Raw genomic sequence first — 72,089 nt, forward strand, 5'->3', positions numbered from 1 at the left:
TCCAATCCGGCTGTGGCAGCGTCCATCCACTCAAAGTGTTCGGTGCGCCGAAGGAGGCGATAAAGGGGTAAAGCCTTTTCTCCTAAGCGGGAGATAAAGCGGCTTAGAGCCGCCACGCATCCAGTTAACTTCTGGATTTGTTTGAGGTCTGTTGGGGTAGCCAACTGTGACAAAGCTTGGATTTTGGCCGGATTAGCTTCAATACCTCTACTGGAGACAATGAAACCCAGGAGCTTTCCGGCTGGTACGCCGAAAACGCATTTTTCCGGATTGAGCTTGATGTCGTATGTTCGGAGGTTGTCGAATGTGAGCCTCAAGTCGTCTATCAAAGAGTCGACTTGCTTGGTTTTGATGACCACATCGTCTACGTATGCCTCTACTGTTTTGCCGATTTGTTTCTCCAGACATGTCTGAATCATGCGCTGATATGTTGCACCGGCGTTTTTGAGCCCAAAAGGCATTGTGTTGAAACAAAAGGGACCGTACGGTGTGATGAATGCCGTTGCGGCTTGGTCGGACTCCGCCATCTTGATTTGGTGGTAACCGGAGTATGCGTCGAGGAAACACAATGACTCGTGTCCTGCGGTAGCATCGATAATTTGATTGATGCGGGGGAGGGGGAAGGGATCCTTTGGGCAAGCTTTATTGAGGTCCTTGAAATCGACACAAAGGCGCCAGGATTTATCCTTCTTTGGTACCATGACCAGGTTTGCTAGCCAGTCCGGGTGTTTTATTTCTCTAATGAATCTGGCCTCCAATAACTTGGCTAGTTCCTCTCCCATGGCTTGTCTCTTAGGTTCGGAGAAACGCCGAAGAGCCTGCTTGACCGGCTTGAATCCCTTTAGAATATTGAGGCTGTGCTCGGCTAGCCTGCGTGGGATTCTTGGCATGTCTGAAGGGTGCCAGGCAAAAATGTCCCAGTTCTCACATAGGAACTCTCGTAGTGCGGCATCTACGTCAGGGTTTAATTGTGCCCCGATGGAAGTTGTTTTTGTAGGGTCCGTTGGATGACTTGGAATTTGACTATTTCATTCGCCGGTTTAAAGGAGGTGGACTTGGATCTCTTATCGAGTATCACATCGTCTCTGTTCACCGTGGAGCGCAGCGCAGTCAGTTCCTCGGCCGCTAGGGCTTCGGATAATGCCTCGAGGGCCAGTGCGGCTGTCTTGTTTTCGGCATGGAGTGTTGTGTCTGGATCACTAGCAAGAGTGATAATTCCGTTGGGCCCGGGCATTTTGAGCTTCATGTACCTGTAATGGGGTATGGCTTGGAAGGTTGTCAACGCCTCCCGCCCCAACAGGGCGTGGTAACCGCTACTGAACGGGGCCACTTGGAACGTAATCTCTTCGGACCTATAATTCTCCAGCGTGCCGAGCACCACATCTAGTGTGATTTTGCCTGTACAGCACGCTTCCCGACTAGGGATTATTCCTCTAAAGGTTGTGCTGCTTTGCTCGATGCGGTTCCAGTCTATTTCCATTTTTTGAAGGGTTTCCTCGTAGATGAGGTTTAATCTGCTGCCGCCGTCCATGAGTACCTTGGTGAGTCGAAAGCCGTCCATAATTGGACTGAGGACCAGTGCGGCTGGTGCTCGGGCTGTTCGGAATTTAGGTTCATCACTGGCATTGAAGGTAATAGCCGTGTCACTCCATGGATTTATTGCTGCTACGTGGCAGATTTCGGCCATGCTGCGGAGTGTTCACTTGCGCCTATTATTTGACGCAAATGTCTCGAAGACTGTTAACACCATATTGTTATCCACGGGATGGTGCTCTGTGGCATTTGGGATAAGAAGATCCTCACCACTTTTGGCCACCTGCCGAAGTATCCAACATGCTCTAAGGCTGTGCGTTGGTATTGTATCCGCTGTACTATGAATTTTGCAGGGTCCGTTAAGCCATCCCTCTAGTACGGTTCCATGCCATGTAGGGGATTTTTGTTTCTTTGCAACTAGCTCGGGTGTCTTACGATAGTGCACCCTTTTACTTCGGACTGGGTGTGTACTTGGAGCCGGATTATCCCAAAATTTTGTTTCGTTTTTCTAGGCGTTTTCCATCGCACAGTACTTTCGTACTATGGACGCCAAGTCAGCGAAGCGTGATATGTCATGGCGACTTAAGGTGTTAAGGATTCCCTTGTCCGTGCAATTATTGCAGAAAAGTGAGACTGCATCTTCCTCGCGACAGTCCTTAACCTTATTCATCACGAGGAGGAATCTGGCCCAATAATGATGTATTGTTTCATGGGGCTCTTGCCTAATGTGGGAAAGATCGTTTAGGTCTTGGTGGGTGGGTGGATTTGAGTCCGAACCCCTACCCGATCTGAGACCCAGGGGCCGAGGAGTTTCCAATCTTGGAAGTTCGGGTTCCGGAGTGTTACCCGATAAGTCTGGCCCGATGCCTGATTCTAGGTTCAGTGCTTGGGTGGTGTCCTCCCGTGAGTGGGTATCCGGCTCGGAGAGCTCAGGAATCCAGACATAATTAGTCCTCAAAATAGAGGAAGAGTTGCCGCATTGTTCCTCCACCACCGCAACGTGATGGGTGACCGATGGAGAGTTAATCTCCCTTTGATCGGGTTTAAGCCCAATCCGGTCATAGTCCGTAGCGACTGCCAAGGCGGCGAAGCGATCCAAGAGTTCACTTAGGGAAGAGAACTCCATTGGATCCATCTGCTCGGCAACTTCCGAGCCGACGTGGAGGCTGTTTTTGATGACCCGAGAAGTCATTGTCGGTGCAGCGGCCGAACGGGCAGTCATGACAAAACTGCCTAGCCGGAGAGTTTGGCCGACAGCTAGAGCTCCCCCGGCAGTAGTACCGTCTTTAAAGAAGATACGAGACATACTTCCTTCTGGCGACGGCACAGTGGAACTCTCAATGAAAGCACCAATGTCGGTGTCAAAACCGGCGGATCTCGGGTAGGGGGTCCTGAACTGTGCGTCTAGGCAGATGGTAACAGGAGGCAGGGGACACGATGTTTTACCCAGGTTCGGGCCCTCTTGATGGAGGTAAAACCCTACGTCCTGCTTGATTTATTCTTGATGATATGGGTATTACAAGAGTTGATCTACCACGAGATCGGAGAGGCTAAACCCTAGAAGCTAGCCTGTGGTATGATTGTATGTTGTCCTACGGACCTAAACCCTCTGGTTTATATAGACACCGGAGGGGGCTAGGGTTACACAAGGTCGGTTACAAAGGAGGAGATATACATATCCGTATTGCCTAGCTTGCCTTCCACGCCAAGTAGAGTCCCATCCGGACACGGGACGAAGTCTTCAATATTGTATCTTCATAGTCCAATAGTTTGGCCGAAGGATATAATCCGGCTGTCCGGATACCCCCTAATCCTGGACTCCTTCAGACCCCTTAGTCCAGGACTCCCTCAGTAGCCCCTGAACCTGGATTCAATGACGAGGAGTCTGACGCGCAGATTTGTCTTCGGCATTGCAAGGCGGGTTCCCTCCTTCCGAACTCTGGAATAGTCTTCGGGCGAAGTGAGTATGTCCGGACCTGTGTGTAGAGAGTAAAATATCCCACGAGCTCAACTTGTTGATAATTGTTTATGACATCACATCGTGCATGCCTGGTTGCTATTTCCAACCGTCAGCTAGCGAGCCGCCCCATGTCTCGGGGTGCGGTTTTATTGGCACGCCTCGTCAGGGTAGAGATCGTGTCCCTTTATTTATGGGATTTTCATTAATGCAGGTGTGGGTAACCCAACCGTCCCCTAGGTACAACTCCTTGGTGATAGGTAAGTATAGTGACCCTCGGAGAGACGCCCAATATACGGGGCCTTTTTATAGAGAGCCTGTCTCTTCTTCTTCCCTTGCGCTTGCTCCTTCCTCAACCCCAGCCACCCCAAGTTCCAACCCTTGGGTTCCAATCACCACCAGCCTTAGCCATGTCTGGATCCAACCGTCAGGGCCGGTGGGTGGCTTCTTCTGTCATAGAGGAGGATATTGCGGAGCTTCGTGTAGCGAGGTACCTGACCTCGGAAATCTCTCATCGGCTTCCGGTGCAAGGGCAAGTCATATCGACCCCCAGATCTGACGAGAGGGTTGTATTTGTGTCTCACTTCCTTCACGGGCTAGGGTTCATGCTTAACCCCTTCGTCCGGGGGCTCACGTTCTACTATGGGCTAGATTTTCACGATCTGGCCCCGGACTCTATTCTCCTCATCTCGACATTTATCATCATGTGTGAGGCCTTACTCCGGACTCCTCCGCACTTCGGCTTGTGGCTCAAGACCTTTGATGTGAGGCCGTAGGTGGCAGAGGAGGAGCAGGCAGAGTGCGGCAGCATCATAATAGGCAAACTGGCCGGCGCGGTTTGGCCCGAAGGATCTTTCGCCAAATCTTCAGACCTGTGGCAGCAGGGGTGGTTCTATGTCAACGAGCCGCGGAGCTCCAAGTGGGCGGCTACACCTGCGTTCCGACCCGGCCCTCCAGTTCAGCTTGCTTCATGGGTCAATAAGGGATTGGACTGGGGATCCGTCAATGAAGTGCAGACTCTGCAAAGTCGCATCTGAAGCCTTATCGAGAAGGGCATCGATCTTGTGAACATCGTTCAAATAATGCTAGTTCGCCAGATCCTACCATGTAAGCGGCGGCCTCTTCGTATGTGGGAGTTTAACCAAGAAGGGCGGCGGACCCTACAACACTTCTTCGTCACTACGCATGAAGGAATGTGGAAATTATATTTCGGGGAACAAGAGCAATGGTCGGACACCACCGAAGACGTTGGCCTCGACTGCAATCATCCGGACACTTCGGTAAGTATTCAGTATCTGAGCACCTTCCATTCAGGTGTCTCTTAACAAGATATTGAACAATCCATCCCTGTACAGGACTGGATAAAGAAAGCGGTGTTGATCTGGTGTCCGGCGCCTCTTCCCGAAGGCCCTGCAACCGTCCTGCTGACGAGGATGCTGGTTCTGACATTGTACCAGGTGGTCGCATTTGGGGAAACCGAAGTCCGTTTGCCTAAGGGCAAGAGTGCAGAGGGGGTCCTCCAAGGCAAGAAGAGGGCCGCCTCCGAAGATCAGGCGGGGGAAACCTTCCAAGAGAGGAAAAACGCCATCATCGAGCGGCTTGGGTCGGGCGAGCGAGGCTGCCGTAGAGTTTGACGATGAGGACGAGCCTTGAGGCAGACCGTAAGCGAGGCTGGGGTACTTTGAACGCACCTCATTCTTTTCCTATTAGTGAAGTAATCATCTGATATATGTCCAACCACGCAGGTTAATGCCTGGTGCTTCTCAATCGTCCTCTTCTTCGGCAGATCTTCTTCCGGAGATGATGGAGAGTGACACGCCTCCTCCGGCCGCATCGCCCAACAAGGGAGATGATACCGAGGTATCGTCCCGACGGGCTCTTCCTGAACACCAAGTAGTACAGGAAGCGAAGGAGGTGTTACCCGAAGGCGGTGCCTCTGTCACTCAGGGTTCTAGGATCAAGACTAGCTTCTCCGAACCGTACGGTTTACAGCCGGAGATGATTCTGGAGGAAAGTAAGCAGGTTCCCTCACAGGAACGTCATACTTTGGCAGCGGTGTCCGAAGACCCAGGAGCGCCGGACATGCTGACGAGCCTGCTATGACGGGCATCCATTTCAGAAGAGCACTGTACCTTTATGGCTACAGTGGTCAAAAAGGTTATATCCGCGAAGAGTGGATTGGACGAGGCCTTCATGGGCCTTCTGAGAGGTTTTGAGGTTTGTGATGTAATTTTGTCAATTGAATTTTATTGACAGAATGCACCTGTTGTATATGCAGTAGCCCCTGAGACTCGGATTGTCTTTCGAAGGAAGTGATCGGAAGATCAAAGAGATATGCTCAGGTATTAACCTTGGTTTAATTTGAAATACAGGTTGCTGCCCCTCCTGTGGCTGCCCAGAGTACGGAAGTGGCCGAACTACAGCAAAAGCTGGATATTGCGGAGGATGACATTGCATTGATCAACAGGCGTCTTGACGACTCGCAAGGTACGTATTTCGAGCATTCTTTACACCAGTGTGCTTGACGTAGGGAAGTGGTGTATATGAAATGTCCAGACAATGCAGATGGTGCTACCGCCGTGGAGGTCCTTTGGGCGGAGCTAGTCCGGGACAAGGAGTGGGTCCGGCTTAGTGATGCTGCTGCTAAAGAGGCATCGGTTGAACTGAAGGCCGAACAAGTTGCACGATGCCAGGTCGAGGATAAGGTATCCACAATGACACTTGCTTTGGAGAATGCCACTGGCCGCCGCGAAATTCTTGAGAAGGAGAATGAAGCCTTAACGGCTGAACTGGACAAGGCCCGACAGGAGGCAAGAGAAGCGTGATCAGAGTCTAGAGTACTCCGTGAGGAGGTTCGGCACGCGAAAGAGATAGTGGCTGGAAATCCTTTTCTGCTGCAGACACAGTTCGGCGACCTGGACTATGCTCAGTAGAACCAAGTGTGGAGTTCTCTGGGCGAGTATTTGGACTTTCCGAAGAGTTCTTCCGATGCAACGCGGTATTACCAAGCGTGAGCTGGATATGCGACGGAGAAGCTTTTTTGGTCACAGTTCGGTGCGTCTATGCGCCCGCTGCTGCTTAATGAGCAGATGTCCCAATGGGCCAAACTACATAGGGTATCTGGCGCTGCCATGAAGGATGTTATAATCCGGCAGTAGCCAAACGAGCCTGCGCCGAGTAGTTATTTCAGTTTGGTCCAGAAGCTTGTCGACGTGGTGCCGCGAATCGATGCGGCGAAGCGATCGGTGTGCATTGAAGGTGCACGGATGGCCCTTGCCCGACTCAAGACATTTTGGGGAAAGATGAAGGTCGTCGACGTTGCTACGAAGGGTCTGCCCGGGGGCAGGGACCGCTCGGAACCGGAGAGTTAGTTTGAAGACGTCCTGGAGGCCGCCCGCTTGATAGAGGGTCAATGTTCAAAAAACATAATGTTCGAGTGAGGTGTATGATGATTGTAAAAGACAACTTTATAGTTAATCTATTTGTGTTTTGCTCGAAAGCTTGAATTCCTCCTGTGCAGTTGTTTGAATATAATCTGAAAGTTTTCCAATCGTCGGCTTCAGCCCCCTCATAGGAAGTACGGGGGCGTTTGGAAAAGCATTTAATCACTCTTTATCTAACGTCTTGGTCCCTGAAGGAGGTGATAATGCGACGAACCAGGCAATCAGACTATAAGGCGTTAACACTTTCACTTAAACATAGGAGTTTTATAGTGGGGCTACGACATAGCCCCTGGTGTGTATGTGGCGTGTGGTGCCTTGCACATCTGATCTGAAAAAGATCCTTCGTGTTACACAGAGAATCACTGAGGATTCCAACAAGTCGTCAAGTGGTTGACCAGCTCTCGCCACATCATGACAGTCAGTTTTCGGCTTTCTCTACTGAGGTGCTCATCCGGTCTAGGCCAGGGCACAATCGCAGTAGTTCTCCCTTTACTATCCTAGCCGATAGGGCGGAACGTAGGGTAGCAAACACAAGAGCCGGGCAACCCAACTATTGACCTGAGACAATGATTCGGAGCTGATGCTTATAAGGCCAAACTTGCGACGCCGAAGTACGCTATAGAGTTGTTCGGACTTTTACTGGCGGCTCATTTGTTCACATGCCGAGCCCCTGGCAGGGTATGCCGAGGTGTATCTGCAGAGCCGCTATTAAGGCCGTACTTAAAAGAGTATGGAAGATCAGTTAGGACGAGACTTACTGAGAACGGAGCGATGTGCCAATGATAAATTTGCATATAGAAAATAATAATAAAAAAGACCGCGGACCCGGCTATTTGATAAGCACTGGGTTGGGATCAGAGGAAAGAGGGCATAGTACAGGCTTGGAATAACGAGTGCGGTCCACAAAAAGTTATTTTTGGACCTCTTGTCGCACATTTGCATCGCCCGTCCTCGGGGAGGGGAATCCTTAACGGAAGTAGCCCCTTAGGTGAGCATACGGATCCGGACTCCGATAGAGTCCGTTGTAGATGTTGTCCGGCTGGTCACCTGTTATTTAGGGATGATACATAAAAATAAAGTAAGCAGATAGAAAATGTTACAGGAATGCTTGCAGGGTGTCTATATTATGCTCCCGCCGATGCCGATGGTATCTTGAGTGCGTAGTGATGTGCGCGTGGTGCAAATTTTGCCAGTACAGTACGTGGGTGGCGGAAGACGGACTACTATTCGCATTCCCGGAGTAGTCGAACATTAGAGGGAAACTGTTTCTGGCCCCTGGCGTTCTGCTAGCGAGACGATCCGTCGTCTTTATCGCCTGGTGGCCTCCTCCCCTTGTGATCATTAAGCTTGCCTGCCTGCTTGAAGACCCAATAGTTTCGGTTGGTATGATTAGCTAGCATATTAGGTTGACCGTGAATCTGACAAGGCCGGTCCAATATCTTGTCGAGGGTGGATGGTCCATCCTGGTTTGCCTTTAGTGGCTTCTTCCGTTGACTGGGCTTCGGATTGTGAAATCTGGCATTCACCGTTGTGTCGTGTATATTACTGTGACTGTTGTGTTCGGTTTGTCGTGGCTTGTCATTGCCATCTCGGATTTCGGAGGTGCCCGGGCTGCTGGCGTCGTTGCTTTTACGAGCCAGCCAGTTGTCTTCTCCCGCGCAGAAGTGGGTCATTAGAGCGGTAAGGGCTGCCATGGATTTGGGTCCTTCCTGGCCGAGGTGACGCGCTAGCCATTCGTCCCGGACGCTGTGTCTGAAGGCCGCAAGGGCTTCTGCGTATGGACAGTCGACAATTTGGTTCTTTTTGACTAAGAACCTGGTCCAGAGCTCCATGGCTGACTCATCGGGATCCTAGACAATGTGACTTAAGTCATCGGCGTATAATGGCCGGACATATGTTCCCTGGAAATTGCCTCGAAAGGCATCTTCAAAATCTTCCCAGTTGCCAATGGAATTTTCTGGCAAACTGTTTAGCCAGTACCGAGCTGGCCCTTTAAGCTTGAGAGCTAGGTATTTAATGGCATGGAGGTCGTCTTCATGGGCCATGTGAATATGAAGGAGGTAATCCTCAATCCATACTACGGGATCTGTTATTCCATCATATGATTCAATGTTGATGGGTTTAAACCCGTCTGGGAATTTGTGCTCCATTACTTCGTTAGTGAAGCAGATAGGGTGTGCGGCTCCTCTATGTTGGGCCACACTATGAAGCACCTCCGGCGGGTTCCATTTATGGTGTATGGCCCGGGCATGGTCGGCTTTATAGTGTCCGAATAGGCGACCATCATCGTCGGTCGGGATATATCTTCGTGATCTGTACGTCGATCATGTACGTCTTGCTCTACCCTCAGTGTATTGGTTGATATCGCGGGTATTCCTCCGAGTTGTTTTGTTTTGACGGCCGGATGGGTTGGTATGGTGCTCTGCTTGGGCTGCTGCTTTGACTGGACCGAACTGTGGTCGGCCTGCCGCATTATTCGATGGTGCTATGGGCTCCATCGCCCTGCCATCGTATTGAGAGGGCCACCTATTCTTTGGGTGGCTTTTGACTGGGCTGCTAAGGCCGTGTTCTTCGGCGGCCAAGACCTCGGTCCGTCTATCATTGAGCAAATCTTGGCTTGCTTGAAGCTGCAGTTGCTTCTTTTTTAGGCTCCTTGCAGTGGCTATAAGCTGGCATTTAAAGCGCTCCTGGTCGAGAGGTTCCTTGGGTATGATAAAGTCTTCGTCACCGAGGATCTCCTCTTCCTTGGAGGGTGGGAGATAATTGTTGTCCTCCGAGTCCCTGTATGTGGTCTGTTCATCAGAGCTGTCCTGCCCACCTTTCCTATCCATCTTGCTCGGACTCTACCTCAGCAGGGTCTTTGTTGTCCGGGGTGTCGTCTTCTCTGGTGTTGGCAGTGTTTTCTCTTGGGCGATGTGGCCTAGGGTGCCAGTTTCCGGGCTGTTGTCACGCCCTCGATGCGGCTATATCTCCCACGTGTCGAAGCACGACTTAGAGGCATAACCGCATTGAAAGCAATGTCGCAAGTGACGTAATCTTCACACAACCCATGTAATACATAAGGGAAAGAGATACATAGTTGGCTTACACTCGCCACTTCACACAATTACATGAATAAAGCATTGCATCAACCAGATACAATCACGGTCCGACTACGGAACCCAAAATAAAAGAAGACTACCCCAAATGCTACACAGATCCCCGATCAACCCCAACTGGGCTCCACTGCTGATCAACTAGAACGAAACAACACAAAGGACAAGATCTTCATTGAGCTCCTCCTTGAGCTCGGTTGCGTCACCTGCTCGGTTACATCGGCACCTGCAAACTGGTTTTGGAAGTATCTGTGAGTCACGGGGACTCAACAATCTCACACCCTCGCGAGAAGAGAAGGCAAAAGCACGGTCGAACAACTATGATCAAGAAGTGATCCTAGAACAACCTACGTCAAGCATTACTCCAACACCGTGTTCACTTCCCGGACCCCGCCGAGAAGAGACCATCACGGTAACACACGCGGTTGATGTATTTTAATTAAGGTCACCTTCAGGTTTTCTACAACCGGACATTAACAAATTCCCATCTGCCCATAACCGCGGGCACGGCTTTTAAAAGTTCAATACCCTGCAGGGGTGTCCCAACTTAGCCCATCACAAGCTCTCACGGTCATCGAAGGATATTCCTTCTAGCGGGAAGGCCCGATCAGACTCGGAATCCCGGTTACAAGACATCCTCGACAATGGAAAAACAAGTCCAGCAAGACAACCCGATGCACCGACATCCCGATAGGAGCTGCACATATCTCGTTCTCAGGGCAACACCGGATAAGCAATCCGTACAACTAAAACCAGCCCTCGAGTTTCCCCGAGGTGGCGCTGCAAGGGGCTCTAGTTTGGACCAACACTTAGACAAGCATTGGCCCGGGGGTTTAAAATAAAGATGACCCTAGTGATGGCCTAACCCAAGGGAAAAAAGGCAAGGTGGCAAATGGTAAAACCAATGTTGGGCCTTGCTGGAGGAGTTTTATTCAAAACGAACTGTCAAGGGGTTCCCATTATAACCCAACCGCGTAAGGAACGCAAAATCCGGGAACATAACACCAATATGACGGAAACTAGGGCAGCAAGAGTGGAACAAAACACCAGGTATAAGGCCGAGCCTTCCACCCTTTACCGAGTATATAGATTCATTAATTAAATAAGAGATATTGTGATATCCCAACAAGTAAACATGTTCCAACAAGGAACAACATCTCCATGTTCCAACAAGGAACAAACTTCAATCTTCACCTGCAACTAACAACGCTATAAGAGGGGCTGAGCAAAGCGGTAACATAGCCAAACAACGGTTTGCTAGGACAAGGTGGGTTAGAGGCTTGGTTCAACAATATGGGAGGCATGATAAGCAAGTGGTAGGTATCGTAGCATAGGCATAGCAAAAGAGCGAGCAACTAGCAAGCAAAGATAGAAGTGATTTCGAGGGTATGGTCATCTTGCCTGAGATCCCGCAAGGAAGAAGAACGAGTCCATGAATAAGACAAACGGACGTAGCCAACGGATCCTCACAAACACGACGTTACCGGATCTAACCCAAAGAAGCAACACTGGAGAGAAGCAAACAACATAGTAAACAACCACCACATAATCATGGCATGATGCACAATCAAGTATGATGCATGTCCGGTTTAATGAAGCATGGCATGGCAAAGTGCACAAACAATACTACAAATTAAGTGGAGCTCAAAATGCATTCAAGTTATTTAGTTTGATCTCGTTTATGTACCGAACAATATTAAATATTGATTAACATGGCATGGGGTGAAGCATGAGTGAAAACATAGTTAGGCATTTTAAATGAGGCCGGAAACATCAAACAACAATTCCGGTATATCCTCATGTGCATTAGCAATTTAAAGCAAACAACAATTTTAAACATCTTAATGTTGTTAACATGATGCGGATGACATGTTCAAGTTTATGCAATTTTTAAGAAAATGTTGACATGATAAGATATGAGGCATTTGTCATCGTGGCGGAAACGAAAGGGGTGCCACGGCAACAATTCCGAAAATGATGCCCCGGCAACATAACAGTTTCGGTAGCTCATGGAGATATCGGTGCAAAGGAAGTGTGACGGGAGCGTGCAAAAGATGGTGGGGTGATCCCAGTTACCGGGTTCCCACGGGTCGACGACGGTGACAAGGCAAAAGGGGGGCAACATGCACCAACAATTCGAGCACGGAGCAAGCATGAGCATCTCATACATCACACATGCATTCGTTCACGGGCGGTCGTCTCGGGGTTATACCTTCGAAGCGTGCGTTACCGGAGCGGTTCGAGTTCGATGCGGTGTAGGGGAAGTAGACGTTTTCGGGACGTTCATAGTCGAAGTAGTCGTTCTTGCATGCTTTAGTGTTGACGGTAGAGGTTCTCGCGATCTCGGCGACGATAGTGGTACATGTTTATCATTGCGCGAGTTTTCGTAGATGTTCGAGGTCACGGCGAGGAACTTGATGCATCGTTGAACTTGGCGTCCGAGGAATCCCGCGTAGTCGTACACGAGTCATAGTCGAACTTGACGGTTCCACTACACGGTTCTTCGGAGACGGTAGTTGTTCTCGGTTCGTAGACGAACTTGACGGATCCGAGGGCTCCGGCCATCGGGGTACTTGACGCAATGTCGAGTAGTCGTACGTTTTGAAGAGGAACTTGGTGTATCCAAAATGAGCAAGGCAAAAACCCTTTGTTCAGCGGTGGTCGCACTTGGCAAAATCCATGAAGGCGTCCTTGGGCATTCCTGGTTGTCGCGTCTTGGCAAAATGAAGGGGACATTGGCGTCCATGCAACCGGCAGCGGAGGTGCACGAAACCAGCGGCAGAGGACAAGCTGCAGTCGTGGCTCTCAATCGGCAACGACGGCAGGGGAGGACGCCTACGAATCGCGGGTGAAGCTTGGGCGTGGAAGGAGGGAGGCGAGGCAGAGCAGCAGCGCGAGGTGCAGTGAAGTAATGGGGCGTGGGACTTGTACGCTGGCTGTAGAGAAGCTCGGGGTAGGGGAAGCAGTCACCATGGGGACCAGGAGGAGCTCTACTCCCCTCTGGAGTTGCAGGCTGCTGGTGGAGGAGACATGCGGCGAGGTGGCTCCTGGTCGTCGTAGAGGAAGCAGAGGACGACGCTCGTCAGAGACGGGGAGGCGGCAGCGAGGCGGCGACACGGGGGCTTGCTGGACAGGCGCGAGGAAGGAGACACGCTTAGGAGTTCCTCTCCCTGGAGCGAGATGGGGCGCGAGCGCCATGGCCCGAGAGAGAGGCTGCAGGGGAGAGGAGAGCATCTCCGACGCTCGGGGTCGAACTCACACGCGAGGGGAGAGGGTGAGGTCTCCTCAAGCAGAGGGAGATGGGGATGGCGCGGTCCTGGGAATCGAGAGGGAGATCGAGGAGAGGGAAAGAACTGGATCGAGCATGGGAGGATGAGAGGGAGAGGAGTGGGATCGAGGGAGATGAGGGAGATGAGGGAGTCGGGCTCCCTGGCGGGGCGAGAGAGAGATCGAGGAGAGCGAGGGAGAGGACGAGGTGAGGTTTGTCGGGCCTAGGGTTAGAGAAGCTGGTGGGGCGGCTGGGCCTTTGGCCACTGGTGCGGGTAGCCTAGGTGCAGATGGGCCGCGGGGATAGTGAGCAAGCTGGGCAGGTTGCAGCTGGGCTGGGAGGCCCATCCGGCTCTTCTCTCTCTCCCATCTCCTTCTCTTTACAAAAAAACAAAGAAATAAGAGAAGGGAAAAGAGAGAAGAGAAGGTTAGAGGAAGAATTTGGGCACGGGGATAATTTTCACGGACTCAGAAAAATGTGCACGGTCCGGGAAAATAGAAAAAGGTCAAGTTTGAAAGATTAAATTCAAATTCCTTTGAATTTAATTCAAAAGGTTTGAACTAGGATAGGTTTTTTTAAGTGCCCAAAAATGTTGAGAAATTAGGCGGAGCTCCGGAAAATGATGAAAGGACATGTGGCAAAGTTAGAGGCCAAGAGTTGAAATAATAAAAGGCATTGGGATTTTTGCAAGTGTCTTAAGGTAATTCCACATAATTGGAATAATTACTATAGCTCTCTAGATATCGAGAGGATAAGTTGTAAAGTGAATCACCATGTGAATTCCCTCGATTTAAATGGATCAAAGATCCATACCATTTGTTTAGTCACATGATGAAACCTGGAAACCCTGGAAGGCATCTGAAGCTCCGGTCTTGGGGCGTCACAACACTCCACCACTACGAGAGGATCTTGTCCCGAGATCTAGAATGGCACCGGAGGGAAACAGAAGAGGAAGAAAAAAAAGGTAAAATTAAGTTGCTTCTTTGACAAACGAGTGAAACCACGGAACCTTGCGAGGTTGAACAAATATGAGAAAGAACACAACGAAGGTGAATAAGGTCGAAAACACTCCTTTAGAAAAGAGGGACAAAGAACATTGCGAAAAACCTTGAGGTTGAAAGGCAAGATATATATTGAAACCACTCCGGTTAAGTCAAGATAAAGAAGGATTAAGAATGATATAATTTGGACATCACTTCGACTGAGAAGGGAGTCAAAACTTGATAAAATGGGAAGAACTAAATCAGAGGGCACAACACACCGGTTAAATGGTCAAGCATGAAAAGAATATGATCTTGGCAAAAATGGGGTGATGGAACAAAGAGAGCAACAACACAATGCCTCCGGAAGAAGGAATCAAAGGTAGATCGTCGGAACAAAAGAACGGAGAAGAAAAGACAACTTCTTCCACAATTGAACTTAGAAAACATCCTTGCAATAAAAGATTGCATGAGGTGTTGGGAAATCAACAACGAAAAGAATAAGCTTATAGTGGGCTTATGGAAAGCATCTCAAAACTATGAGGTGAAATTCTGCCACTCACGGAAAAAGAATTGGATTGATAAGAACAAGGAGACGAGAAACTTACCTCACCGGAAGGATTAATGAAGAACTTGGAGTATTTATAAGCACCATAATTAACAACAATCCTTAGGGAAAGTTTTTAGGTGAAATATAACCCAAGATAACTCCAATGACGAGATTGATGGATTTAAAATATCTCATTCTTGACAACATGTGAATCAAGAAAACATGAACTCAAATTATCAAGAATGACATAATACCACCTCCAATGATACGGAAGAAAGGAATTGCACTCCGGATTGCAAGATGAACAAACTTAAGCTCCTTAGAAAAGAATGTAGATGAACACTTCGAAAAGGAATATAAATCCTTGATGAACCATCATGAAAGAACCTTCATGAAGAACTCCGGTAAGAAAAGAAATGATCAAACGGAAGGAAAGAGAGGTCGAAAACACAAGGTGAAATCCTTGCAATGATTTAGATGGAGCTACGCGACGAGATAATTGAGAGAGCCTGGAACTCCGGGAAAAGAAAGATGAGCACTTGAAACCAAGAATTTAATCATCGTGAACAAACTCCAGAAGAAAAGATTAACATATGGATGAAACAAGAATAAGAATTACATTATGCATAACCTTCACCAATTTAATTGATGACAAGCAACGGATTTGGCATACTACTTATTCTCGTAGAAAGGATTAAGATAGATATAGCGCAAACTTGAGAAAATATTGGACGAACCACTGGTAGGATAGAAATAACAAATAAATTGATATGATAAACGAAAGAAGAGAATCTTGAATGACCCACCGTAAGAATTAAAAATGAACGACGAGAAGATAAAGAAAACACCGGGAAGAATTAGCAAATGAATGAAGATGCTTGAGAGAATTTAGATACAACTAAAACGAAGAGATCACGCGCTAATTAAAGAATATTGAATGATGCACCGGTGAGATTTGGTGAATGCTAGCTGAAAGCTGACATGAATAATTTGAGATGATGGGCTCCGGAGAAACAAACTGAGAAGACTCTTGAATTGCTCCGGATAGGTGAAAAGAATTTTCACAATCGAAAACAATTATGAGAGGATGGTATCAAGCTTGAACCACGAATCTTGAGGAGAGTGGAGCAAGATTGAGAGAAAATTCTTCTTCGGTCTTCAAAATCTGAGAATTACGACGAGAAACACCACCATGAATCGCTGAGACACTCCAGATTGATTAAAAGAGGAGAGGTTGAGCCAAAGATGAAAAGAATGAAACCGATCTTGGAGAAAGGCATTTGACTGATGATAACTCATTCTTACGTCAAACTTTAAAAGAATTTGAGGATAGATCCGGGAAAATAAGAAGAGTCAGGTAAGATCCTGGGAAAAGACCTGTGGGTTAGGGCCCACTCAAAAGATACGCCGTTGAAAAGATTTAAAAGAGAGGTTTCACCGATTGAATTAAATGGCTAGAATGAGATAACAATCTCGAAAGAGCTTGAAAGGATTACGAAAGCAGAGTGGAAACACGAATCTTGTGAGATTTCTTGAGCACTCGGAACAATTGAATAGCGATAAGTGGATGATTAAGAGGTGCACCGGCATGAGAAAGCATTGAAATGAGGAAGGGTATGATCAACAAAGCTTGACTTGAAACCACCGAAGAAGAGAATGAGTGACGAATTTGAAGCTCCGTTAGAATCTTCATGAGAATCGCCGGGTAAGAACATGAAGGAAAAGAATGGACAGACTTCACATGAATCAAAGGATACTTGATTAAGAAATTTGAGTCCTTGAAGAAACAAGGGTGGGAGGGTGGGAAAAACAAAGGCAACTAGGAGACGGATGAAACAAACACCGTTGCAAAGAACTGATAATTGATCTTGCGGATGTTGAAATGATCGGATCCACTTGAAGAGAAACACGCCAGTTGAAAAAGGATTGACATGACAACCTCGATGATCAAGAAGGATTAGAACACACATGGAATATGAGAACACCACTTAGGAAAAGCTATGGAATCATCATTTGACATTGAAACAACTCGAATACCACAACTCAAAACAAAACAACGGATTGGCTTGCAGAATAAGCCGGAACAAACATATGATAGAGATTTTGTCCGAAGTTTTCCTGGTGGGGCCTACACGGGCTCGATCGTACATCACCATCATGTACAAGGCAGTGCACATGACATACGAAGCGTCCCCAAGTCGGCATAGCCAAGGACTCTTTAAGACACAATGAGACCACTGTAAAACCAACCATGAATAGGCGGACCACTAGACGTCGAACCCCAATTTCATATCATACATCTGTCGGAAAAGATATCCTAAGAGCTACTTGAATTCCCACTTATGAACTCCTGAAATTTTCCGGTTATGCAATCAGGTGTTGGGGATACAGGGGAAGCATAATATCTCACCCAAAACTAACAAATCCTACATCCAGCTGTATCCATCCTTCAACACATAACCAAGAAATCTTCGGAAATCGTCTACCTCAACCTTCAAAAAGCATCCGTTGTACGAGTTATGGCAATACTCCCGAACTCCCGCCCCAGTACTGGGTGGCGTCGAGGTTATCTCACCAACAACTGCATAAAAGAGATTTTCGATGTTGGCGAAACTAAACTCAGGTATTCCAGAACTGCAACGATAAAATTGTGACGACAACACCTCGGAGCTCAACTCCCCGGGACACTGCCACAACCCCTAAATGACAAGAGGCACCAAGAACAATGTTCTCGTCACAAATCAATCGGAACGATTCCAAGATACCCGCGTGATCCTTAAAAAAATTAGTGAAATTTGAGAAGGGAACAGACAAAACTCTACATCAGGATGCCTTACCAGAGCGATGAAGGGGCTGGGGAGTAAAAAGAATTCCTAAACTCTCCAATATATAATTCCTAAATGACTCAAAACATTTCTCTAGACCCAACTCGTCAGCTAATTCGATCAAGCAGTGGGGGCTCCTAAGGTCGGGGAAGGCTCTGATTACCAACTTGTCATGCCCTCGATGCGGCTATATCTCCCACGTGTCGAAGCACGACTTAGAGGCATAACCGCATTGAAAGCAATGTCGCAAGTGACGTAATCTTCACACAACCCATGTAATACATAAGGGAAAGAGATACATAGTTGGCTTACACTCGCCACTTCACACAATTACATGAATAAAGCATTACATCAACCAGATACAATCACGGTCCGACTACGGAACCCAAAATAAAAGAAGACTACCCCAAATGCTACACAGATCCCTGATCAACCCCAACTGGGCTCCACTACTGATCAACTAGAACGAAACAACACAAAGGACAAGATCTTCATTGAGCTCCTCCTTGAGCTCGGTTGCGTCACCTGCTCGGTTACATCGGCACCTGCAAACTGGTTTTGGAAGTATCTGTGAGTCACGGGGACTCAGCAATCTCACACCCTCGCGATCAAGACTATTTAAGCTTATGGGTAAGGTAAAAGGTATGAGGTGGAGCTGCAGCAAGCGACTAGCATATATGGTGGCTAACATACGCAAAAGAGAGCGAGAAGAGAAGGCAAAAGCACGGTCGAACAACTATGATCAAGAAGTGATCCTAGAACAACCTACGTCAAGCATTACTCCAACACCGTGTTCCCTTCCCGGACCCCGCCGAGAAGAGACCATCACGGTAACACACGCGGTTGATGTATTTTAATTAAGGTCACCTTCAGGTTTTCTACAACCAGACATTAACAAATTCCCAGCTGCCCATAACCGCGGGCATGGCTATCGAAAGTTCAATACCCTGCAGGGGTGTCCCAACTTACCCCATCAAAAGCTCTCACGGTCAACGAAGGATATTCCTTCTAGCGGGAAGGCCCGATCAGACTCGGAATCCCGGTTACAAGACATCCTCGACAATGGTAAAACAAGTCCAGCAAGACCACCCGATGCGCCGACATCCCGATAGGAGCTGCACATATCTCGTTCTAAGGGCAACACCAGATAAGCAATCCGTACAACTAAAACCAGCCCTCGAGTTTCCCCGAGGTGGTGCTGCAAAGGGCTCTAGTTTGGACCAACACTTAGACAAGCATTGGCCCGGGGGTTTAAAATAAAGATGACCCTTGGGCTGGCCTAACCCAAGGGAAAAAAGGCTAGGTGGCAAATGGTAAAACCAATGTTGGGCCTTGCTGGAGGAGTTTTATTCAAAACGAACTGTCAAGGGGTTCCCATTATAACCCAACCGCGTAAGGAACACAAAATCCAGGAACATAACACCGATATGACGGAAACTGGGGCGGCAAGAGTGGAACAAAACACCAGGTATAAGGCCGAGCCTTCCACCCTTTACCAAGTATATAGATGCATTAATTAAATAATAGATATTGTGGTATCCCAACAAGTAAACATGTTCCAACAAGGAACAACATCTTCATGTTCCAACAAGGAACAAACTTCAATCTTCACCTGCAACTAACAACGCTATAAGAGGGGCTGAGCAAAGCAGTAACATAGCCAAACAACGGTTTGCTAGGACAAGGTGGGTTAGAGGCTTGGTTCAACAATATGGGAGGCATGATAAGCAAGTGGTAGGTATCGCAGCATAGGCATAGCAAAAGAGCGAGCAAATAGCAAGCAAAGATAGAAGTGATTTCGAGGGTATGGTCATCTTGCCTGAGATCCCGCAAGGAAGAAGAACGAGTCCATGAATAAGACAAACGGACGTAGCCAACGGATCCTCACAAACACGACATTACCGGATCTAACCCAAAGAAGCAACACCGGAAAGAAGCAAACAACATAGTAAACAACCACCACATAATCATGGCATGATGCACAATCAAGTATGATGCATGTCCGGTTTAATGAAGCATGGCATGGCAAAGTGCACAAACAATACTACAAATTAAGTGGAGCTCAAAATGCATTCAAGTTATTTAGTTTGATCTCGTTTATGTACCCAACAATATTAAAAGTTGATTAACATGGCATGGGGTGAAGCATGAGTGAAAACATAGTTAGGCATTTTAAATGAGGCCGGAAACAACAAACAACAATTCCGGTATATCCTCATGTGCATTAGCAATTTAAAGCAAACAACAATTTTAAACATCTTAATGTTGTTAACATGATGCGGATGACATGTTCAAGTTTATGCAATTTTTAAGAAAATGTTGACATGATAAGATATGACGCATTTGTCATCGTGGCGGAAACGAAGGGGGTGCCACGGCAACAATTCCGAAAATGATGCCCCGGCAACATAACGGTTCCGGTAGCTCATGGAGATATCGGTGCAAAGGAAGTGTGACGGGAGCGTGCAAAAGATGGTGGGGTGATCCCGGTTACCGGGTTCCCACGGGTCAACGACGGTGACAAGGCAAAAGGGGGGGCAACATGCACCGACAATTCGAGCACGGAGCAAGCATGAGCATCTCATACATCACACATGCATTCGTTCACGGGCGGTCGTCTCGGGGTTATACCTTCGAAGCGTGCGTTATCGGAGCGGTTCGAGTTTGATGCAGTGTAGGGGAAGTAGACATTTTTGGGACGTTCGTAGTCGAAGTAGTCGTTCTCGCATGCTTTAGGGTCGACGATAGAGGTTCTCACAATCTCGGCGACGGTAGTGGTACATGTTTATCGTTGCGCGAGTTTCCGTAGATGTTCGGGGTCACGGCGAGGAACTTGATGCATCGTTGAACTTGGCGTCCGAGGAATCCCGCGTAGTCATACACGAGTCATAGTCGAACTTGACGGTTCCGCTACACGGTTCTTCAGAGACGGTAGTTGTTCTCGGTTCATAGACGAACTTGACGGATCCGAGGGCTCCGGCCATCGGGGTACTTGACGCAACACCAAGTAGTCGTACGTTCTGAAGAGGAACTTGGTGTATCCAAAATGAGCAAGGCAAAAACCCTTTGTTCAGCGGTGGTCGCACTTGGCAAAATCCATGAAGGCGTCCTTGGGCGTTCCTGGTTGTCGCGTCTTGGCAAAATGAAGGGGACATTGGCGTCCATGCAACCGGCAGCGGAGGTGCACGAAACCAGCGGCAGAGAACAAGCTGCAGCGGTGGCTCTCAATCGGCAACGACGACAGGGGAGGACGCCTACGAATCGCGGGTGAATCTTGGGCATGGAAGGAGGGAGGCGAGGAAGAGCAGCAGCGCGAGGTGCAGCGAAGTCATGGGGCGCGGGACTTGGACACTGGCTGCAGAGAAGCTCGGGGTAGGGGAAGCAGTCACCATGGGGACCGGGAGGAGCTCTACTCCCCTCTGGTGTTGCAGGCTGCTGGTGGAGGAGACACGCGGCGAGGTGGCTCCTGGTCACCGTAGAGGAAGCAGAGGACGGTGCTCGTCAGAGACGGGGAGGCGGCAGCGAGGCGGCGACACGGGGGCTTGCTGGACGGGCGCGAGGAAGGAGACACGCTTAGGAGTTCCTCTCCCTGGAGCGAGATGGGGCGTGAGCGCCATGGCCCGAGAGAGAGGCTGCAGGGGAGAGGAGAGCATCTCCGGCGCTCGAGGTCGAACTCACACGCGAGGGGAGAGGGTGAGGGCTCCTCAAGCAGAGGGAGATGGGGATGGCGCGGTCCTGGGAATCGAGAGGGATATCGAGGAGAGGGAAAGAACTGGATCGAGCATGGGAGGATGAGAGGGAGAGGAGTGGGATCGAGGGAGATGAGGGAGATGAGGGAGTCGGGCTCCCTGGCGGGGCGAGAGAGAGATCGAGGAGAGCGAGGGAGAGGACGAGGTGAGGTTGGTCGGGCCTAGGGTTAGAGAAGCTGGTGGGCGGCTGGGCCTTGGGCCACTGGTGCGGGTAGCCTAGGTGCAGATGGGCCGCGGGGATAGTGAGCGAGTTGGGCAGGTTGCAGCTGGGCTGGGAGGCCCATCCGGCTCTTCTCTCTCTCTCCCATCCCCTTCTCTTTACAAAAAAACAAAGAAATAAGAGAAGGGAAAAGAGAGAAGAGAAGGTTAGAGGAAGAATTTGGGCACGGGGATAATTTTCACGGACTCAGAAAAATGTGCACGGTCCGGGAAAATAGAAAAAGGTCAAGTTTGAAAGATTAAATTGAAATTCCTTTGAATTTAATTCAAAAGGTTTGAACTAGGATAGGTTTTTTTTAAAGTGCCCAAAAATGTTGAGAAATTAGGTGGAGCTCCGGAAAATGATGAAAGGACATGTGGCAAAGTTAGAGGCCAAGAGTTGAAATAATAAAAGGCATTGGGATTTTTGCAAGTGTGTTAAGGTAATTCCACATAATTGGAATAATTACTATAGCTCTCTAAATATCGAGAGGATAAGTTGTAAAGAGAATCACCATGTGAATTCCCTCGATTTAAATGGATCAAAGATCCATACCATTTGTTTAGTTGAGTTAAGAAAAATAAATGGCATGATGGCATGATGACAATGCACATGATGCAGTGATGAATGCAAAGAACCAAACAAATCACACGACGAAACCTGGAAACCCTGGAAGGCATCTGAAGCTCCGGTCTTGGGGCGTCACAGCTGTGTACCAGGCAGTTTGTTCTCGACCGGATCCTTCTTGTCATCCTCGAGAGCGCCGTGAGGTGTGTCTTTCATACACATGTCATACCAGGAAGTGGCCTTCCCGTGTCGAACGGGTAATAAGCTTTGGCCTTGCCCCTCATCGTCGTCCAAACCGTCGATGTCTTCGGGACAGGGGTCGGGCGTGTTGGTTAGGTCTTCAACAGTGGCTACGAAGTGGGCGGCGGGTGGGAAACAAAATTATCCATCGTCCGCAGAGAGTTCGAACCGAACATAGTCGGCGATGGGTCGCTTGCCAGTGATAGGTTTTTTAGCGAGTTTAGCATGTCACCCATGGGCGAGTGTTGAAAGACATCTGCGGCACTGAACTTGAGGATCGATAACCGACCGAGTTCGGTATACGCGGGCTCGCAGGGTTTGAAGTTCGACATCGGAGGCGAGTCCGAGGTTCCGTTGATGCGGACATTGTATGTAGTGGAATCTGCGTGCGGCTCCATCTTCGCGGAATCGGTTGCTCTCGTGATGGGGTCGAGCTTCCCGTCTTCGGGCGACTTGATCTACTCCGGATTTAAGGCCAGAGATGTTACAAGAGCTATCTCCTGGATGCGTCCTGATGACAGGTTTAGGCCATGTTCATCGAGGCGATGGGGAGCGGTTGCTACGGTCTCATATCCGTTGAAGATCAAATCTCCATGGACGTCCGCAATGTAATTAAGGCTTTCGAATCTGACCTGGTGGCCAGGGGTGTAGCTGTCAATCTGCTCCAGATGGCCAAGCGAGTTGGCCCGCAGTACGAAGCCATCGAATACGAAGATCTGTCCGGGGAGGAAGGTTCCTCCTTGGACAGCATCATTATTGACGATCGAAGGGGCCATCGAGCCTTCTGCCGACGACACAGTGGAACTCTCAATGACACCAATGTCGGTGTCAAAACCGGCGGATCTCGGGTAGGGTGTCCCGAACTGTGCGTCTAGGATTGATGGTAATAGGAGACAGGGTACACGATGTTTACCCAGGTTTGGGCCCTCTCTATGGAGGTAATACCCTACTTCCTGCTTGATTGATCTTGATGAATATGAGTATTACAAGAGTTGATCTACCACGAGATCGTAATGGCTAAACCCTAGAAGTCTAGCCTAAGAATATGGTAATTAGTATATGTGTTGTCCTTTCCGGACTATCCCCTTCGGTTTATATAGACACCGAGGGGATCTAGGGTTTACATGGAGTCGGTTACATAAGAAGGAATCTTCGGTCGCCAGGCTTGCCTTCCACGCCAAGTAGAGTCCAATCCGGACACGGTGTAGTCTTCGGGCTTCATGTCTTCACAGCCCATCAGTCCGGGCCATAGATAACAGGTCGGATGCTCGAGGACCCCTTAGTCCAGGACTCCCTCAGTGGGCCCCTCCCTCACCCCAATCTACAATCAACAGCTCACACGTTTCACATTACGTTAATTACGTAACTGGGATTGCGTAGGTTTAGCATTACTCGTCCTAACTAAGCCAACCTCCTAGCATATCACGTGGGAAAAGACCTGGTCGCGTCATTTCAGTCGGGATTACCGGATTACTAGTAGTAGTATCGATGGATCGCGTGAAGCACCAAGTTTTTTTTGAGCGGGCGAAGTACCTAGTTTAAAAGGAAAAAAGGCGGTACACTCACAGCACCCCTATCGCGGTCGCATTGCACCCCACACACGTCCGGTCCTGCACACGGCACACGCATATGGAATGCATTTCGGCTTGCCTCTTCACTGACATGTGGGACTGCACTTGGAGAAACCGACCATGCGCCAAACTCCCCCCGCCCACCGCGTGAAAATCCCCCCCCCCCCAAATCCCCCCAAATCCCAAATTCAACCATCCTTCGGCCAACTAGCCAATAATATTAGCCAAACCCCCCGTCCCCCTCCACCCCATTCGCTCCGCCTAAGCCGCCCTCCCCGCCGCATCGATACGTCGGTGCCGCGGTTCCTCGAGGGGACGCACGGCGATCCTCTTGCTCCCACAGTATGCTCTCATAGACTGTCGTCCTCTAGCCGCGCTGCCACCGCTGGCGATGTTCTTGCGGAGGCTGATACGTCGCCAACGTATCTATAATTTTTGATTGCTCCATGCTATATTATCTACTGTTTTGGACATTATTGGGCTTTATTATCCACTTCTATATTATTTTTTGGACTAACCTATTAACCGGAGGCCCAGCCCAGAATTGTTGTTTTTTGCCTATTTCAGAGTTTCGTAGAAAAGGAATATCAAACGGAGTCCAAACGGAATGAAACCTTCGGAACGTGATTTTGGGAACGAACATGATCCAGGAGACTTGGACCCTACGTCAAGAAATAAAGGAGGAAGCCACCCAGGCATGCCCTCCACCCTCGTGGGCCCCCTGTTGCTCCACCGACGTACTCCTTCCTCCTATATATACCTACGTACCCCAAATGATCAGATACGGAGCCAAAACCCTAATTCCACCACCGCAACTGACGGTGTCCTGGACCAGGGGGTACTCACCACGTCGTCTCCCGATCTATTAGATTGGGCCGAGGACCCCCATGGCCGTATACTCATGGGCCAGTTCGGACAGCTGCCGCATACAAGGAAGATTCCACAAGACTCGGCGATCAAGACAAGGACTCCTCCCCACTGGCGTATTCGGCTAGGACTCTTGTTATCCTAGGCCTCTGGTGCATTATATAAACCGAGGCCAGGCTAGTCGATAGATGAGATATATACAATCACAACATACAATCATACCATAGGCTAGCTTCTAGGATTTAGCCTCTCTGATCTCGTGGTAGATCTACTCTTGTACTACCCATATCATCAATATTAATCAAACAGGACATAGGGTTTTACCTCCATCAAGAGGGCCCGAACCTGGGTAAAACTTCGTGTTGCTTGCCTCCTGTTACCATCCGGCCTAGACGCACAGTTCGGGACCCCCTACCTGAGATCCGCCGGTTTTGACACCGACATTGGTGTTTCATTGAGAGTTCCGCTGTGTGATCGGCAAAAGGATCGATGGCTCGCCTGCAGATCAACTACGACTTCGGCATCTTCGTCAACAGCTCGACTGGTCACCTTGGTTGGACCAAGGACTGTGCTCAACCTCCGATCGTCATGCTCGGATGAGGGCCTTCATCAACATCAACTCTGATCTCTATCAAGATCATGGAGGAATCATCCATGGAGCTCGGGGGCTCAACGTCAACATTGCCCTCGAGCGACTGTGCTGTTTCCGAACAACAAACTTGTATCCGCTGCCACCACCTCTTAGAGCATCGCTTTGACGATCCCTTTGGTGAAATTGTGTGGAATTGAGTCTACAACAACCCTGGAAAATTTCGTCGAGTTCCGATGGAGGAATCTCCGACAATCTACGATATACCGGAGCCCTGTCAAATCTGGACGGGAATCTGGATGAGTGTAGGGCGTGGTCTGCAGATCCCAGCTCGGAGGTCCTTTGGAAGATCCAGCCGTTCATCTACTGTGGAAGTCCCATATCTACCACCCCTCCAAATTTCAGCTCGATCCAATGGTTCAAACTCCGGGAAACTTCCGATGAGTGGACCAATTTTCGGATCTGTTTTCTGCGCGAATACGGATCCGACCCGAATTCATGTTTCTTTATGAATGTGATATTGGACAACCTTTTTAAGGAATTTTCTTCTATGATATTGTGTGTTGTTTTTTAAAAAACATGTACCCATAAAATTTTAAGCCTCCTTCGAGGTAATCTTCACCATCACGCTGGTGTCAAACCAGTCCGGCGGTATTGCTCCACGGCTGCCGACCTGCGCTACACACGTCGCCACTTTATTGAGCCGAGTTCAATTCCTTCGATCATCATCTCGGCAAGCCGAACAAGAGTTCGGCATCGCGAAGGATAAATCATCACCAACATCGACGCCCCACGGATTACACGGAGCGGGCATACCAGCATCGCCGCACGGTCACTTCATCAAGCCGACATTGACCACGTCACGGCCTGCATCGGCAGGGCCGCACTATTGCTTCTTCAAGCTGGTGTCCATCATGCCGACCTACTTCGACTCATCGGCTGACATCGAGGCTTCGACATCTTGGCTGGACCGGGGGCTTCGCCATCTCTTCATCAACCTACTCCGAAGACTTCGACGTCACTAGCCGACCAGCTCCGTCATGTTAGCTGGACCAAGGGCTTTGCCTCGGCGAGCCAACCTTTGCCAGCATCGCCATACCGTCGCTTTATCGCCATTCAGGCAATGGGTGTGCGGATCGAGTCCCAATTTTGGGAATCACCTTTCTTCGGATTGCTACAACAAATAAACCAGGTGCTATTAATCCTAGTATTTTTTGCTTGTTTGGGTTAATTTTTCCCAAGGAATTATTACTCTGGTTTGTCCATCATCTGTACACAGGTCTATCAAATGATGGCCGTATTAACGACGGCCGCGTGATGGTTCGGTCAGTTTCCATATATAGTCCGGCGAACGCAGCATCCGGAACTCGGACTGACTTGTGAATTCAGGCTTTGCCACGCCTTTACCGCATCACGCCGACACCCTGCATCGACATTGACTTTGGCGCCAAGCCATATTTCTTTTATTACTCACTTTGCATAAATTATTTATTATGCAACAATTTTTTTTAATTATTATTATTACTATTATCTCCGGTTTGCACTACTTTTTGTGCACAGGAAAATGATCCGGGGACTTCCGCATCACTCTGCCGGTCTGCATTGACCATGCTATGTCACCACTTCGGCGTGTTGAGCTCTCCGCTCCGCCACCTCGGGACCGGCTTGGGGGATGGAACCTTGTCCCGCATCAAGCTCGGACCGCGTCATCAATGCCGAACACATTAACCAGCTAAGTCCCTTTCATGCTCAAAGTTTTAATTTTTAACTTGTGTTCGGTTCGACCAAGCATTATACTTTTTTGGGAAAAAGTTGCTTGTAAAAAATTTCCTTGTCCAAAGTTTGTTTGTGACACACATATTCAAATACCCCGTTTATTTGGGGGCTTCCTTTATGAAGCTTTTCCTCTTGCATATGATTATACTTGTACGGCTTTGTTCCTTGTTCGTGTATTACGCCACAATATGCACCATATTGACTTAAGCGATTTGCAAGCTGGGTTGCCTCACTCCTGTGTTTACCCCCACGTTCCCGATTGTTCGGCTAGGGAGTAAAGGGAGCACCTCTGCGATTGTCACGATCGGGTCACCCGAGTCGGACCTCAGACTGGGTGAAGCCGAAAGCTAGCGCTCTTATTGTTTTCAATGATGGTCGGCACACAACGGAACTCATGAGTACAAAAAATCTATTGCACAAGTCTCATAATAACAATGAGCACCGAAGAAAGGTATCGGTGGGGGTACTATTTTCTTTGAAGATGCTTCTTACACTTCGCAGTAATATAGCATAAGTTCCCTGAGCGCGCTTTGTCTGTTACAGCCTTATGGCCTGATTGCCTGGTTATTGGAAACACCGTCGATATTCTCGATAGATGGAGTACATAACACTTTTCAGTCCTTGACCGAAGAGGGAGAAGCCGACGGTCGGTTAAGACGCGTTTAAAGTTTGGTTGAACATAGATATGATATAAGTACTTCGGTACATGCAATCATTCTTTTACCCAAGTCACTTGGGGGCTCTTAAATTTATATGAGCCATTTTATGATAAGTGTTCTTCTTCTTAGTCGTTGCAAAGTTTTATTATTATTATTATATTATTATTATCTATCACTCCTTTTTTCGACACGAGCATGTGGTCACTAGCCGGGGAGCCTAATTTCTCTCTCAAAGGCGCTAGAGTTTAGTTTGCTAAACTGCCTAATGAGAAGTACTCCGCCCTCAGGATAGGAGGTTGAAGCCGTAGGCTGACCCGCTTGAAGTCTTGAGATAGGTTGTATCATGTTAAAGCACGACAGAAGCACTTCTTTTGCTAAGGCCAATTTTCGGATTGGCACCGAACACTTGATCTTCTTCGAACGTCAAGTTTTTACTGACGTTTTTTTGGGTTTCCAAGCTTATGGCAGTTTTAAACTATTTGTGTGTTTTTAGCACAAGTCTCGCAGTGCAATGCCGGACACCTTTAGAGATTCAGCAAAAACATTCCCGGATATTGCTATATATGCATCGGTTTCGAATTGTGTCTTCGGTCAATAGTTGGGTTGCCCGGCTCCTGCGCTTGCCTCCTATGTTCCGCTTTGTTCGGCTAGGTGTGCAAAGGGAGAACCACTGCGATTGTGCTTCCAGCTCGCATGGTTAAGCACATCAGTGGAGAAAGCCGAAAACTGACTGTCACAATAAGCATAAACTGGTGAGCAATCCGATGACGGTGTTAAATGACGGGCCATTCATAACAATGGCCGAAGTGTTCACGGCTTGACCTCGACTGTCGCCAAACACTACCAGGGGCTATTAACTGGCCTCCCAAACTAAATCCTCGATATTATGCTCTTACATTAGAGCTGAGGCTGCATGATCATTCTTAGCATGACAACCCAAAGAAGGAACCGATAGCGGGACTATTTTCTTTGGAAGACATTTCTTATGTTAAACAATAATATAACATATCTCTCTGTGTACCTTTGTTCATAAAACCGTATGGCCAGATTGCCTTGTTTGTCGTAAATCTTTGCCCTCATAAAGGCTTTATAAAGTAGGACAAACACTCCTCGGCTACTGGCCGAGGAGGTGGAAACCGATGGTCGGTCAACAAAGTTTTGTACAATGCGGATCCGAGCATTAATGACGTAAAGTACTTGGATACATAGAGTCATTACACATAATTTGTGATTTTACTATGGATATCGATCCTTAATTCGGCCACCCATGCCCGCATTAAGGCTTGGGGGCTACTGGGCTTCGGGCTCATTATTTACAAATATTAAAGGGGCACATCGATCCCCTGATCTGGTGTTGCCACCCGACCAGTGTCTCGGGGGCTACTGCATTGCCTGTTCAATGCAGAAAATTTCAAGTGCAATACAGTTTCCAAGGAGATTTTGATCGTCAGGTTGGTCGGCCGCACCCAACTTGAGTCTCGAGGACTGAGCACGCCGATTTTTCTGTCCCGAAGTATTCTGCCGAGCTAGGACTTGATCCTCAGACCGATTTTGCAAATCAACCTGAGTCTCAGTGGCTACTGGGATCGGCGGTCTTATGTCATCCTTCATGTGCATCTCGGGTTTTAGACCGATACACACCTTGAGGGCTACTGGCCATATATCTCGGCAGAGTATAAATTGCAATAATAAAAAATATTGACAAAAAATTGGCCCACGGTCGGGGTGGTGCACCACCTCGGAAGCAGTCCGGCATAAAGCTCGGGCGCTAGTGGCTAGCTCCATAGAGGGCATTTCCGGCATTAAGCTCGGCTAAACTCCTTCAACTTTTTTGAACCAAGGTGATATGACACCTCGGATATAGTCCAGCGTTGGAGCTGGGACACTGTCTGGCGTTGGAGCTCGGATATAGTCCGGCGTTGGAGATCGGATACAGTCCGGCGTTGGAGCTTGGACATAGTCCGGCATTGGAGCTCGGATACATTCCGGCGTTGGAGCTCGAAAGCGGTCTGGCATTGGTGCTCGGCCGCAAAAGATACCTCGAATGCAATCCGGCGTTAGAGCTCGGACGCAAGAGGACACTGCCTCCCGGGAACAACTTCAAACCCGAGGTGTGGCATAAAAATAACAAGGCATTGATAAAGGCCAGAAACTTAAAGGGGCTCCTCGGATACCCGACGTGTAAACTCGCCGAATGCATTTCGACGATCCTCAAGATCGAAGATGAGAAGATTTGTTGAACCAGTTTTCAAGACCGTCAACCGAAGATGAAGAACGGTTCGGAAGAATCGAGGAGCGTCCCTAACTTGAAGACCGGTTCAGGGGGCCACTGACGGTGTCCTGGACCAGGGGGTACTCACCACGTCGTCTCCCGATCTGTTAGATTGGGCCGAGGACCCCCATGGTCGTATACTCATGGGCCAGTTCGGACAGCTGCCGCATACAAGGAAGATTCCACAAGACTTGGCGATCAAGACAAGGACTGCTCCCCACCGGCGTATTCGGCTAGGACTCTTGTTATCCTAGGCCTCTGGTGCATTATATAAACCGAGGCCAGGCTAGTCGATAGATGAGATATATACAATCACAACATATAATCATACCATAGGCTAGCTTCTAGGGTTTAGCCTCTCTGATCTCGTGGTAGATCTACTCTTGTACTACCCATATCATTAATATTAATCAAGCAGGACATAGGGTTTTACCTCCATCAAGAGGGCCCGAACCTGGGTAAAACTTCGTGTCCCTTGCCTCATGTTACCATTCGGCCTAGACGCACAGTTCGGGACCCCCTACCCGAGATCCGCCGGTTGACACTGACAGCAACCTTCTGTATCCATGAGATCCCATCTTGGGGCCTGTTCCAGAGCTCCGCCGGAGGAGGCATCGACCACGGAGGGCTTCTAGATCAACACCATAGCCTATCCAATGAAGTGTGAGTAGTTTACCTCAGACCTTTGGGTCCATAGTTATCAGCTAGATGGCTTCTTCTCTCTTTTTGGACCTCAATACAATGTTCTCCCCCTCTCTTGTGGAGATATATTCGATGTAATCTTCTTTTTGCGGTGTGTTTGTTGAGACCGATGAATTGTGGGTTTATGATCAAGATTATCTATGAACAATATTTGAATCTTCTCTGAATTCTTTTATGTATGATTGGTTATCTTTGCAAGTCTCTTTGAATTATCAGTTTGGTTTGGCCTACTAGATTGATCTTTCTTGCAATGGGAGAAGTGCTTAGCTTTGGGTTCAATCTTGCGGTGTCCTTTCCCAGTGACAGTAGGGGCAGCAAGGCACGTACTGTATTGTTGCCATCGAGGATAGCAAGATGGGGTTTTTATCATATTGCATGATTTTATCCCTCTACATCATGTCATCTTGCTTAAGGCGTTACTCTGTTTTCATGAACTTAATACTCTAGATGCATGCTGGATAGCGGTCGATGAGTGGAGTAATAGTAGTATATGCAGGCAGGAGTCGGTCTACTTGTCTCGGACGTGATGCCTATATACATGATCATACCTAGATATTCTCATAACTATGCTCAATTCTGTCAATTGCTCAACAGTAATTCGTTCACCCACCGTAAAATACTTATGCTCTTGAGAGAAGCCACTAGTGAAACCTATGGCCCTCGGGTCTATCTTCATCATATTAATCTTCCAATACTTAGTTATTTCCTTTGCTTTTTTACTTTTCTTTTATTTTACTTTGCATCTTTATCACAAAAATACCAAAAATATTATCCTATCATATCTATCAGATCTCACTCTTGTAAGCAACCGTGAAGGGATTGACAACCTCTTATCGCGTTGGTTGCGAGGAGTTATTTGTTTTGTGCAGGTACGAGGGACTCGCACATAGCCTCCTACTGGATTGATACCTTGGTTCTCAAAAACTGAGGGAAATACTTACGCTACTTTGCTGCATCATCCTTTCCTCTTCAAGGAAATCCAACGTAGTGCTCAAGAGGTAGCAAGAAGATTTCTAGCGCCGTTGCCGGGGAGGTTCGCGCAAGTCAAGATTTGACTCCCGACAACGAGCCATTTCTGGCGCCGTTGCCAGGAAGTCTATGCAAAAGTCAACATACCAAGTACCCATCACAAATCTTATCTCCTGCATTACATTATTTGCCATTTGCCTCTCGTTTTCCTCTCCCCCACTTCACCCTTGCCGTTTTATTCGCCCTCTCTCTCTATCCTCCCTCTCTTTCTCTATTTGCCTCTTTTTGCCCGCATGCTTTTTGTTCGCTTGTGTGTTGGATTGCTTGCTTGCCGTTATGGCTAGTCCTTTATCTCTCCGTTGTCTCCCGATAATGAAGTCCTAAATTTTAAACAGAGGGAGGGAGAAAGTCTGAAAGATGCTTGGTATAGAATTTGCAATGCTCAAAATAGATCTACCAGGAAGCAATCTGCTTCCGTTCTTCTCCGCAATTTTTATGTAGGTGCTAATCCTTGGTATAGATATGTCCTTGATACCATTATAGAGGGAATTTCTTAGGTAGCCATACTTTTGATTCTTATAATGCTATGATAGATTTGTTTGGCTCACCCCCTCTTTTGGTTAATGGAACTGTATTAACTTTGGAGCATGTAATGCAAAGGCTCGAAATTATTGAAAATAAGGTTGCTACCATAGAGTTAATTGAAAATTTGTATAAAAAGATCCACAACCGAATCTCTCAATATGGATCTAAAGTAGGAGTCACTTTGAAAAATATTAAAGAGAAGGAACCCATAGTTAATGAGAAAATAAATCATGATTCCACTAGGATCGATAAACTTGAAGATGTCATTACCAACTTGGGAACCGCTTTTTCTTCCGTAAAGAATACTCCAAGTTCTCCTACTAAAATCACAAAGCTTATGTATGTTCCTAAAAATAAGGGTGAATCCTCTAGTAAGGAAACTGCGGATCTCAAATCTATAAGTATTCATTCCAATCTTGTTGCTATCATTAAGGAACCATTTGGTACGAATGAATTTTTCGATCTTGTGCCTAAAAGTTTGATAATAACTAAAACAAAAGAAATTTCTAAGGATAATAGATGTCTCATTGAAGAATTGCCTACCAAAGATGACAATACCTAGATCTATCCTTGCTTTTTATGCATAGCTAGGGGCGTTAAACGATAGCGCTTGTTGGGAGGCAACCCAATTTTATTTTTATTCCTTGCTTTTTGCTCCTGTTTATTAATAATTTTTTTACCTAGCCTCTGTTTTGGTTATGTTTTTTGTGTTTAATTAGTGTTTGTGCCAAGTAGAACCGTTGGGAAGACTTGGGGAAAGTCTTGTTATGTTGCTGTAAAAAACAGAAACTTTAGCGCTCACGAGAACTGCTGCCATTTTTATTTGGAAAGTGATATTTAGTTAATTCTTTTTGCAGATGATTAATAGATAAATTACTCACGTCCAGCAATTTATTTTAGAATTTTTGGGGTTCCAGATCTTGCGCTAATTACAGATTACTACAGACTGTTCTGTTTTTGACAGATTCTGTTTTTCGTGTGTTGTTTGCTTATTTTGATGAATCTATGGATAGTAAAATAGTTTATAAACCATAGAGAAGTTGGAATACAGTAGGTTTAACACCAATATAAATAAATAATGAGCTAATTACAGTACCTTGAAGCGGTCTTTTGTTTTTTTCGCTAACGGAGCTCACGAGATTTTCTACTTTAGGTTTTGTGTTGTGAAGTTTTCAAGTTTTGGGTAAAGATTTGACAGATTATGGAACAAGGAGTGGCAAGAGCCTAAGCTTGGGGATTCCCATGGAACCCCCAAGATAATCTAAGGACACCTAAAAGCCAAAGCTTGGGGATGCCCCGGAAGGCATCCCCTCTTTCGTCTACTTCCATCGGTAACTTTACTTGGAGCTATATTTTTATTCACCACATGATATGTGCTTTGCTTGGAGCGTCTTGTATGATTTGATTCTTTGATTTTTAGTTTACCACAATCATCCTTGCTGTACACACCTTTTGAGAGATCCATACATGATTTGGAATTTGTTAGAATACTCTATGTGCTTCACTTATATCTTTTGAGTTATATAGTTTTGCTCTAGTACTTCACTTATATCTTTTAGAGCACGGTGGTGGATTTGTTTTATAGAAACTATTGATCTCTCATGCTTCGCTTAGATTATTTTGAGAGTCTTAAATACCATGGTAATTTTCTTAAATAATCCTAATATTCTAGGTATTCAAGATTAGTAAAAAAAAATCTTATGAGTGTTTTGAATACTAAGAGAAGTTTGATGCTTGATGATTGTTTTGAGATATGGAGGTAATAATATCAAAGTCATGCTAGTTGAGTAGTTGTGAATTTGAGAAATGCTTGTGTTGAATTTTGCAAGTCCCGTAGCATGCACGCATGGTAAACGTTACGTAACAAAATTGAAACATGAGGTGTTTTTTGATTGTCCTCCTTATGAGTGGCGGTCGGGGATGAGCGATGGTCTTTTCCTACCAATCTATCCCCCTAGGAGCATGCGCGTAGTGCTTGGTTTTTGATGACTTGTATATTTTTGCAATAAGTATGTGAGTTCTTTATGACTAATGTTGAGTCCATGGATTATACGCACTCTCACCATTCCATCATTACTAGCCTCTTCGGTACCGTGCATTGCCCTTTCTCACATTGAGAGTTGGTGCAAACTTCGCTGGTGCATCCAAACCCCGTGATATGATACGCTCTTTCACACATAAACCTCCTTATATCTTCCTCAAAACAGCCACCATACCTACCTATTATGGCATTTCCATAGCCATTTCGAGATATATTGCCATGCAACTCTTCACCATTCCGTTTATCATGACATATTCATCATTGTCATATTGCTTAGCATGATCATGTAGTTGACATAGTATTTGTGGCAAAGCCACTGTTCATAATTCTTTCATACATGTCACTCTTGGTTCATTGCATATCCCGGTACACCCCTGGAGGCATTCATATAGTCATCTTTTGTTCTAGCATCGAGTTGTAATCATTGAGTTGTAAATAAATAGAAGTGTGATGATCATCATTTTCTAGAGCATTGTCCCAAGTGAGGTATTAAAAAAGGGAGAGAAAGGCCATAAAAAAGAAGAGAAGGCCCAAAAAAAGAGAAAGAGAGAGAAGTGACAATGCTACCATCCTTTGCCACACTTGTGCTTCAAAGTAGCACCATAATCTTCACGATAGAGAGTCTTTTGTTTTGTCACTTTCATATACTAGTGGGAATTTTTCATTATAGAACTTGGCTTGTATATTACAACAATGGGCCTCCTCAAGTGCCCTAGGTCTTCGTGAGCAAGCAAGTTGGATGCACACCCACTTAGTTTCTTTTGTTGAGCTTTCATACATTTATAGCTCTAGTGCATCCGTTGCATGGCAATCCCTACTCCTTGCATTAACAACAATCGATGGGCATCTCCATAGCCCATTGATTAGCCTCGTTGATGTGAGACTTTCTCCTTTTTTGTCTTCTCCACATAACCCCCATCATCATATTCTATTCCACCCATAGTGCTATGTCCATGGCTCGCGCTCATATATTGCGTGAAAGTTTATAGGTTTGAGATTACTAAAGTATGAAACAATTGCTTGGCTTGTCATCGGGGTTGTGCATGATGAGAGCATTCTTGTGTGACGAAAATGGAGCATGACTAAACTATATGATTTTGTAGGGATGAACTTTCTTTGGCCATGTTATTTTGAGAAGACATAATTGCTTAGTTAGTATGCTTGAACTATTATTATTTTTATGTCAATATGAACTTTTATCTTGAATCTTTCGGATCTGAATATTCATACCATAGTTAAGAAGAATTACATTAAAATTATGCCAAGTAGCACTCCGCATCAAAATTATCTTTTTTATCATTTACCTACTCGAGGACGAGTAGGAATTAAGCTTGAGGATGCTTGATACGTCTCCAACGTATCTATAATTTTTGATTGCTCCATGCTATATTATCTACTGTTTTGGACATTATTGGGCTTTATTATCCACTTTTATATTATTTTTGGGACTAACCTATTAACCGGAGGCCCAGCCCAGAATTGTTGTTTTTTGCCTATTTCAGAGTTTTGCAGAAAAGGAAAATCAAACGGAGTTCAAACAGAATGAAACCTTCGGGAACGTGATTTTCGGAACGAACATGATCCAAGAGACTTGGACCCTACGTCAAGAAATAAAGGAGGAAGCCACGAGGTAGGGGGCACGCCTACCCCCCCCCCCCTAGGCGCGCCCTCCACCCTCGTGGGCCCCCTGTTGCTCCACCGACGTACTCATTCCTCCTGTATATACCTACGTACCCCCAAACGATCAGATACGGAGCCAAAACCCTAATTCCACCACTGCAACCTTCCGTATCCACGAGATCCCATCTTGGGGCCTGTTCCGGAGCTCCGCCGGAGGGGGCATCGACCACGGAGGGCTTCTACATCAACACCATAGCCTCTCCAATGAAGTGTGAGTAGTTTACCTCAGACCTTCGGGTCCATAGTTCTTAGCTAGATGGCTTCTTCTCTCTTTTTGGATCTCAATACAATGTTCTCCCCCTCTCTTGTGGAGATCTATTTGATGCAATCTTCTTTTTGCGGTGTGTTTGTTGAGACCGATGAATTGTGGGTTTATAATCAAGATTATCTATGAACAATATTTGAATCTTCTCTGAATTCTTTTATGTATGATTGGTTATCTTTGCAAGTCTCTTCGAATTATCAGTTTGGTTTGGCCTACTAGATTGATCTTTCTTGCAATGGGAGAAGTGCTTAGCTTTGGGTTCAATCTTGCGGTGTCCTTTCCCAGTGATAGTAGGGGCAGCAAGGCACGTATTTTATTGTTTCCATCGAGGATAACAAGATGGGTTTTTTTATCATATTGCATGAATTTATCCCTCTACATCATGTCATCTTGCTTAAGGCGTTACTCTGTTTTCATGAACTTAATACTCCAGATGCATGCTGGATAGCGGTCGATGAGTGGAGTAATAGTAGTAGATGCAGGCAGGAGTCGGTCTACTTGTCTCGGACGTGATGCCTATATACATGATCATACCTAGATATTCTCATAACTATGCTCAATTCTGTCAATTGCTCAACAGTAATTCGTTCACCCACCGTAAAATACTTATGCTCTTGAGAGAAGCCACTAGTGAAACCTATGGCCCCCGGGTCTATCTTCATCATATTAATCTTCCAATACTTAGTTATTTCCTTTGCTTTTTACTTTGATTTTATTTTACTTTGCATCTTTATCACAAAAATACCAAAATATTATCCTATCATATCTATCAGATCTCACTCTCGTAAGTGACCGTGAAGGGATTGACAACTCCTTATCGCGTTGGTTGTGAGGAGCTATTTGTTTTGTGCAGGTACGAGGGACTCGCGCGTAGCCTCCTACTGGATTGATACCTTGGTTCTCAAAAACTGAGGGAAATACTTACGCTACTTTGTTGCATCATCCTTTCCTCTTCAAGGAAATCCAACGCAGTGCTCAAGAGGTAGCAGAGGCGCACGGCGGCCAGCGCCGCCACCGCTGGCGATGTTCGTGTGGAGACACACGACGGTCAGCTTCTCCCATGGTACACGCATTCTAGACTAAGGCCCCGTGCATGTCGGTGTAGCGCTGAATGTTAGCTGATAGACGCTGTTAATCTCACTTTTTGCCGAAGTAGTTTACAGTCAATATGCTCTTCTTAAGAAGCTTCCTTGCCCTGTTCTGCACTCAATCTGCTTGGCTGAGATGGCATGCCAAGCCCGATTAGTTGCTAAAATATCCTGCCATATATTTATTGTGATGTAGATTGGCATGGTCTAGTAGCCAATCTGTTAGGTTAAATAGCTCTACACCGTTTTATACTTGATCTTTGTTGCTGCGATGGCCTTCGATAGTTCGATGGCTGCGTGCCGGGCCTCATTGACTGCTGAAACAGCCTGCCATAATTTAGCACTCAAATATGTTTGCTGAATTAGCTTTAAATATATTTCGTTACTTAGATCCCCTCGTCCAAATATCTTGCCATAGCTTCAGACATCGACCTAGGTATTTTTTTCTGGACTTCGTAAACAAGCATATATGTTTTTCCTGTAATATCTAGTAGAAGAACTAATTTGTATGTCTAACAGATGGACAGGACTTGGATAACTTCTGCTCGAGGATTCTTCGCTGCATATGTCGAGGGGGTTGAAAACTTCATGAACATTATCACAGTTGAGTACAGTGGTCTGAAATCAGATGCGCTCTGCCCGTGTAGCAGTTGTATGAATTCAGTTACAAGACCCCAGTCAACTATGCAAAATCATCTACACTTGTATGGGATGTCGGTGACATATACTAGGTGGGTTCATCATGGTGAAGCTGTGGACATCAATGTTACTAACTACATGGAAGTAGTAGATCACCATCTTGATCTGCCTGATGCTCAGGTGGAAGAGGAGGAGGTGGAGGTGGTGGCGGAGCCAGTGAGTTTGACCAACATTGTAACAATGCTACGAAATGCTCGTGCATTTCATGAACTTTCACCTGCAGAAGAAAAACGGTGGGCCCGCATGTTGGAACAATGCAATGTGGCTGTCACCCTAGGAAATAAGCTGTCAGTATTTCAGCTATGGTCACCTCTCTTTAGGTGAAGACATTTGAGTGGATGACCAACAAATCATTCAATGCGATGTTGGCTGCTTTACGTAAAGCTTTCCCAGATGTGTCTGAGCTGCCACACACCTACAGTAAAACGAAGAATTTCCTTCATGTAGTTGGAATTGGATATGATATGATCCATGTTTGTAAGAATAATTGTGTTTTGTTCCAGAAGGATTATGCCAACTTAAGTGAATGCCCGAAATGCAAATCATCAAGATGGAAAGATGGCGATGTTGTGAAGAGGATTCCTATAATGTTCTAAGACATTTTCCAATTATACCAAGATTGCAGAGGTTGTTTCATGATACTGAAACAAGAGAGGATGTACTGTGGCATTCCAGGAACTAGGAGCAGAGAGATCAGAATGTAATGAGCCATCCATCTCATGGTAGTGAGTGGAAAAGCTTCAATCAAAAACACAAAAAGTTTGCTGCTGACCCGAGAAACATTAGAATTGGCTTAGCTTCAGATGGATTTAACCCATTTGGCCACCAGAGCACCACATATAGCATATGGCCAGTGCTTGTTATCCCTTACAACATGCCTCCAAATTTCTGCACCAAAGAATCAAACTACATGATGGCCTTGCTCATCCCAGGTCCAAAAAGTCCTGGAAAGGATTTTGATTTATTCATGGAGCCTCTTGTGGAGGAACTTCAACAGCTATGGAGGGGTGTTCTCACTCGAGACCTATATAGCAGCCCACCAGCTGATTTCTTCATGTGTGCTATTATAATTTGGTGCATCCATGATTATCCGACTTTGGGCACTATGTCAGGGCGAATGACACATGGTTACAATGCATGTGTTCGCTGTGACAAGAATCTGCTGTCATACGCAATACTTAGCAAGATCTGTTACATTGGACACCGCCGTTTCCTTGCCCAGGACAAGCCGCGTCCTACAAAATACCGAAGACAGGTGTTCAATGCAAAGCATGAAAACCGTGATGCACCAAAGAGGCTCACCGCCGATGAGTTGCAAGTGGAATTAGGGAAGGTCAGGCATATTACACTGGGAAACCATCCTGGTAATGGCAGCGGGAAAAGGAAGCGTGGCAGGGTAGAAGAGAGATTATTGTTTACCCACAGGTCCACTTTGTGGGACTTGGAGTATTGGAAAGATTTGGATCTACGGCATAATCTTGATATGATGCACATCGAGAAAAATATATGTGACAACATTATCGGCACACTTCTTAATTTTGAAGGCAAGACGAAAGATACCTTAAAATCTAGGATTGATTTGACACACCTGGGTATCAGACAGGATTTGCAGGTGCAAAATGAAGGTAAACCACGGGATATGGCACCAGCTGTGTATGTCTTGGACAAGGTAAAAAGAAAATAATTCTGCGAGGTCCTGTCACATGTGAGATTCCCACATGGATTTGCTTCCAACCCTGAAAGGAGAGTCAATGCAAATGGAAACAAGGTACAAGGGTTGAAAACTCATGACTGCCATGTCCTACTTCAAAAGGTTTTACCTGTTATCCTTAGAGGATTGGGCCACCCTAACTTATACAGAGCAGTTGCAGAGTTGAGACAATTCTTCAAGGAACTCTGCAGTAGAAAGATCAAGCTAGATGCTTTGGAGCGTCTTAGAGACAAGATACCAACTATCCTATGCGACCTTGAGAAGATATATCCTCCATCCTTCTTTGATGTGATGGTGCATTTGGTTGTTCATCTACCTGGTGAGGCACTACTTAGAGGCCCAATACAGTATGGCTGGATGTACCCTATTGAAAGGCAGGTAGGCACTTTCAAGGGCTATGTTAGGAACAGAGCTAGACCCGAGGGTTCCATTGCATAGGCCTACATTGCTACAAAGGCATTGACATTCTGCTCAAAATACATTGAAACAGCTGATCAGCTTAGCAGAGAGGTGGGTGAAGACAATCCCGGGCTCAATGTTTTCGATTATTCTGTTCGAGTTAGATGGAAGAGTCGACAAGAGGACAAACCTAAAGATTTGGACAAAATGGTTTGTTATGTGTTGAATAACTGTCCTGAGATACTACCTTATATCAAGTAAGTGCTAAGTACTGCAGCTTATACATCGTAATCTACTAAACTTGCAGCACATTCTTATATATTTAGATGTTTAACACAGTCACTATGTTGTGCAGCATCACAAAAAGGAGTTACTGCCGCAAAATCCAAGAAACATTGACAAAGTGGTTATGGCATGATTTGCGAAATGGTTCAAGAGCCATGTAAGCTTTTGAATTGCACTGTCAGTTTTTTTAATATATTGAGTACATAAGATGATCAGCTTGTCTATTTTCTAACCATAGGTCAAGAAGATGCAGGAGGATGGGTAGGCAGTTGATGATGCCCTTTACGCACTAGCAATGGGTCCTGATACTCGGGTAAGACATTATGAATCTTGCATTGTTGGAGATGTGCGCTACAACACCCTTGCAAGTGACGAAGGCAGGAAGACACAAAACAGTGCCATCATGAGCACGGATATGTACGACAGAGAGGCAACTAAAATGTATGCTAACATAACACACATTGTTCAGTTGCAGTATATCTCCAGTTTCGAGGACCATCGGTGTGTGGTTCTGTTGTGATGTCGTTGGTATAACCTGTTTTCCAGGATCAAAAAACCCAGAGCTGATGATTATGTCAAATCCATCAATGTTAAGGCGGGGTACCATACCAACGAGCCTTTTATTTTGGCAAATCAAGCAACGCGGATATTTTTCTTGGAAGACACATTTGCACGTAGCGATGACTGGAGAGTATTGCAAAGATTTGAGCAGAGGAATTCGTTTAATGAAGTTGCACAACAAGATGAGGCTTACACTGCTCCTGATGTATAAGATTCCATAGATGTTCCTAATATCTTTGAGAACCATCATGTCAATGACGCTGGCGAAAAGATTGCTTGTCATGCTGTGGACATACAAGAGTTGATCAAGAAGAAGCCAACGTTCGAGGACATTGAGGATGAAGAAGAAGATGACACTCTAGGGAATTATGATTCAGAATGATACACATGGCGAGATGTTAACGCTACTGCTGCGGATGATGATTAGATTGCTTTTGTCATATTTGCATGTCAGAAGACGTTTTGTTATCTACTATGTGAAATTGTGTTCGCTATGACAAATGAAACCTGATGAACGTGTTGTTTAGTATTTTGCTGTGAGAACATCACTTGTTATGTATGTTCATTTGTGTTTGGTGATGATACGTCTCCAAGGTATCTATCATTTTTTATTGTTCCATGTTGTTTTATTATCAATCTTGGATGTTTTATAGTCATTTTATATCATTTTTTGGTACTAACCTATTGACATAGTGCCCAATGCTAGTTCCTGTTTTTTTTTCATGTTTTTGCATCGTAGGAAATCTATATCAAACGGAGTCCAAATGGCATGAAACTTTATGATGATTTCTTATGGGCCAAAAGGAAGTTGATGAGCCCTTGTTGCACCTGGGGGGTGCCCCGAGGGGGGCACAACCCACCAGGGCGCGTTAGGAGGCCCTGGTGCACCCAGGTGGGTTGTGCCCACCTCGGGTGCCCCCCGGACCGCCTCTTTGCTCTATAAATAACCAAATATTCCCAAAACCTTAGGGGAGTCGATGGAATATTCATCCAGACGCCGCAGAGTCCAGAAACACCAGATCCAATCTAGACACCATCACGGAGGGGTTCACCACTTCCATTGGTGCCTCTCTGATGATGCGTGAGTAGTTCTTTGTAGACCTTCGGGTCCGTAGTTAGTAGCTAGATGGCTTCATCTCTCTCTCTCTCTTGATCCTCAATACAATGGTCTCTTGGAGATCCATATGATGTAACTCTTTTGCAGTGTGTTTGTTGGGATCGATGAACTTCGAGTTTATGATCAGATCTATGTTTTTATATCCATGAAAGTATTTGAGTTTCTTTGATCTATTTTATGCGTGATCTCTTATAGCCTCGTATTTCTTCTCTGATATTTGGGTTTTGTCTGGCCAACTCGATCTATTTATCTTGCAATGGGAAGAGGTGCCCGATAGTGGGTTCGATCTTACGGTGCTTGATCCCAGTGTCAGAAAGGGGACCGACACGTATGCATAGTTGCTACTAAGGATAAAAAGACGAGATCTATATCTACCGCCATATACATAAACGGATCTTGTCTACATCATGTCATCGTTCTTATTGCATTGGTCCATTTTTCCATGAACTTAATACACTAGATGCATGCTGGATAGCGGTCGATGTGTGGAGTAATAGTAGTAGATGCAGGCAGGAGTCGGTCTACTAATCTTGGACGTGATGCCTATGTAATGATCATTGCCTGGATATCGTCATAATTATTTGAAGTTCTATCAATTGCCCAATAGTAATTTGTTTACCCACCGTTTGCTATTTTTCTTAAGAGAAGCCACTAGTGAAACCTACGGCCCCCGGGTCTTATTTCTCATATATTTGCCTTTGCGATCTACTTTTTCCTTGCTTTTATTTTTAGATCTATTAAACCAAAAATACAAAAATACCTTGCTGCACTTTATTTTATTTGTGATCTATTTATCCAATCTATTACAACGTTTTTACCATCACGCACCAATTTCTGGCGCTGTTACCCGAAAGGGATTGACAACCCCTTTAACACGTCGGGTTGCGACGTGTTGTTATTTGTGTGTAGGTGCTGCTTACGTTGTGTTGCTTGGTTCTCCTACTAGTTCGGTACCTTGGTTTCATAACTGAGGGAAATACTCTATCGTCGCTGTGCTACATCATCCCTCCCTCTCTGGGGAAATACTGACATAGTTCCAACTACCATCAGGTGATTGTATGACGACTAAAACATGATGACATTGTTGTTTAGTTGTACTCATATTTGGCTGTGAAACTTGAATTAGATGACATAGTTTGCTGTTGGACTGCAATTTTCTCGACGTCTTTGAATGGGAACAAAGCTGACCCGACAGGGCCTTTGCTAATTTATTTATTTATTACCAAAAGGGCCTCTGCTATTTATTTATTTATGAGCAAAAGGGGATACCCCCCCCATTTCCGTTAATAGAAATCATTAGATTTTCACAACACTACGCCCAGCCTGCTACACAGGTTTCATTCATTACTAGTTTCAGCAAAGTGCTCATGTCATAGCCACTGAATACATCATGAGTGCTACATACACTGCAAATAAAGAGACAATCATCCTACAGAGCAGATTGATTTTGCCCATTATCTTCACAAGCTCTTTCATCTCCTCATTGCTGTCAAGGGCATTCAGCAGCTGTTGCTTGGCCAAGATCATAGAAACTGCATCTTTAACCTTCTGCTCTGCATCTTCCTCTTCTATCGTTCCTTCAGTTACTTGTCCAACACCCCAACCTGTTGGTATTGGGATTCCTCGGCTAACCCAATAATCAGCGTAGTTGCATTCCCCCACATCAGCAACTTCCCAGAAATATAAATCACACGAATCTTCCCTTTTCTGCACGAATCAAATTGGAAGATCATCAACCAAACTATTAAAAAAAGCAGCAACTGAAAGCAGCAAAACAACACTTAAACATATTATTATCCAATGATTCGGGAATTTGTAGAAGACCCGGCCAGGGTTGAGGATTGTGGTTGAGATGCGACGGATGACTCTGCATGATATGCAACAGTGGCACCACACCAACGGCAGCGGGTTGTGATGAGCAATCGGCTGCGGTGCGTGTGCCGGCGGGGGTGTGATGAGACCCACAGGCGATGGTACGGGTGGCGACTTGGCGCATATCTGGTTTTTTCCTACTGAAGAGTAGGTGGACAAGCAGCCAGCGGACATGGTTGCTGCGGCCAGAGTTTTTGATGCTAGGCAGAGTAAGTAGAGAAGAGGAGAAGCGAACGTTGGATATGTAAGTTTCACTACTTGCAGAGTAGCGTAGCACCATATATATAGTCATAGTCTAGGTTTGGATTTAAACCAGCTACAGGAGCACGTCTCTCTTTTTCTAAAACTCAGCAACATCTCTTTACTGGTACACTAGCTTGTTCTCTGCGCCTTCTCAAGTCTTTGATTTTCTTTTTTTTCAAGGAAGGAAGGAGGACAAAATTGAGAGTTCCTGGGACTCGAACCCAAGACCTCTCGGTTGAAAACCAAGGGTGCTAGTCACCTATGTGGCAAATGTTCCCTCAGAGGAGGAGGGCAGATGAACGCATTTTCCTCGCAGTTTTAGTTGCGATGCAAGATCAAACGATCGCAGTTTTGGGAATGTTATCACGCGAACAAGCTCAGTTTTTCTTTTCTTCCTATATATAAAAAATGTATGCTACTTGGTGTCAGCTTAGTCAACAAATGATTGTGCCAACCTTGACCGTTGGATTGACATTCAACGTCTATCGTGTTTCTTCAGTCTCTTCTTCCTCCAGCCGCCAAAGCCAAACCAGCGCCAGCAGGACCACCTTCTCCCGCCTCCCACGGCTGGCTGTGCTGCCGCACACGCATCGTGGCCAGATCGCACCCTAAAACTCTGTGCATCTTCCCTGGCTCCTGTTTGTTCCTGTCCGAGGCCTCACCATCGTCCTCCGCCTTGTTTCTCTCACCGCGGCGCCTCCCTCCGGTGTTGTCAACATGGTCAACAACCGAGAGGAATAAGGATATGACTGTACATGGTGACGATGACAGTAGGGACCCAGCAGCGCGCGCAGTAATTTTGTTTTTTCGGGACGGAGAAGGGTATCAACTAGGTTGTTCTGGAGCTGTGGCCCATCTAGCCCATGCTTTTATTTCATATGTTTAGCACATGACCAGCCCAGATTTTTTTTTCTTCTGAAAATGGCTAGCCCAGCTATTTTGTTTTTTGCAGAATAACCAACGTAGGCCTACTTGCTTTTCTACGCCCTGATGGGGCGAAAATCTTTCAAGACGAGGAGGGATGCATTTTGCCCAGAAAATGGGCTATAAGTAATAAGAAATGGGATATAAGTAATATTAAATGGGCTGTAAAATGAAAAAATACAGAAAACAGGCAATTAGTTCCAAAATACTTTTTTTCTTTCGGATTTTGATATTTTAAATTTCATTGTTTTTGTGCGGGTAAAATTTCATTGGATTTAAATTAAGGTATGTTTAGCTTTTAAATTAATTTGAATCTGGCTAGAAATTTCGGGTTGTATGCTGTTTGCGACAGATTTGAAGGCTGACTTGTGGGTCTACTAGGTTGACATGTACGAAAGGCTTTGTCAACTTAGTCCACAAACGATTCTAGCAACAGTTACCGTTGGATGTTAATCCAACGGCCGTGTTGCTTCTTCAATATCTGATCTTCTTGCTCCAGCCGCCAAAACTAGCGCCGGTGGGATTGCCTGCTCCCGCCTCCCGTGGCCGGTTGTGCTACCACACAGGCCGCATCGCCCCACCCTACTCCATGGCTGGCCAGGCCATTCCTCTACTCACCCACACCTCCTGTTATTTTCCGATGATGGCAGCCGGACCAGTAAAACTTCATACTCCCCACCGTGTGGGCAACCAGTGCCGAGTCTTCCCCGGCTCCGTGTCGTTCCCTTCCTTGGCCTCGTCGTCGTCCACCGCCCTAGTGCTCTCGGTGCGCCGTGATCAACATGGTCAACGAACGACATCCATCAGGCGTGGACTGTACGTGGAGAGGCTAGCAGCTGGGTCCAGGGCTGCACACAAGGAAATGCATCCTTATTACACGCAAAATAATGGTTCCTCCACCTGACATCTGGGACCCACCGGAAGGGCCTCTGTATTTCATGAAAAAACGTTCCCCCCGCTGACAGGTCGGACCCACCATCTATATCTTCGCATGCAAGGAAGTGTCTCCTTATTACGCACAAAAAATGAATACTCCCCCTACTAGCTGGGACCCAGCATAGTGGGAGGCTGACATGTGGGCCTACTAAGTTGATGGGAACGGAGGGCTTTGTCAACTTAGTCAATATGAACGATTCTAGCTCCAGTGACCATACGATGTCCATCCAATGGCCGTAGTGCTTCTTCAACCTCTGGTCTTCTTTCTCCAGCCGCCCAAAGCAGCGCCGGTCGTGTCGCTTGCTCCTGCCTCCCGTGGCTGGTTGTGCTGTCGTGGAGGCCTCACCGCCCCCTACTACTCCCACCGCTGGCTAGGCCCTACAGCGACGGCAGCCTCACACCACAGCCAAACCAGTGAACCCTCGTACTCCTCTCCGTGTGGGCATCCACTACCGTGTCTTCCTCGGCTCCGTGTTGTCCCCTTCCTAGGCCTCACCGTCGTCCATCACCTTGGTGCTCTCGGTGCGGCATGGTCAATGTGGTCAATGAATGACTTCCATCGGAAGAGTACTGTACGTGGAGAGGCTGACAGCTGGGTCCACGGCCGTGCCTCCTTATTATGCAGAGAATAATGACTCATCCACCTGACAGCAGGGACCCACCGGACGGGCCACTGTATTTCATGAAAAAACATTTCCCCCTGAGTACTGGGACCCACTAGCTACATCTTCGCACGCAAGGAAGTGCATCCATATTACGTGCAAAAAAATGATTCACCCCTGACTACTGGGACCCACCAGCTACATCTTCGCACACAAGGAAGTGCCTGACAGTCGGGACCCACCTGGTCAAAGCATACGCAGTGTTGTCATTCTGGTCACGAACGTGTACGTACATACGATCGGTCTGTCTGCATGCTGTAGCGATGAACCATGGACGTGTAAGGAAGGGCACGTGTCGTAGTAGAGGCGCGCATGTAGCATGTACACATACGTACAGCGGCCAGGGTGCAAGAAAGTAAATACGGCCACGTACGTACATACGGGCGGGGTCTCGAACGCCTACTCATGCATATGTACGGCCAGGGCTCGTGTACATGGCTGGTTCGGAACAGAGAAACTACGTCGTCGTCGTGTTCATGGGGAGGCAACGGAATGCGTCGTGTTCATGGGGAGGCAACGGAATACGTGGTGGTCATCGGGAGCCAACCGGCTTGGACGGAACATCCGATGGAAAACGAGGCATGGCGTACCACAGAACGGAGGAAACGGCCTTGTGTTTGATCGGCCATAGTCGAAACGGGATTCTGTTCACCGGGAGGGGTCTAGCCTACCGCAAAACGGAGGAAACAGACTTCTCTTGGACCTCCTACGGTCGAAACAGGGTCCTGTTGATCGGGAGGGGTGTGGCGTACTCCAAAACAGAGGAAACGGACTTGTGTTGGAGTGCTACGGTCGAAACAGGGGTCTTGTTCATCGGGAGGGGTGTGGCGTACCGCAAAATGGGACTCCACGGGATACTGTTCATCTCCACCGTCGACCTCCTCTAGCCTCCACGGGCTACTGTTCATCCCTGCAACTGTTCATCCACGGGCTCCTGTTCATCCAGCCACCACCGCTCCTCCACCGGCTACTATTCAACCAACTCTCTCCACGGGGTCATGTTCAACCACCCCTCCATGGGCTACTGTTCATCCAGCCCTCCACCGGCTACTATTCAACCAGCCCTCCATGGGGGCCTGTTCATCCAGCCCTCCACGGGGTCCTATTCATCCACCCCCAACCAGCTCGATCGGGGTCCTATTTATCCAGCGGCAACGGCCTCTACTACCACGGGGTCCTGTTCATCCAACCCCCCACCGGGAACTGTTCATCCAACCCCCCCCCCCCCAACAATGCTCACTTTTCATCCAGAGGCAGCATCGATCGGTTTCAGTTAGCAGAAGTACCGATGGAATCACTTGGGTTTAGTTAACAACAAGGGATCGATCGCTCGGCTTCAGTAACGTAGCTAGTGCAATCGCTCAGGTTCAGTTAGAGCACAACGCCTCGCACACACGCGCGTATGTACGAGGGAAACACGCATCGTTCGGCCCCCGACCACCCACTGTAACCGGGAACTCCCCCGATATTTTCCTCTCCCTCGCTTATACCACGGTTTTTTCCATCATGAACGGCCCAAAGAATGTCATGCAGCTGCGTCTCCGGCCCGCCCAAGACGAAAAGCCCATTTTCTGTCATGATTTTTTGTCATAGAAGTAGGAGCCCACCACATCTATGATGATATCGGGTTTTGTCACAATTATCGTCATAGAAGTGTCATAAGTATGACAGAAAAAAATCAGTCGGCCCAAAATGTCACGGATGTGTCTTTTTTTGTAGTGCATAATGGCGTAGGGACACGGATTCCTGTTGGATATTTCTAGAGGTTGAAATGGAGTTTAGAAGGAGACGCGCATATTACCCCAGATGATGATCACCAGAGACTAGCGGACTCGAGTCGAGATCTCACCTTTCTTGACCCGATGAATACCTCGCCTTAGTCTCCACAAATAAGAATCACCGAAGCTCATCATGCATCGTCGAGGCTTGGAAAGCATCGGCAATAACAAGACATCAAGAAGAAGTACTCCAGCGTCAAGGTTAAGGATGGCAATTTTACCCATGGGTACGGGTACCCGCAGATATTGTACTCGCATGGGCAGGGTATGGGTACAATTTTATACCCACGGGTAGTACCCATACCCTACCCGTTAAGTCATGGGTAGGGCACGAGTATAGCCTTTTACCCATGGATATACCCATACCCTACATGTTTATACTGATATGTGAACCCTACCCGTGATTCACAAGTGTACCTATGTGAACGTTGTGTCATGAGCTTAGGAACCTATGTTAAAGTTGTCACCAATTGTCAATTTGAATTGAGATAATTGTCATGAACTCATCTATCTATTATTGAGTTGAGATCAATGATTTTTTTGTCAAATGTGCTATAAATGAATGTAAAATTATGAATAACTTGTGTACTGTTTGATCTACCCGTTGGGTACCCAATGGGTATGGGTACCCGTCAGGTATGGGTAGAGTTTTGTACCCATTAACTAAATGGGTATGGTATTGCTCTACCCGCCCCATACCCTACCGATTGCCATCCTTAGTCAAGGTTGTTGTCCCGAAGCCACAACAAAGACTTTGATGACTCCTTCTCAAGGGGGATTATGTTGTAGTAGTGGATTTCAATCCTACTTAAGGTGTCACCCTCTATTGATGAGTGATATTTTTTACACTCAATGAACCTTAGATTAAACAGAGATATTTCATTTAAACCGAGATATTAGGTAATTATTGAATCGGACTTGGCTTCTTTTTCGGCATGGGTAAAGGTTTGTCAATTCCACCATTAGCAAAGGTTTAACCGGTTGATGGTATCCTTGGCGAAAGGCACCTGGTGAGAGTAGCTGCTGCTTCTATGCTACCTCCAACTATGAAGTTCAACACATGAACAATACGGAGTACTTTGTTTCTAAAAACAATACAAAGAACAATACCACAAGAAAACAATTTACGAGAACTACTTTTAGGCAGCAGGATCTGGACAACAGGCTTAAAAGCTTCCAGAAAAATGATTCGCTTCGACATTGCTACTAATGACTAATGAATGCAAAGGATTCCACAAATACTCTCTATGATGGGTTTCCATAGGAAATGAGCTAGAAAGGGAAGAAATCACGTGTGAACATAGAAAGGTATTGAAATGAAGAAAGAAGGAAGCAATAGGAGGCGTGCCAGGAGAAACAACACAAAAGGCGACGTTCCCTACGACCGCAAGCGGTTGTATGGCGTGGTTTCCGAGGCCGATTATCCACCTGAAGAAGTTTTACGCAGGGGACCCCATCGAAATGTCAAGTGGGGAGCATCGAATGAAGCCAGAACAGAACCATTGCCATCCCCTTTTGTCAACCCTAGCCACCAGCATTTCCATCTCCATAGCCACCATCACCACCATAGTCCAACTTCCTCTAGTTCATACTTGTAATCATGCATCGCACAAGGCATCCATTGTAAGACATATTTGCAATCAATCCATCTTCAAGCTGTGTTCTTCAGTGATTCCTTCTTGCGATCTAATCTCCATGTGTGAGTAGTTCGATAAGGTATGGGTTGAGGCCTATGCCTTGCAACCCTATGTATTTGTTGTCGGGATCAATGGAAGGGCTTTGAATTAACATCCCGTATGTGCGAAATAAAAAAATTTCGTAGATGTCTCTTGTCTTGTCCACGATCTTCATCCTTGTAGGTACCCAGGATCATGGAGATTGAGCAACGATGAGGCTAAGTGCAGGGAGAGTGTGAAGTGTTATTCTAAATACCACTGACAGAAGGTTTTCATACGGTAACACGGATCTAATCCTTGAGGATTCATGAGGTGTAGTCTTTACACACCCAAAGCTCTTGTTTGATATTTGTTATCTTAATTATCGAGGCAACCTCGCGCGATAGATAGGGCCTACGATAGGACAACTGATTCATGATGCAGGACTCATGCCAGTCAAGATGTTAGTTGGACACATCCCCCACTTCGGATCATAACAAGCACATCTCGATGGGTAACTCTAGCACACAAATTAAGATCATATCTAGTCCCAACACAATAACATGGTTGGAATAATTAAGACCTCATACCCATACCTCTTTTTTATTATAGTGTTTGAATCATCATTTTCTTGATTGATCCAATTAAAAGCTGGAATTAATCCGTTAATGAAAGCTTGCAAGAGACCATCGCTCCAAGGAAATCTTCCTCTCATGGGTTTGATAATCCAGGGTCACCTCTGGGGAAATAGGTGTGGGATACTTTTCTTTTCCTTTACCGGATCACTAAAAGGAGGTATCAACTGTCCTATATGGATAGCCACATTGCTAGTCAAGACCAGTCATAAGCTAGTCAAGGGAAGAAGACCACATAAAAGGATAAGTGAATAAAGGAGACAAGGGAGCAAGAGGCCCTAGCCCATGCAAGAAGGCTTCTCCCGGTGTAGGGATCCCCCCCCCTAATAGGCTACAACCCACCTCCTAACCCAATAAGGAGCACGTGGGCCAAAGAACGGAAAATTACTCAGTTCTACCCCCGCCCTCCTCCTTACTTCAAGGGTATCCTTTGTCATTTATGAAGAACTCCTAGGCTATATAAGATCCCCTCCATGGGAGTGTAACCAACTCATTCTCACTTGAATATACTAAGTGGATGGTCACTCTCTTCCTGCCAAGCTGCTTCAGGAGGGTAAACGAAGGCCAAGAGCTCAGAGTCTGAGGGGCCATGTATGGGTTGGACTAGTTGGGGGTCGTGGTGTTGGGAAACGTTGCATGGAAAACAAAACAAAAATCTACGCACACGCAATGATCTATCCATGGAGATGCATAGCAACGAGGGGGAGAGTGTGTCTACGTACCCTCGTAGGCCGTAAGCGAAAAAGTTTAATAACGCGGTTGATGTAGTCGAACTTCTTCGCACTCCAACCGATCAAGTACCGAACGCACGGCACCTCCGTGTTCTGCACACGTTCAGCTCGTTGATGTCCTCCGCCTTCTTGATCCGGCAAGACGGCGAGGTAGTAGATGAGTTTCGGCAGCACGACGGTGTGGTGAAGGTGATGGTGATGTGATCTCCGCAGGGCTTCGCCTAAACACTACGAAAATATGACCGAGGGAGTAAACGGTGGACGGGGGCGCCGCACACGGCTAAGACAATGTTTTGTCCTTGTGTGGTGCCCCCTCCCCATGTATATATAGGTGGGAGGAGAAGAGGCAGCTCCTAGGGCGCACCAAGAGGCCTGGCGGCAGCCCTATGGCTGCTGCCTTGCCCTGCGCCCTCTTTCCTTATTTGTAGTGTGGGAGGAAGGCGGGGGAGGGTGCCCCCCTTTCCTTTCTCACCAGAGAAGGGAAAGGCAGGAGGGGCCACCCCTACCCTTTCCTTCCCCTTAGAGTCGGTCAGCCATGGGAGGGGCGCACCAGCACCCTTGTGGGCTGGTCTGTCCCCTCCTTTGGCCCATAAGGCCCATATCTTCCTGGGGGGGTGCCCGGAACCCGTTCTGGTGACCCGATTTCTTCCCGATACGTCCCGAAACACTTCCGGTGTCCAAATACCATCGTCCTATATATAAATCTTTACCTCTCGACCATTTAGAGACTCCTCGTCGTGTCCGTGATCTCATCCAGGACTCCAAACAACATTCGGTCACCAAATCATATAACTCATATAACACTATATCGTCAACACGAATGCTAAGCGTGCGGACCCTACGGGTTCGAGAACTATGTAGACATGACCGAGACACCTCTCTGGTCAATAACCAATAGCGGAACCTGGATGCCCATATTGGCTCCTACATATTCTACGAATGTCTTTATCGGTCCAAGCGTGATGACAACATACGCAATTCCCTTTGTCTGTCGGTATGTTACTTGCCCGAGATTTGATCATCGGTATCTTCATATCTAGTTCAATCTCGCTATCGGCAAGTCTCTTTACTCGTTCCCTAGTACATCATCTCATAATTAGCTCCTTAGTCATTTGCTTGCAAGCTTATTGTGATCTATATTACCGAGAGGGCCCAGAGATATCTCTCCGATACTCGGAGTGACAAATCCCAATCTCTATCCATGCCAACCCACCAAACACCTTCTGAGATACCTATAGAGCATCTTTATGATCACCCAGTTAAGTTGTGACGTTTGATAGCACACAAGGTATTCCTCCGGTATCCGGGAGTTGCATGATCTCATGGTCTAAGGAACATGTATTTGGCATACAAGAAAGCAGTAGCAATAAACTGTACGATTAAATGCTAAGCTAACGGATGGGTCTTGTCCATCACATCATTCTCCTAATGATGTGATCCCATTATCAAATGACAACTCATGTCTATGGTTAGGAAACCTATCTTTGATCAACGAGCTAGTCTAGTAGAGGCTTACTAGGGACATAGTATTTGTTTATGTATTCACATATGTATTTAAGTTTCTGGTCAATATAATTCTAGCATGAATAATAAACCTTTATCACGATTAAAAAAATATAATAATAACCATTTTATTATTGCCTCTAGGGCATATTTCCATCACGTGGGACTCTGAAAACGGACGCACTCTCAGTGCGTCGTTCCCCGGGCAGCACACTCAATGACCCTCCCATAGGACATAGGTCGCACTCCCACGAGGCAACTGAACCTATTTAAAAAACATCGTCGTGCCACTTTGTCGAGTGTACGACGACCTTCGATATAAGGCTCTCGTACACGCACTCACTAATTTCTAACCATGCTGCTATGGATACCCCTAGTTGAAAGTTGATTCTTGCACGTCAACAAGGATATCGGTGTGCACCTTATGAATTTGACTATGTTTCGATCTTGTCCAGCTTTACTCTTGTAGGTTTGAGAATCCATCATATTATGCCATGATAAGAGCCATACCTTGAAAATCTCATGGATCCTGATGCATAGCTTTACTCCACTCAGTTAAACATTTGAAGTGAATTGAGAACAAATTTACATTGTCTTTTCTCCACACTGCTTCCTCGGCCAGATTCCACATGTCAGCCATCCCATCCACCTGGCTAAAACTCTTCCCCGCTAGTCGCCTGGCCTGGGCCAACCTCTTTGGCTTTCCTTTTGATATACCCACTTCCTCTTGCCAGATCAGACCACCAAGTTCATCATTCCTAAGATGAAACTGTTCCAACAACTAACTGAGATGTTTGAACCCTTCCCTTGATTATTGTTACCCTTGGGGCGAACTTGCCATGAATCACGATCAAACACCCACAAACCCCCTAAGAGCATTTACAGTCGGACCTCTAAAACCCGTCTCAAACGCCTGGGCAGGCCGTCTAGTCACTGATCGATCACAAAAAAAGTGACCCAACCAGACGCCTCAGACCACCCTCAAACGCCTAGGCTAACCGACACCCCTCGTATCCAACCCAAATCTAGGGTGGATATGAGGCGGCCCGAGCGTGTCCGGGCGTGTCCGCCCGGCCCACCTCTGGCCCACCCGACCCCACAAAAAACCCCTCCGGAGCAAACCCTAGACTCACTTCATTCTGCTCCGCTCTCCTTCCCTTCTCCAATCCGTCCAATCCTAAGCGCCGACGACCATGTCCAGCACCGACAGCCACTCTGACGACATCTCTGGAGATGAGGATGAGATGGTGCTCCATATCGCGCCAGAGCACTGACGGGTTGATAAGGCGACAGCTCTGGTTCAAGTGTCATGCTGCGTGTTGCCTGTCACGGCAGCGCCAACGCCACCCATTCCCGTCCTGCATGCGGATCTGCGAGGGCAGCTCAATCGACACCGCCCGCCCGACGGCCTCATCCAACCCCGGCTGCTGCCCCGTGCGGGCAGCGATGGGTCCTAGTGCGCGCTCCGCCGGCGTCGCAGATGCGGACTCCAGAATCGGAGGCACGCGTCGCCCGCCGCGAGAGGCAGAGGGCAAGGGAGATGGGGGCCGCGTCTGACTCGGCTACGTAGTCGGCACGCCCCCACCGCATGATGCCGGGGCCCGACGAAGAGGAGTGTCTCCTCCAGTGGGTGTACCGTCGGGCACTTACCACAGCGGAAACGGACGGGCGTTGGCTCTGGAGGATCAACACCAAGCATCTCTGGCTCGGCATTGAGCAGTCCGAGCAGGAGGCGGCGGCAGAGGCAGAGGCGGCGAAGGTGACCAAGCTCAAGCGCAAGCAGGAGCGCAACGTCCGGCGCTTGAAGGGCTACATCGTCATCTCTGATTCCTCCTCCGACGAGGGTCCGATTCCGACAGCTCCAACATCGACCCATGTCCTGCCGCGGACGCCTACAGGAGCGCCGACGACTAGAAGGGCAAAGGGCCGGCAAGGAAGTGATGAAGCTCCGCCCTCTCATATCTAGTTCGTAGTATCTACCTCCTAGTGTCTAGTTAGCATTTGCCGGACAGTTTGAACTGTGTGAGCTACGACTGATCTTTTGGTGTTGTTTATATCTGAATTTATGCTTGTTCGCTATCGGTTTAGAGTCCGTTTCCAGTTGATTTTGTCCGTCTTGTGATCTACGTACTACACTGCATGATTTTGTATGGATATAGAATGTCGGATATAAAATACACGGCTATGAACGCATGGGTGCGTTGGGACACGTCCGCGGACGTTTAGGGTGCCGGATTTGACAAGTCCGGCTGTAAATGGTGTGGTTACAACGGTGCACCATCGAGGGCTGTGCAACCGTAAGTTGACACCCTAGTAACAATTTTTTTTGATGTGACCCTAGTAACAAAACTTAGGTCAATTCCGTTGACATTTAACCTAAGCAAAGCGGGGTCTAATTAATTCATACCATTTGGAACTATGGCCCCCCAGCCTTTCATGCAGCGCGCCTGCTGCCGCATTCACCTCGTGTCGTGCATCCACTAGAATCTGACACCACACATGCTCATGTACTTCCCATCATGAAATCCATTTCCTGTCCTGCCCGCTCCACCATGCAGCCCAAGGCTCGCTGGCTATTCGCTACTGAATCACAGACGATCTAATTACTTACGTACCACTCTACTACACACGAAACAAACAGCACCCCGTCACACCAATTTGAACGGTGACATGGTTGGTGATGGTAGCCGTTGGCGAGGCTACGAGCTTACCCCAGGCCATGACCATGGCCCATGGCTTCTTCTCCATGGAGTCCGTTGGAGTTCATTGAATGTTAATGCCGTGTCAGCCTAAGCCACCTCCCGAGCTACTACTAGTGGTGGTACTAGACGAGACCTCATAAATCCTACCGCTTCGTTTTAGCCGATACCAGTTCCTGGACGGGTTTTTGGTAGACCGGGGTACGGGCTAGCTTGTTTTGGCGAGACAGCGCTGACATGCGGGGCGTGGGCGGCAAGTGCAGCGATGGGGGCCCCTGTGCCGGTGGCTGTTGATCAGCATTCAACAGTAGCTAGCGAGGAGGGTCGAGAAATGAGAACACTGCATGCGTGGGAAGCGGCTAAACGGATCCAGGACGAAACGCCGTTTTGACTTTGAACATGTCAATAAAGGCTACCCACCATGATCGCCTCATCACCGACGTACGTAGCGCCTTGTTTCCGTTAAAGCACCCTCTACTTTTTGACTCCCAAGCACCTAACATCTGATCGGCACTGGTTAGTTCTAAGCACATTTGGCACGGTTTTACTTCTCGAAAAATATTTTGTAGTAACACTCACGAAAATAGTTTCTGGACATTTAAGACTGCCGCCGTAAAGCTAAAGATTTGGCAAAATAGTGTGAGCCTGTTGTAGCTAATTTTTAACTTAATTAGCGGTATCTTTAGCTAAGAACAAGCATGATAATATTAATATAAAATGGATCGGGTATAATGGCGGCTGGGTAATCATTGGGACACTGAGCGCCATCCACATGCTTGCTTGGAGCGTCATATGCATGGACCGTCGTGCACGCTGCCTTTATCATGGCAAGGCAACCCCCCTCAAAGCTCCAAACCTAAAAGCGCATCTAATCTAGTGATGGTGATGGGCCAGAGTGATGCTATGGCATCACCCATATCATCATTAGGTATTTAGTCTTTCACACTAGTAACTCCATAGCAGGCTAGCTAGCATGCAGATCAAGAGCCGTGTCAGAAAGATGCTTCCCTCCCGCAAAGGATTTCCCTTTGGTGTCTACTCGTATAATTGGACGGGCGGCGTACAAAATTTTCGATCTGCGTGACGACCAAATGGGAAAGAAAGAAACACGGCCTTTAAATTGTTATCCGCCATGATTATCCTTGCAAATTTTATTTTCCATGACATGATATCGCTTGAAATTATGTGGAGCGACTGAAGGTATGATCCTGCTTGTGATTTACGCCATAATCGGAACCATTTGTCAATCAGTGGCTAGGGTAATACGTACTGGCTAGGAGTATCTGTATCCATCGCGTATCTTGGAGGAAAAGCTTGTGGTGTCACACTTGCTGTAGCTATCGCGTATTTCAGGGACATGTAATGCGTATGGTTTGCCATATATAGTTTTCGTGCACATCTACTTGACTGCTACGTGCGCAGACGACGTTGGGGGGGGAAGGGAAAGGGAAAGGGACATACATTGATAATAAATGTTACTGCTAATTAGAGAAAGCACATGAATTGTTAGGGCCTCTATAAAATGAAAGAAGTCTGGACCTTTTGCTCGCAAAGACATACAATATTCTTTAAAAAAAGAATTTAGAGCCACTGAGCTATTAAATTTTGGATAAGAAATGAAACTAGCAGCGAAGTTTTCTCATTTCTGCATCACATATTTAGGTGTCAACAAAGACAAAACTACTGTAATAGAGACTTTTGTAGAGTTTTTTTTTTTTTTTTTGCGAGGAACTTTTGTAGAGCCTAACCAGAGTAAGCTCCGGGGACTAGACGTGTGATCTTGATTTTGACCTAACTCTTAGCCCATTTTCTGTGCGTTATCATCTGACCCAACGTCTTACGTTAGGTCCTAGTTAGACATGCACTTTCTTCAAAATGAACAATTTACTGGCCTTGCCATCTCTAGTGATGGTTAACATCAACGATCCTGATTAGGAAAACTGGCCAATGAACAGCAGAAAGGCTTCTTGCAAACTAGTAGTACCATTATTTAGGGACACATGTTCCTTGCTCCAAGGCCATAACTGGTCAAAATTGGTGACCACTCAATAATCCACTGGTTTGCAACGTGACCATCCAAAATCTTGGACCTCAGCCAAAATGCCTGCCGCTCTCGCTGTGGTAATTGTCCTAATCCTCACGTTGGATGGTCCCATTTTAACAATTGGAATCTTGACATACGCATGCAGTTAACAAAGTCTTCATCAGTATGCAAGCTCCTTTGCAGAAAGTAATCTTGGCAACTACTAGTTGGCACTAACTCGATCTATATTCCTTTCCTTATTTATTTTTTCTTTTCACAAATTTCAAAAAATGTTTTTGAGACGGCTCACCATTCATGCCGAATGGTGAAAAATATTGTTAAATAAACCATGCATTTAGTTCATGCTATATCATGTGCACATGCTAAAGATACATCAAGAAGTGGAACCATTTATGACCTGGGAAAAAAATGGCAGCGATGAACAGTGACCCGTTATATAGTCCTAAAACTATCCTTTTTTAATGTCTCAAAAAGTATATCCTCGAGAATTTTTTGTAAGAACACATGGTATAGAATGAACTATATCCACAAATTATTTCATTTTTTGTAAACTCGAAGAACACTTTTTGAATAATGAGGTGTAACGACAACTAGCTGCACAAAATTCAGTTTTGATGCTTCTCTTACAGGCCTGCGGCATTCTAGGCCAGCCAATTTTCATGGTTTATCTCTAACATACACCGACCGTGCATTTTCGACACTTTCGACGCTGATGTTCCTTAAAAAATGATATTCCATCCATTCGGGCTTATATGTAAGTGCCTCACAGGTTCTAATAAAATCATCAATTTGGTCAACCAAATATTAGTTATATGTCACAAAACTACTCATAAAGCTAGATTAATGCCGAAAAGAAGTTTACAATTGTAGTATAATTTCTGTATCATATAATTCATATTTTGTTGAGAAAATTAATGGTCAGTTTTTTTTTAATTACAATGCATGTGAAACTTGTAAATGAGAGCAGAGGGATTGTGAATGATAGGGTTTTTTTTTGAAGCTAATGATAGGGGTACTCCCACACATGTATTAATGACGAATACTAGAAACTCTTCTACTACCACAAATTGGCAACCATAAAAATAAATAAATTTGATGCAAAGGGAGCAGAAAGCAGGGACCTCACATGATAGGGTTTGCCCGAACCCTAGCAACTCTTAAAACCGGTACGTACATGACACGCCCACTGATCAAAAGCTGGTTAATGCACCCTGCCGCAACCACATGCGGCATCAGCCTCTTCCATTTGATGCGATCGAGGTGGGAAAGAAATTGCTGCCCATCACAGGTATCCGGCTGGCAATAGCACCAAAATCAGCATGATTCCATTTATTGAGTGCATCTGCCATTGGCAATAATAATGCAAATGGAGTAAAAGGCAGCGAGCCGTCTGGTGAAAGTTGGGAGTGGGGGAAGAAGAAGAATTATGCTAGCTGCTCATGCCTCAGGCAGCTAGTAATTCTGTGCAGAAACACCCTCCCAACGCACATGCCAGCACAAATTCCACCTAGCCGGGCAGGATGATTCTGTGCAGAAACAACCCTGCAAGATGTAATCATTCCCCGCCCCTCCCTCCCTGCCACTGTGCAGGCACCCAGGGCAGGGGTGGAGCAAAACCATCATCATTGGCGCCTCTGTCTGTGTGATTGACAGCATGCATGGGTGGCACTCATATCATATCTTTGTTCTATTGGGGCTTCGATGTGCTCCACAAAGATTCCCTGTGGATAAAATGGGGATGGATGGGGAGCATAATTGAAACTACTACAAGTACTGCAACTTGTGCCTGTGTGAGCCTCAGGTGTTGATGGACCATGTCCACTGGATTACTACGCATATAATGCTAGTTTGCTAGCCTCGGAGTGAATTGAATCAGCTCCATGTGGGCTCAAACCCAAATACCAAACTGTCAGATGCTTTAATTGGCTCATGATGCATGTGGCATGTGGGCTGTTAATTCTAGGCTAGGCTAGATTTTGGGGGTTCACCATGACAGTAACACTTGATGCAGTGGGTCCACAAAGAGGTTTGTTGTATCCCCACAATTGAGAGGAGTAGAATGGATGGCAAGGGGATGGGGATCTTATCTCTGAAAACCACAACAAAGTTAGCCGAAAGTGTCAAAGCTAGCCCTTTCCATCATTTTCCATCTTTATTCCATGTGTGATGATAATTAGCCATTGCTAACCATTCTGGCGCTAGACTCATCAGAAACAGTAGTCTCGCAGGCTAGCTTAGGGTAGGCTGCTGCCCCATATAGTAGTCCAATAATTCTCTTCTAAAAATAATCCTATCTTTGTTTCTGTTAGAAGTCTGACAGAACACGCTTGGTCAGGACCGGTTTGTGGCTTCCGTTTCCGTATCCTCCACCTGCTGAATGGTTTTGTGTGGTCATGGACTGAGACAGAACAGTCCTGAATCCCTAATTGACGGAATGTGCGATCAGTTGATAAGTTCTGCTTATCCGTATAAACATGAGCGTAACCAGTATGCCGATCCCTTTCGCGGCACGTTGTTATCGGTGCTCCATTCCCGTTGCTTGGCGTTGTCGGCAAGTCGTTGATTAGTGCCACCGTTAGGAGGGAATCATGGGTTAATGATTTAGCCGACTGAACCTGGCAATAAAAGGATATAATCGACTGCGACGGGACTGAAAATATAGTTTAAGAACACATTTTTCTGTTTGTTTTTTAGACAAGCATTTTTCTGTTAACCTAGCGTCTTCCCAGCTCTATTTCTCAGACGGGCCTTCCCAGCTCTATTTCTCAGTTAATCGCTCTTTGCTATTTTCTGCAGGGTTTCCTCTGGTCGCTGGAAGGCCCGTTTTCCTAGCGTCTTCTCATGGAAGGCCCGTTTGAGACAAACACCAATAGGACATGTGAACTGGGCAAGCCCATTTAAGAACACATTTTTGCTATTTTCTGCAGGGTTTCCTATGGTTTTTTTTGTAGTTGTCTTCCACTTTTTCTTATTTCTCTTCTGGTTTTCCTTTTTTCCCTTTCCTTTTTTTCGATTTTGTATCGTCCTTGCAAAATTCATGAACACTCTTTAACATGATAAACATTGTAAAATATCACACGAGCATTTTATAAATATACATTAATATTCTGAACACTTCTCAAAATTATACTAACAGTTTTTTAAATATATAAATACTTTTTAAATTCTATAATTTCTAACGCGTTCATGCTTTTTAATTATACAAAAAATTAAGATACTTCTTAAAATTACACAAACAACTTTTTATTACATAATATTTTTCAAAATACACTTTAAATTTTCTTATTTTCAATGTTTTATACATGTTTTAAAAACATTTTTAAAAATAAAATTAGAAAGCAACAAGAAATAGGGCTCTCTCTTCCATGGCTACCTTGTCCGAGGCTCCGGAGTGTATGCCCGGTACTACGGCCCTAGCTTTTCAACTTGTAAGTTTATTATTTTTCTAATGATAGAGGATATTATGGAATACATATAACTGAACGCATTATAGATTTTCACAAATTGTAAATCTTTGTCGGGTTGTAGCCACTTTTCAACGTTGTACACTGCTACTTGACACTTCTCCAATGTTATTGTTGCAACTTCCAAGATGTATCCCTAAAGAAGAATTCATCTTCAGCGGTATTATCGTATGCGCTTTAGTGGAGCAAGTTTGCAGAAAATAAACTCTAGCTGCTTTCTAATACCGTTTTTCCAACCATCGGTTGAAAAAAAATGTACATTTATGCTTTCCAAAGTGGCCAGAGTAACTAGACCTCCTAGTCTCTGTGTCGCCCGTTTCCAAGCGACCAATCACTCACCCCCACACCTGTTGGGCCAACCTAATGCGGGGTGCCAGTTTTATTGTTTTCATTTTTATCTTTCATGTTTTCATTTTGTTTTCCGTTTTACCATTCTATTTTAACAGAATTCCTAAAATGTTCCTGAAATTCTCAAAAACTTGCACGAACATGTGTTTTTTGTGAATTGAAAAATTGATTGGGAATTGAATACGTTCAAAAAATACTCACAAATTAAAAGGCCATTCTTGTTTATTTTTTTAAATGTTCACGAATTTCAAAATATCCCTAAATTTCCAAAAACATTCCTACATTATTAAGAATGTTGTCAATCTATAAAATGTACCTGAATTAAAAACTATGTTCCAGAATTTGAAAATATTCCCAAATTTCAAAATAGTTCAAGAATTTGAAATTAATCCAAAAATATTCAAAAATTTGAAAAATATTCTATGGAATTAAAAAATCGCAATTTTGAAAGAATATTCACAGAAAAAAGGAAAAACAGAAAATAGGAACAAAAAAACTTGTAAAACCCCAAAAAATAAGCGTCCAATGCATGTTCTAGAACCATCTCAGGACTCCCCCACCCCTTCTGTCCTGGGCTCGGCCCATTTACCTTTTTTGCCTTTTTCTTTACCTTCAAAAAATGGGTGTGTGGGAGAGATTCAAACGTGAGACATCGCGGTTTACTACCAACCATAGTAACCAACTGGGTAAGTCTACGTGCTGAGCATGATTACTTTTTTACTTATTGTTGTGCATCGAATGCGCTTTCATTGTCTAATTTTGTTTGTCGGTTTTGATTGGCCTTTTTTTCGTCCCACTTTATAATTTTGTGAATATTTTTAAAATTCTGAACATTTATTAAATTCATTAAATTAGCAAACTTGTGATTTTTTCTTAAATTCGCAATTCTTTTCAAATCTATAAACTTTTTTCGAATTCGTGAAGTCTTTTTTCAAATGCATGAATGTTTTTCAGATCCACAAACTCTTTCGAGTACATGTTTTAAAAATCAATGATTTTAATTGAAATCTATGAACTTTTCACTTTCATCAACTTTTATCTAATGGCATGAACTTTTTGAAAAAATGAACTTTTCAAAATTTGTGAATTTATTTCAAATTTACAAACTTTTTTCAAATTTGCAGTATTTTTAAAATTCGTGAATTTATTTTCAATGTCATGACTTTTTTGTGCAAATATTTTTCATATTTTTATGAATTTTTTGATTCATGATATTTTTAAAAAATTACAAACTTTCTCTCAAATCAATGAAATTTCGAAAAAAAATCCTATTTTTTATTTCACAATTTTTTCAACAATATATAAAATTGGCCTTTTTCCTACCGGACCAACAACATAATAAAAAAAACTAGCAGGACAAGCAAGTGGCTGAGGAAGCGGCAGGGGTGAAGCGAGCAGCCGGAGCGAAGTTGGGCTGCGGCCTGAAGGAGTACTCCTCAATTAGTTGTTGTCATGCAAACAACAAACTGCTTTCTAGTGAGCTAGCACAATTTGGGCTTTTGTAAGCCTTAAACTAATAACCAAAGACCATTCCTCGCCTACAATTAATGGGCACGTGCGTGTGCCAGGGTAGAGTTGCTGAGCGGCCTACCAAAAAAGAAAGCACTTGGTCCCCCTCGTCCACAAAAGAAAAGTGGCAATCCCTTGCGCGCAACCCTCAGACCATCTAGTTCAGATTTCAAATTTATTTAAAAGTCATAACATTTGAACCAAACATCGAATTTAAGATTCGCTTTCACTATAGGAATTCTCGCGACTTCGAAACTAGATCCCGCAAAGGTATATTTTGATGAACTTTTTGTGTGCAATTTAGTCCACGTTTGGTTCAACCGTCTACCAGTCAATGTGTATGAAGGAAATATGCCGTAGAGGCAATAATAAAGTTCTTATTTTTTATTTCCTTATCCATGATAAATGTTTATTATTCATGCTAGAATTGTATTGATCAGAAACTTAAATACATGTGTGAATACATAAACAAATACCGTGTCCCTAGTAAGCCTCTACTAGACTAGCTCATTGATCAAAGATGGTTAAGGTTTCCTAACCATAGACATGTGTTGTCATTTGATAACGGGATCACATCATTAGGAGAATGATGTGATGGACAAGACCCATACATTAGTGTAGGATCTAGAAGTGGATGTGTCTAGAGGGGGGATGATTAGACACTTAATACTAAAGTTGCAATTTTTAAGCTTTTTCGGTTTAAGTGGAGTTTAGGCACAATTTCAACACACGCAATACATATTAAGCAAGCATGCAAAGAGTATATGAGCAGCGGAATGTAAAGCATGCAACTTGCAAGGATGTAAAGGGAAGGGTTTGAAGAGATCAAACACAATGGGAGACACGGATGTTTTTCCCGTGGTTCGGATAGGTGGTACCATCCTACATCCACGTTGATGGAGACTTCAACCCACAAAGGGTAACGGTTGCGCGAGTCCACATAGGGCTCCACCCACAAAGGGTAACGGTTGCGCAAGTCCACACAGGGCTCCACCCACGAAGGGTCCACGAAGAAGCAACCACCCACAAAGGGTCCACGAAGAAGCAACCTTGTCTATCCCACCATGGCCATCGCCCACACAGGACTTGCCTCACTAGCGGTAGATCTTCACGAAGTAGGCGATCTCCTTGCCCTTACAAACTCCTTGGTTCAACTCCACAATCTTGTCGGAGGCTCCCAAGTGACACCTAGCCAATCTAGGAGACACCACTCTCCAAGAAGTAACAAATGGTGTGTAGGTAATGAACTCCTTGCTCTTGTGCTTCAAATGATAGTCTCCCCAACACTCAACTCTCTCCCATAGGATTTGGATTTTGTGGAAAGAAGATTTGAGTGGAAAGCAGCTTGGAGAGGCTAGAGATCAAGATTCATATGGTAGGAATGGAATTTCTTGGTCTCAACACATGAGTAGGTGGTTCTCTCTCAGAACATATGAGTTGGAATGGTGTATGTGTTCTGATGACTCTCTTTTCGAATGAAGAGGGGACGGAGGGGGTATATATAGCCTCCACACAAAATCCAATTGTTACACAGTTTTCCAATCCCGGTGGGACCGAATCACAAACTCGGTCGGACCAAAAATGTAAACCTAGTGACCGTTAGAGATTTCGGTGGGACTGACTGGATCAACTCGATGGGACCGATGTGCTAGGGTTAGGGTAAATCCAAATCTCGGTTTGACCGATTACTCAAACTCGGTGGGACCGATTTGGGTAATAAGTGAAACTGAGATTTGGCCAAGCAAACTCGGTGGAACCGATTGCATATCTCGGTGGGACCGAGAATATTGCTATGGGTAACAGAGAGTTTGCAAGCCCATCTCGGTGAGACCGAGATCTCATCGGTGAGACCGAACTGATTAGGGTTTGGAAGTGGCTTATGACAAGTGAAACTCGGTGGCGCCGGATAGGAGGAATCGGTAGGACCGAGTTTGGCTTAGGGTTTAGGTCATAAGTGGAAGTGGGAAAGTAGCTGAGGGTTTTGGAGCATATCACTAAGCACATGAAGCAAGAGGCTCATTAAGCAACACCTCATCCCTCCTTGATAGTATTGGCTTTTCCTAAAGACTCAATGTGATCTTGGATCACTAAATGTAAAATGAGGAGTCTTGAGCTTGAAGCTTTAGCCAATCCTTTGTCCTTAGCATCTTGAAGGAGTTCCCACAACCTTTAGTCCATGCCACTCCATTGTTGAACTTATCTGAAACATGCTAGATCGAAATGTTAGTCCAACAAGAGATATGTTGTCATCAATTATCAAAACCACCTGGGGAGTACTTGTGCTTTCAATCTCCCCCTTTTTGGTAATTGATGGCAACATACATCAAAGCTTTAGATAAAGATATAAAGAGCAGCAAGTAAAGCTTTGGAAGGACATGTAACAAGCATAGGCTCCCCCTACATGTATGCACTCATGTAAATATGAAATATAGAGGCATGTGAGAGCATAACCATGACAGAGTAGGCAATGTGTTACATGCATCTTGGCCATATGCATCAGAGCAGAAGATTATCAAGGAAAATACCTTCATGCTCATGAGTCCTTCTTGCAACAGTATGTACATAAGCAAGAACTCCTCATACTCATGATTTTGATGCATATACTTACCTTGTGGTCTTGAGTTGGCTTAGGATGGAATGAACCTGCACAAACAAGGTTAGATAACACAGGTACATCCACTAGCCAGAGCAAACAAAAGAAACCACAAGAATACCAAGACTGGGATGACATGTAGAGAGTGAGTACAAGATACCACATTGGATTCAACATGTCCCCAAGAATAAAGATATGCAATGAATTTGACTGATTTCTTTCCCTTAGGTGTCTTGCTCCCCCTGAATCTTACATGGGATATTGGGAGAAGATAGGAAACAGAAAATCAGGGCTGAAAGATATGAATAGAACTTAATTCAAATGAGTTCATATGAACATGTCTTTCCCCCAAAAAGACATGTGGCATCTCTCCTCTTGAACATCAAGCATTTGGGATCCTTGAGTATTCTCTCCCCCTTGGAGATTTCTTTCTCCCCCTTAATATATGGGATCCTTGAGTATTCTCTCCCCCTTAGTACTTTCTCCTTTGTAGGTGATAAGCTTTTGATGTGATCTCTCTCTCTCTCCCTGATGATAAGCTTTGATGTGATCTCTCTCTCTCCCCCTTTGACATCAATTTCCAAGAAGGTATTTCCTGGAATCCGTCGAATAGGTTTGCTCCTTGAGATTCATTACAAAGCAGGGAATAAAACTGTGATGCTTGTAGAGGACAAGATTCATTGAGTGGAGCTGGATCAGAAGAAATATAGAACAAGTGGCAAACTGTTTTTCCTGTTGCGAAGTCGGTGGCACCGAGTGGTATGTTTCGGTGGCACCGAAAAGATTCGGTTGGACCAAAAATTACAAGTCGGTGAAACCGAGTTCACACAGAGAAAAACACTTGTCACCTCAGCTCACTAGACATGTAGGATCTCACAAAGATTTGCAATGAATTACCTGAAGGATTTGCAAGGAATTAAATGCAGAAAATGCAGAACATAAACAAAGAGAAGAAACTGAAAGATCTAGATGAAGTTTTTTTTTTGAAAAAGAGAAAGAAAATAAACATGCATGAGACAAATGCAATAACACAGAAAAGAACACAAGAGAACTTCATCTAGAGTTGGGCGGTGACATAGTCACCTATGTTAGAGTATATTGACCTAGGAGTCAAGTGAGAACACTTGATCATAGGTCATACTCATCGTTTAAGCTCAAAATGGGGTTACCATTTTTCGTTTAAGCATCTTGATGTATTCACATCTTGTTGAGTTGCTTTGACTCATGTCTTGGAGTAAAGCTTCTCTAAGATGGAATAACATACCTTGGGTGGTGGTGTGGTTCTTGCTCATGTAGTTGAACTTGTGTGGGTGCTCAAGGTTGATGTAGCTCATCAAGAGTTGGGAGCACCACTTGGAGTTTGAGTTCATCTACCTACATGGGTTAGTTCTTGCAAGGAAGAGCACTTGTGTATCCAAAAATGACAATCATGAGGCTTAACATAGAATTTGTCAAAGGATATGTTTGAATGGTTTTGTGCTTCCTTGTCTTCAACCACTATTGTGTAGAGTCTTGGTCTTGTAGAGATTGCTCAAGATGTGAGTGAGTCGCAATCTCATGGAATTAGATTCAACCAAGCACCTACATGGGTTAGACAACATGCAAGGTGCAAATATATCCAAGACATAATATAGTTATCATAAGAGATATATCATGGATTAGTCATAAGCTCATGTCTTGCATGTGTCCAATGGAGTTTCTACTCCAAGTTCGAAGCATCAATGATGTTCAATTCTCCTCTCAACCTGCAAAACACTTTCTCATCAAGTGGTTTAGTGAATATATCCGCTAATTGCTTATCGGTGCGAACATTCTTAAGATTGATGTCACCCTTAGCAACATGATCTCGAATGAAATGATGACGAACTTCAATATGCTTAGTTCGAGAATGTTGTACAGGATTATGACCAATTTTGATAGCACTTTCATTGTCACAAAGCAGTGGAACATGTTTCACATAAATCCCATAATCTTTAAGAGTTTGGGTCATCCAAAGTAATTGAGCACAACATGAACCAGCGGCAATGTATTCCGCTTCGGCGGTGGATAAGGATACCGAGTTTTGTTTCTTGGAAGACCAAGACACAAGAGATCTGCCAAGAAATTGACAAGTACCCGAAGTAGACTTTCTATCAACCTTGTCTCCGAGTCAGAATAGCCAACAAGATCAAGAGAAGACCTCTTAGGATACCAAATGCCAAAATTTGATGTATGGATTAAATATCTCACTATCCTTTTCACAGCCTTAAGATGACAATCTTTAGGAGCAGCTTGATATCGTGCACACATGCACACACTTAGCATAATATCGGGACGTGAAGCACATAGGTATAATAATGAACCAATCATAGAGCGATAAACCTTTTGATCAACCGGTTCACCATCTTTGGTTAAATCATTATGTCCACTAGTAGGCATGGGTGTAGACATACCTTTGCATTCTTGCATATTGAACTTCTTGAATAAGTCCTTGGTGTACTTTGTTTGAGAGACAAATGTGCCTTCCTTAGTTTGCTTGATTTGCAACCCGAGAAAGAATTTGAGTTCACTCATCATAGACATCTCAAACTTCTCTGACATTAGCTTTCCAAACTTTTCACTAAAGAGAGGGTTAGTTGAACCAAATATGATATCATCAACATAAATTTGGCATACAAATAGTTCTCCATTAACCCTTTTAGTAAAAAGAGTAGAATCAATTTTACCAATTTCAAAACCACTTGTAGTAAGGAACTTGGTCAAGCATTTATACCAAGCTCTAGGAGCTTGTTTAAGACCATAAAGAGCTTTGTGAAGTTTGTAAACATGATTTGGTTTCTTAGGATTGATAAAGCCGGGAGGATGTTTGACATAAACTTCCTCCTCTATTTCACCATTTAGAAAAGCACTTTTAATGTCCATTTGGTACAAGGTGATATTATGGTGATTAGCATAGGCAAGTAAGATGCGAATGGACTCAAGTCTAGCAACGGGAGCATACGTCTCACCATAGTCCATACCTTCGACTTGTGTGTACCCTTGGGCGACGAGACGTGCTTTGTTGCGAACCACTTGTCCATCTTCATCTTGCTTGTTGCGAAACACCCATTTGGTACCAATGATGTTGTGGTTGTTGTCGGGCTTCTCGACCAATGTCCAAACTTGATTTCTCTCAAAATTATGTAGCTCTTCATGCATGGCGTTTATCCAATCCGGATCTTCCAATGCTTCTTCAACCTTCATAGGTTCAATGCTAGAGATGAATGAATAGTTTTCACAAAAGTTAGCTAAACGAGTTTTTGAGCGAGTGATTCTCCCGGTTTGTATATCATTGAGGATTTGCTCGACGGGATGATCTTTGGCAATTCTTGCTCGAACTCGTGAGAGCTTTTGCTTGGGTCTTCGTTGAACATCTTCTTCATCTTGTTCTTCTTCTTGGCCTTCTTCATTGTTGACGTCGTCGTTCTCTTGTCGTGGTGGAGAAGGAGGTTGTTGATGTTCGTCTTGACGTATTTCCTCGTTTTCTTCATCTTGGTGTGTCCCACTTGTGGATGCTTCCGTGTCGATTCTTGGTTCACCTTGTCGTGAAGTAGAAGCTTCCACTTGGATGGATGAAGTACTCTCCTTCACCTCCGTTGGACGAATTTTGCCAATGGACAAGTCTTGAATTGCTTCTGAAGGGTCTTTGTCTCCTACATCAATTGGCAATTGCTCTACTTGCGAGCCATTAGATTCATCAAACTTCACATCTACCGTCTCTTCAACCTTTCGGGTGAAATTGTTGTAGACACGATAAGTGTGAGAGTTTGAGCCATAACCAAGTAGAAAACCTTCATGAGATTTAGGAGCAAACTTTGAACGATGATGCTTATCAAGAATGTAGCACTTTGAGCCAAATACTCGAAAGTATCCAACTTGGGGTTTGTTACCGGTGAGAAGCTCGTATGTCGTCTTGCCGAGTAGCTTGTGAAGATATAAGCGATTTGTTGCGTGACAAGCTGTCTCAACCGCTTCTGCCCAAAAGTGCTTTGGCGTCTTGTATTCATCAAGCATCGTTCTTGCCATTTCGATGAGCGTCCGGTTCTTCCTCTCAACAACTCCATTTTGTTGAGGTGTGTACGTAGCCGAGAACTCGTGTGAAATCCCTTCTTCGTCAAGAAAGGTGTCCACATTTGCGTTCTTGAACTCCGTTCCATTGTCACTCCGAACCTTCTTGATTTTCACATCAAACTGATTTTGGGCCTTCCTAGCGAAGTTTCTGAAGATCTTTTGGACCTGCGACTTGTCATTAAGAAAGAACACCCACGTAAATCTTGAAAAATCATCAACTATAACTAGACCAAAAGAATTTCCACCGAGACTCTTGTAGGCGTTGGGACCAAAAAGATCCATGTGAAGTAGCTCGAGTGGCCTCCTTGTGGTCATGATGTTCTTCACGGGATGTCTTCCTCCAACCTGTTTACCTGCTTGACAAGCACTGTAAAGTCTATCCTTATCAAATATGACATCATTGACTCCAAGGATATGATTTCCTTTAATAAGCTTGTCAAGGTTTCTCATGCCAACGTGACCTAGTCGTCTATGCCACAACCATCCTTTTGAGGATTTAGCAACAAAGCAAGTTTTAGGTTGTGCCTTTTTAGAGAAATCGACAATGTAAATATCACCTCTACGCATACCGGTAAAGACCATTTTATGATTGTCTCGACGAAATACTTGGCAATCTACCTCAGTAAACAGGACATTCAAACCGAAATCAGCAAGTCTAGATACTGAAAGTAAGTTGTAGCCAAGGGATTCAACAAGCATGACATTTTGAATGGAACTATCATGTGAGATGGCCACCTTACCAAGGCCAACCACTTTACCATTTGAATTATCACCAAAGGTGACATATTTTCGAGGGCCGTCATTTTCAGCAAGCTCACGAAACATCTCTTCATCTCCGGTCATATGATCAGTACATCCACTATCAAGAACCCATTCCTTTCCTCCTGATTCATATCCCCGAAGATTTGCCATAAGACCAAAATGTCTCATTGCATTATCAAGATCGAAGTCACTATCATCATCATCATATTCATGTTCATCATGATCTTGTGACTCATCATTTCCTCGAGAGGGTAATTCATTAGATAAATGATCATCAAAGTGGTCACTTTTATGAATTCTTATAGCTTTGAATATGATATCATTAATGATTCCAACATCTCCTTTAGCATGCTCAAGATTGGTAAGTTCAAATAGACATTTACCAAAACTAGGATCACTAGAGTTCATCTTACTCAAGGCAATAGATTTATGGAGAATTTCATCCAAAGTTTTCAAGGAATGATCGGGAAATCGTTCCTCAAGAAATTTCCATATAGTATAGGCACAATTTTGAGTAGGCAAACTAGCAATCAAATTTTTGGGCAATCCTCTAATGATGAGCTCAATAGTTCTAAGATTGCGAATCATGTCAATATCTTCATCTAGGGTAGGATGCAAAGGATCAATATGAAGTGCACAAGGGCTAGCAATATACTTATTCAAATGATATTGATTGAAGATTACAAGCATCTCATTTTCCACTCATGAAAATACTCTCCATCAAGAATAGGCACTTTATGTCTAAGACTCCCTAATGTAGACACATCCATCTTCCTCCAATGGTGATTAGACCAAGGCAATGGAGACCAAAGCTCTGATACCACTTGTAGGATCTAGAAGTAGATGTGTCTAGAAGGGGGGTGATTAGACACTTAATACTAAAGTTGCAATTTTTAAGCTTTTTCGGTTTAAGTGGAGTTTAGGCACAATTTCAACACACGCAATACATATTAAGCAAGCATGCAAAGAGCATATGAGTAGCAGAATGTAAAGCATGCAACTTGCAAGGATGTAAAGGGAAGGATTTGGAGAGATCAAACGCAATGGGAGACACGGATGTTTTTCCCGTGGTTCGGATAGGTGGTGCTATCCTACATCCACGTTGTTGGAGACTTCAACCCACAAAGGGTAACGGTTGCGCGAGTCCACATAGGGCTCCACCCACAAAGGGTAACGGTTGCGCGAGTCCACACAGGGCTCCACCCACAAAGGGTCCACGAAGAAGCAACCACCCACAAAGGGTCCACGAAGAAGCAACCTTGTCTATCCCACCATGGCCATCGCCCACATAGGACTTGCCTCACTAGCGGTAGATCTTCACGAAGTAGGCGATCTCCTTGCCCTTACAAACTCCTTGGTTCAAATCCACAATCTTGTCGGAGGCTCCCAAGTGACACCTA

Source organism: Triticum aestivum, chromosome 5A (assembly GCF_018294505.1).
Source record: "Triticum aestivum cultivar Chinese Spring chromosome 5A, IWGSC CS RefSeq v2.1, whole genome shotgun sequence".
Classification (NCBI taxonomy): Eukaryota; Viridiplantae; Streptophyta; class Magnoliopsida; order Poales; family Poaceae; genus Triticum; species Triticum aestivum.